Source organism: Scyliorhinus canicula, chromosome 10, assembly GCF_902713615.1.
Source record: "Scyliorhinus canicula chromosome 10, sScyCan1.1, whole genome shotgun sequence".
Classification (NCBI taxonomy): domain Eukaryota; kingdom Metazoa; phylum Chordata; class Chondrichthyes; order Carcharhiniformes; family Scyliorhinidae; genus Scyliorhinus; species Scyliorhinus canicula.
Window position 1 is genome coordinate 189,568,958 of NC_052155.1, and position 72,089 is coordinate 189,641,046.

General features: G+C 46.8%; 1 protein-coding gene across 4 annotated transcripts; it reads left to right on the forward strand.

The window, feature by feature from the left end:
* The first annotated feature begins 259 nt into the window (after positions 1–259).
* Positions 260–58,978, forward strand: herpud2 (HERPUD family member 2). Of its 4 annotated transcripts, none has more exons than XM_038810377.1 (9): positions 260–549; positions 937–1,396; positions 34,225–34,302; positions 35,796–35,906; positions 38,640–38,800; positions 40,191–40,316; positions 47,634–47,957; positions 54,631–54,748; positions 58,415–58,978. In XM_038810377.1, exons 2-9 carry the CDS (start codon positions 1,250–1,252, stop codon positions 58,589–58,591), a joined length of 1,242 nt encoding a protein of 413 aa, XP_038666305.1. In that variant the 5' UTR covers positions 260–549; positions 937–1,249; the 3' UTR covers positions 58,592–58,978. The 4 variants fall into 4 exon arrangements, with proteins under 4 accessions (XP_038666305.1, XP_038666306.1, XP_038666304.1 ...); XM_038810378.1 differs by lacking the exon at positions 260–549 and adding an exon at positions 580–873; XM_038810376.1 differs by lacking the exon at positions 260–549 and having other exon boundaries at positions 580–1,396.
* Positions 58,979–72,089: the final 13,111 nt, after the last annotated feature.

Genomic DNA, 72,089 nt, shown 5'->3' on the forward strand with positions numbered 1-72,089 from the left:
TCAGATACAGTCTGGGGATGGAGAGGGTGCGGTTCAGACACAGTCTGGGGATGGAGAGGGTGCGGTTCAGACACAGTCTGGGGATGGAGAGGGTGCGGTTCAGACACAGTCTGGGGATGGAGAGGGTGCGGTTCAGACACAGTCTGGGGATCAGGGGAATCCCGCAGTGACGTCACGGGATGGCCCTTGTGGTGACGTCACTTGGGTCAGCTGGCCTGTTGTGATGTCATGCGCGCCCCTGCTGCGCGTGCGCGGCGCCCCGTTTGCGCGTCTCCGCCCAGCGTCACCGGGAGACTGGGCGGGTCCGCGCGCAGCAACTCCAGCCCGGGGATCGGGGCCTAGCAGCGGCGGAGAGAGAGGGGGCCTGAGGCGGCAATGAGGGAGTGAGGGCCGCCGAGTGTGAGGGAGGCGGAGGCAGTGAGGGACTAGGGAGTGAGGGAGGCGGAGGGAGTTAGGGACAAGGGACTGAGGACCCAGGTATTGAGGAGTGAGGGTCCAGGTACTCAGGTGAGGGCCCGGGTAGTGAGGACCCGAGGAGTGAGGGCCCGGGTAGTGAGGACCCGAGGAGTGAGGGCCCGGGTAGTGAGGACCCGAGGAGTGAGGGCCCGGGTAGTGAGGGGTGAGGGCCCTGGTAGTGAGGAGTGAGGGCCCTGGTAGTGAGGGGTGAGGGCCCTGGTAGTGAGGGGTGAGGGCCCTGGTAGTGAGGAGTGAGGGCCCTGGTAGTGAGGGGTGAGGGCCCTGGTAGTGAGGAGTGAGGGCCCTGGTAGTGAGGAGTGAGGGCCCTGGTAGTGAGGAGTGAGGGCCCTGGTAGTGAGGAGTGAGGGCCCTGGTAGTGAGGAGTGAGGGCCCTGGTAGTGAGGAGTGAGGGCCCTGGTAGTGAGTGAGGGCCCTGGTAGTGAGGAGTGAGGGCCCTGGTTGTGAGGAGTGAGGGCCCAGGTAGTGAGGAGTGAGGGCCCAGGTAGTGAGTGAGGGCCCTGGTAGTGAGGGCCCGAGGAGTGAGCGCCTCGCTAGCATGGAGTGAGGGCCCGGGGAGTGAGGGTCCAGGTAGTGTGGAGTGAGCGTCCAGGTAGTGTGGAGTGAGCGTCCAGGTAGTGAGGAGCGAGGGTCCAGGTAGTGAGGAGGGTCCAGGTAGTGAGGAGCGAGGGCCTCGGTAGCGTGGAGTGAGGGCCCAGGTAGTGAGGGGTCCGGTAGTGTGGAGTGAGTGCCTGGTGTTGAGCAGTGAGGGCCTGGGCTGCCCTGGCGATGCGCCATGGATCCGGGCTCTGCTGGCAACCCGGTCACTCTGGTTATTAAAGCTCCGAATCAGAAATATGACGATCAGACCATCAGCTGCTTCCTCAACTGGACCGTGGAGAAGCTCAAGAGCCACTTGTCCCGAGTGTACCCCAGCCGACCGGTGAGTGTAGTCCGGGAGAGGGCATTGCAGAGACCGACCCACCCTCCACCCACGCACTTGTGCCTCCTACTGGCTCCCTTGCTCCTCGTCACCCCCTTACTCCCTATCACCCCCCCCGCTTTGGTCCCAATCACCCTCCCCTTGCTCCCTTCTGCCTCCAACCCACACCCCCAACTGCCCCCATCCTCCCTTGCACCCTACCGCAAGCCCATGCCCCCTACCATGCCTCACAACCTCCTCCCAATCACGCACCACTTGCCCCAACTTTCACTGGTCCCCAACTCTTGCTGCCCAGCCCCCCTCCCACCCCCCCACTGACTAGCCCCCCCCCCCCCCCCCCCCCCCCCCAATCCCTTGCTGGCATTCCCCCACCCTCGCAGGCCCTCCCCCACCCACCTGTCTATTCAGGCGAGGTGCCAAAATGCCGCCTCAGTATTTGTGGTTGATGTCAGGAGAATGCATCATCTGTTATTTTTATTGTGATTATGTCTTGCATATCCCCAGGGACCAGAGATGGAACGGTGATCTTGTTCCAAGGCAGGCATGTCTGTGATTTAGAGGCAAAGTTTCAGGTGGTTGTATTCTGCAGATGTATGTTGGATAAATTTTTGTTTAGATTCACATTGTTGGTGTCATTGCTCTGGTGAGGTTATAATTCCGGCTCCTGTGAAAATAGCATGATGAAAAATGTCAGATCCTCCAAGAACCGGGAGAAACATCAGCGTAATAGTACACAATTGCTTTTTTCCTTTGCATTAAATAATGTTTATTCTATTTAAGACTAGCAACCAGGTGGACATTTAATAGAGCTGAAAATAAATTTACTGCCAAAATGATGCATTTTAGATAACTGTCTAGTTGTCGCCTGGTACTCCTGAGTAACCTGTTTTTCCATCACAGAAAATTAGTTTTATACTGAGGCATTTACTAGTTTAATTCGTGTACATCAGGCAATTTATCTCTAAAATAAATATTTTATTGTGTACAAACTTGTAATCCATGTGTACCAGTGCCCCTGGATCATAAAGATCAAGTTAAATTTAATGCATCTCTTTGAATGGGGTCAGTCAGCAGAAGTTTGGCACCCTCATTATTTTGATAATGGTATTGGCTTAATTAAAGGGATGGTGCAATCACGTTTGCTTGAATTTTCAATAACTGAAGTATTGATGGGTCATTCACAGCTGATTTTCAGAACAGCTTATGAATATCATGCTGGACAATCTTTGGGTGCAATAAATATTTCCTGAGCTTCTATTTCAGCTTTAATTAAGCCAATATCATTAGCTGATTCTTCATAGTGGTTTCTGTCCTGAGCTTTGTAAAGTATCTAGGTGTGATTGCAAAGAGTTATTAGCTCAGATAGTAGTTTTTCTTCAAAGTAATTTTGCATTCTGTATTGTTAGCAATATCATCCAGCTGTAAGATGTACAGATTTATCATTGCCGATGTCGCTTCTACCACTAAATTCCTGTCCATCAACTCGGTGTTATTGGTTCTGAACTAACCTGGTGCATTCATTCACTGCGTCTCTTTCTGTGTCAAGTTACTCTTGACATTGTCCACCTAGAGCTTCCTTCCTCAGCTCTTAACTTCATGTACTTCTGCTGGGTCGCAGAAGATACTTTATCTGCCTCCATCCTGGAAACGTTCTCAAACCAACTTAATTGTCTGCCTTGGATCTTTTGTATAGGATTGATTATTGTCCAAGCAATGTTTTCATTAAATTATTCATGATTACTTGCATCTTGAATAGAACAAAGAAAAGTACAGCACAGGAACAGGCCCTTCGGCCCTCCAAGCCCGTGCCGACCATGCTGCCCGTCTAAACTAAAATCTTCTGCGCTTCCGGGCTCCGTATCCCTCTATTCCCATCCTATTCATGTATTTGTCAAGATGCCCCTTAAACGTCACTATCATCCCTGTTTCCACCACCTCCTCTGGCAGCGAGTTCCAGGCACCCACTACCCTCTGTGTAAAAAAACCTGCCTTGTACATCTCCTCTAAACCTTGCCCCTCGCACCTTAAACCAATGCCCCTTAGTAATTCACCCCTCTACCCTGGGAAAAAGCCTCTGACTATCCACTCTGTCTATGCCCCTCATAATTTTGTGGATCTATAGTCCCTGTATGTCAACCACGTCTACTCATCTCGTGTTGCTCTGACGTGGAGTAATTCTGCATATCCATCCCAAAACCTACAGTCCATTGCTCTTCAAACCGGTTCAATTTAGATGAGTGGATGCTCAATTTGTGTTTGGTGATAGATTTGCAGTATTCTGTCATTTGCAGTAGTTACGTCAATTTTTAAAACATAAAAATATAATCAAATGATCAGGAATAGGTTATTTTGTGTGTCACTGGAGAGATATTATCTAGCTCATGTTTATTTTGTTATTTTCCTGTCAAACCTTCTCAAATGACATGGTGTTACTTTTCTCTGCATGTTTTTAGCATTCCAAACAATTAGGATACTCCCTGACCTTCATTAAAATTGACTTTTATGGAGACACAGCTTAATCCCTGAAACCTAAAGTAATCTGCCAGTATTCTGTCCCTAAAACCATTGTGAATACTTGTAGATTTTTCTGACATTGCTAAGCATACACCTGTTTTGTTCTGAGATAGTGCATACAAACACTAAACAAGGTGTGGTTGATGACCTTGACACTTCAATTTCTGAGCAGCTTGCTCTCCAGCAAGACTTAGAAATACTTTAACATTTGACCTGCGTAGTGATTCTTTTCATATGTCCTTGTTTTTGTTCAGAATCTGAGCCATGTAGCATCACCTTGAATGACCTTTGGCCCAGAACATTGACAGTCAAAATTTAAAAGGAGTTTGATCTTCCATATTTCATAGAAATTTCATAGAATTTACAGTACAGAAGGAGGCCATTCAGCCCATCGAGTCTGTTCCGGCTCCTGGAAAGAGCACCCTACCCAAGGTTAACACCTCCACCCTATCCCCATAACCCAGTAACCCCACTCAACACTAAGGGCAATTTTGGACACTAAGGGCAATTTTGGACCCTGAGGGCAATTTATCATGGCCAATCCACCTAACCTGCACGTCTTTGGACTGCGGGAGGAAACCGGAGCACCCGGAGGAAACCCACGCACACACGGGGAGGATGTGCAGACTCCGCACAGACAGTGACCCAAGCCGTAATCGAACCTGGGACCCTGGAGCTGTGAAGCGATTGTGCTATCCACAATGCTACCGTGCTGTATAGCCACATACATTTGATTCTATCATTAGAATGTTGAATTTAAAACCAGGACAGTTTACCCAGACTGTTAAGCTTGACAGTTAGGAAGACATTTTTCAGCCAGCTTTGAAACTTTAATTTGTTCTAAAATTTGAAGTGCTTTTGGTTTGCTTGATGACATTATCGGTAACGGTTTGTACATCTCACGTTGTTAGCAATTCTTATTTGCAGTTGTATTTGAATATTTTTCGACACAAAGCTATAATTGGAGCTAAAAATAAATGACTGTGGATGCTGGAAAATCAGTATGTGACGATGTTCAGTACCTCAGTCTGTACCAATCTTGTTAATTTTCAGCCATATGTTGAGCATAATCATTGGACTTTTGAGAAATAATTAATTTCTTCACTGCTGTAACTCTGTGAGGGAGGAGAGCAGCTATTGGAATGGTTAACCACACCAGCATCTAACATCCAATTTGTCACAATTTCCTTCAGTAAAATATTGGCAGGAAGTTAAGTCATTGTCTTAGACCGTATTACTGATTACATTCTCCCCTCTGTGGCCAGTGTCTCGAGGCTGAACCAGACTGATCCCAATCTCACTGTTCTAGGTGACCCTTAACTGAGCTTCTGAGAGAGTGCATGTTTCCATAAAGATGAAGGGGTAGGAGCAACAAGTCCAGAGAACCCTGGATGTCAAGGGATATTGAGAGTTGGATAAGGGGGAAAAAAAAGGCTTGTGGTCGATAATGAGGGCTCAAAACTGTGGAAACCCTAGAGGAGTATGGAAAGTGCAGGGGATTCCTTAAGAAAAAAGTAGGAGAGCGAAGAGAGGGCACGGAACAACACTGGCAGGTAAAATAAAGGAAAATCCTAAGGTATTTTATAAGTTTGAAGGGCAGCATGGTAGCACAGTGGGTAGCACAGTTTCTTCACAGCTCCAGGGTCCCAGGTTCGATTCCTGGCTTGTGTCACTGTCTGTGCGGAGTCTGCACGTCCCCGTGTCTGCGTGGGTTTCCTCCGGGTGCTCCGGTTTCCTCCCACAGCCCAAAGATGTGCAGGTTAGGTGGATTGGCCGTGCTAAAATTGCCCCTTTGTCCAAAAAATGGTAGGTGGGGCTACGGGAATAGGATGGAGGTGTGGGCTTAGGTCGGGTGCTCTTTCCAAGGGCTTGTGCAGACTCGATGTGACGAATGGCCTCCTTCTGCACTGTAAATTCTATGATTCTTTTAAAAAAATTTTTTTTTTAAAATTTAGAGTACACAATTCATTTTTTTTTCTCTAATTAAGGGGCAATTTAGTGTGTTCAATCCACCTACCTTGCACCTCTTTGGGTTGTGGGGGCGAAACCCACGTAAACACGGGGAGAATGTGCAAACTCCACACGGACAGTGACCTAGAGCCGGGATCGAACCTGGGACCTCGGCGCCATGAGACTGCAGTGCTACCACTGCGCCACCGTGCTGCCCAAATTGTACAATTCTAAGTATATTAGGGGCAAGAGGCTGACCAGGGAAAGAGTAGGGCCATTAGAGACCAACGTGGCAATGTGTTTGTGGAGCCAGAAGACGTAGGGGAGGTTGTAAATTAGTTGTTTCCATTTGCGTTCACTGGAGAAGGACGACATAGGTATAGAAAGCAGGGAGAGTGACTGTGATGTACTTGAACAAATTAGCATTGAGAGAGAGGAGGCATTAAAGGTTTTAGAGGGCTTAAAAGTGGATAAATCCCGAGGCCCAGGCGAGATGTATCCTAGGCTGCAGTGGGAGGCAAGGGAGGAGATTGCAGCGATTCTGACAATTTTAAACTCTTCTCTGGACATAGGAAAGGTGCCAGAGCACTGGAGGACAGCTAATGTGCTACCATTATTCAAGAAGGGAAGGAGGGAAAACAGGAAATTATAGGCCAGTGAGTCTAACATCAGTGGTAGGGAAATTATTGGAAAAGTTCTGAGGGACAAAATTAATCTCCATTTGTGGATGCAAGGATAGTCAGGATGGTTTTTTTCAAAGGGAGATTATGGGCTGAATTCTCTGTTTTTGGGACCATGTCCCCACGCTGTTGTGAAAACTGTGGTCTTTTGCGCCTGGAAAACTGGCGCCTTGCAGGGGGCTAGCAGGCAGCTGTCGTGCAGCTCGCAGCCGTCCGGGTCAGAGACCGCGCTGTGCTCGATGGCAGACTCAGCCTGAGGACATGAACCGCTGAAATAGTGCCACGCATCGGCCGCTCGCACACCCCGGACCGCCCGCACGCATAGCCCCCAGTCCCGAATGAAGCTCCCCTTGCCCTCCGATCGGCCCTCCAGCAATGTGGCGGCCCCGGACTGAGTCCGCAGCCGCCATGTGAGGTTCCCGAATGGCAGGGCCAGATTAGAACCACGCCGTCGGGAATTCGGCCAGTCGGGGAGGGAGAATAGGGGGCGGCCCTCAGGCAATGGACCGAGGCAGTGGATACTCGGTGCGATGTACTCCCCGAGTACTCCCCTTTTCGGGGGGGCGGAGAATCGTGGAACTGGCGCCGGTCCTGATTTTGTGCGGGAAAGCGGATTCTCCGCCCCGTCGCTGAATGCGATTTTGGCGTCAGGGTGCAGAGAATCCAGCCCATTGTCTTACAAATTTGATCGAATTTTTCGAGGAGGTGATAGGTGTGTAGATGAGGGAAGTGCTGTTTATGTAGTCTACGTAGACTACAGTGAGGCTTTTGACAAGGTCTTGCATGTTTAAGAAGGCAAATGGGATACTTGCCTTAATTAGCGAGGCATAGAATATAAGAACAAGGAAGTTATGATGGAGCTGTATAAAACACTGGTTATCCACTGAGTACTGTGTGCAGTTCTGGTCAACACACTATAGGAAGGAAGTGATTGCACTAGAAAGAGTGCAGAGGAGATTCACCAGGATGTTGCCTGTGCTGGAGCATTTCAGCAAGAGGCTGGTTCGGCTGCAGTTGGCTTCCTTGGAACAGAATGGGGGACCTGATTGAGCTGTATAAAATTATATGGGGCATAGATAGTGTGGAGGGGAAGAACCTTTTTCCCTTTGTGGAGGGACCAATAACCAGGGGCATACATTAAAGGTAAGGGACAGGAGGTTTCGAGGGGATTTGAGGAAAAGCTTTTTCACCCAGAGGGTGGTGGGAATCTGGAACTCACTGCCTGAAATGGCTACTGGGAAATCTCCTGTCATGGATGTCACACTCCTCGCTCTTGTGCCATCTTCACACATACACTGAAGGACGTCTGCAACCACTCTGTGATATCCGTCATCCTACCATGCCTAAATCCAGCCCTCTCTCCTGCTACGCTACACTTCAACCTCCCACAGAGATCGCAACAGCTTTACAGCTCTGACCAAATCGGCAAAACGCTGACGTTTTCTTGACCTGATGTCACTTTTTAGAGATGACTTCGCGCTTGTACTTTCAAGCACCTCTTTGCCTTATGGTCTGTGTGTGAAATATTTTGCATATGTTTTAGCATCCACATTTCAAAGGTCTTGATTTTCTTCCTCAAATTTTTATTTATTGTCCAGGTCTCGGGCAGTCAAGTGGATAGAATGCAGCATATTATGACATTTTTTCCTTGTTACAACCTGGAGTTTTTCTCTTGTTAACAATCTTTCACTGTCACAAAATTGCTTCTGATTATCTAATCCTTCTGACTTCAACCTCACATCTGCAATCTTCATTAATCCTAAATATACAAAATTATCTACTTGTTCCCATATAATAGTAACAATCTACTACAAGCATCACAAGTAGGCTTACATTAACACGGCAACAAAGTTACTGTGAAAAGCCCCTAGTCGCCACACTCCGGCGCCTGTTCGGGTACACAGAGGGAGAATTCAGAATGTCCAATCCACCTAACAACACGTCTTTCGAGACTTGTGGGAGGAAACCGGAGCACCCGGAGGAAACCCACGCAGACACGGGGAGGATGTGCAGACTCCGCACAGAGTGACCCAAGCCGGGAATAGAACCTGGGACCCTGGAGCTGTGAAGCAATAGTGCTAACCACTGAGCTACCATGCTGCCCACAGTAAGACACTGTTTGCTTGAATCTTCACTCTCGTTTCTCCGAATGTGTTCCTTCTGAAAATCATTGTTTTTGCCTTTTTGGTGTTCATTCTCAGTCTATATTCTAAACTTCTAGACATTGCTAGATGTACAGTATTTTGTAGAGACTTCTGATTCTGCAAGGAGTACTGACTGTGCCATCACTGTGCCACAAGTTTGTTCCTTTCTTGCCTCAAATCTTTACCTCGGGAAGGATATCTAATTCTCTGAATATTAGTTCTGTGTACAGATTGAATAATATTGGTGACAGTGCATAAACTTGTCGTCTTTTCACCCGTGTTATGTGTGAGAGTGTTGCAACCTGCAAACATTGGTTTTGTGTGGAGTATTTGTTTTTGGGTAATGGTGATAAATACTTGCCGAAACGGTATGAATTCAAATCTCACTTTAATTGAACAATAAAAAGAATTACTGCCTCAGGTCGCCGAGGACCCAGGTTCAATCCCGGCCCCGGATCACTGTCCATGTGGAGTTTGCACATTCTCCCCGTGTCTGCGTGGGTCTCACCCCCACAACCAAAAGATGTGCAGGGTAGGTGGATTGGCCACGCTAAATTGCCCCTTAATTGGGAAAAAAAATTGGGTACTTTAAATTTATTTAAAAAAATAAAAGGAATTATGAAAGTAGAAGAAAGATAATTAAACAGAGTGGTACATAGAGCCCACTTAACGAGAAACCGTATGAGTAGGTTCTTCCCGGAGGTGGAGGACAGATGTGAACGGTGCCAAAGAGGCCCGGCCAACCACGCCCACATGTTCTGGTCTTGCCCCAGACTTGTGGAGTGCTGGACAGCCTTCTTCGAGGCTATGTCCAAAGTGGTGGGGGTGAGGGTGGAGCCATGCCCGATAGTGGCGGTCTTCGGGGTTTCAGACCAGCCAGATCTATTCCTGGGGAGGAGGGCGGACGCCCTTGCCTTTGCCTCCCTGTCGCCCGCCGTAGAATCCTGTTTGGCTGGCGGTCAGCAGCACCGCCCAGAGCTGCAGACTGGCTGTCCAACCTCTCGGAATCTCTCCAAATAGAGAAAATCAAATTCGCCATCCGAGGGTCGGACGACGGCTTCCACAGAACGTGGGAGCCATTCATGCAACTGTTCCGGGACCTGTTTGTGGCCAACGTACAAGAGGAAGAATAGTCAGGTGGCCAAGAATCAGGGGAAAATGGACGGGAATCGGGGGGGGGGGGGGGGGGGGGGGGCTACGGGTTCGTTACGGGGGTTTGATGGCTAGCTAAGGCCCAAAACCAAACTAAATAAATGCCAATAAACATGTGCCTCGGCCATATTGGGGAATGTAAAATATGTATGCCGGCTAAAGGGGGGAGGCCACAGTTATTATTACGAAGATGCTTACCTGTAAATATATATGTTAATTTTTGCGTGTTCTTTTTTTTTCTCTCTCTCTAACAATTTGTTATTTGTTCAATATAAAACATGAAAACTGAATAAAAAATATTTATAAAAAAAAAGATAATGAAACAGTAAAAGAACAATCTTTTACTTTGGCACATTAATAGTCCCTCAAAGACTGAAAACCCAAAGGCATCTACTTCCCCCGTAATCCTTCGTTACATGTACCGAAGTACAGTGAAAAGTATTTTTCTGCCGCCAAGAGAACGTTCACAGTACGTACACTCTAGACAAAAGAACAATCAACAGAGAACATTGACAAATGGTACATCGACAAACAGTGATTGGTTACAGTGCGGAACAAGGGGCCAAACAAAGCAAATACATGAGCAAAAGCAGCATAGGGCATCGTGAATAGTCTTCTTAGAGGGAACAGATCAGTCCGAGGGGGAGTCATTGAGGAGTCTTGTAGCTGTGGGGAAGAACCTGTTCCTATGTCTGGATGTGCGAGTCTGGAAGAAGGCAAAGCCTGGGTGGGTGGGGTCTCTGACAATGCTGTCTGTCTTCCTGAGGCAGCGGGAGGTGTATACAGAAACAATGTGGGGGTGGCAAGCTTGTGTGATGCGTTGGTTGAGTTCACCACACTGCTTGTTATTTAGTCTCAATATAGGTTCTGGATAAATCTCTCATCTTTGCTGAAATATCAGAAGCATGTCTGTTAGCTTTTGGTGATAAACATAAGTGAACACTTTTTCCAGAGTCTATGTAGCATATGGAAGTGTTTTTGTTTACTTTTAGCTATTTATTGAAGATTGTTCTTGGGTTAGATATTCCTTCTCTTCTTCCAGTTCTGTCAAATCCAGAGTGTGTTTCACCAATTTCTGGGTCAGCTGTGTTATTAGGAATATAGAATTGAGAAATTGGTTCTGTTTTTATCAGAGCAACACAGATTCCGGAATGATATGACAAATGTGTTTCACGTTATGAAAGGGTATGCAGGGTTGATAGAAGCAAACTGCTTCCAGTAGCTGAGGGGTCAAGCGTGAGGGCCATAGATACAAGATTAATGACTTAGAACCGAGAACAAGGGAGATTTCGTCAGAGTTGTGAGGCTGTGGAGGTCACATCCAGACTTCGTGGTTGGGGCATTCAGAGTTAGATTGGATAGGTGGATGAAGACTTTATGGAAACCCTCCTTAATCATAGAATCTACAGTGCAGAAGGAGGCCATTTGCTCTTTGCTCCTCTCTCTCTTCCTTTGAGATGCTCTTAAAACCTATCTTAATGACAAAGTTTTGACCATATTAGAAGATCTCCTAATATCTCGTTGCTCCTGTCTACTTTGTCTTATTAAGCACCTGTGAAATGTTTTGTGATGTTTTACTAGCTCACAGGTGCTATCAAAATGAAGTTAGTTATGATCTGGTTTGGTCAGTTGGCCTGTTTCTGTGCTGCCATGGCAGCGTATCATCTTTGTACAGATTTAGGAGGCGGGAAGTAAGTTAATGTGAGCTCGTACTGCAGAGAAATTGATTTGTTTTTGGCTGGAAATGTTGATATGTTATGTTGAGACTTGACTTTCTATGTGACACTATAAAGTTGGTTATATAACATGGTGATATGGAGTGCATGATGTGGTATCCAAATTGCTTTGCAGTCATTCATAACTGAATGCTCAAAAGATCGAAATTGAAGTTCCCTTTGTTTATGTTGGCCAGTTTGGCACGTCAGGATGGAATTTTCTGAACCCATGTCATGGTTTTTTAAACACTTTGCCAATTTACCACGTAGCCGAGTTCTGTTAAATTGTTACCTCTGAAAATGCTATTACAGTATTTGGATAAAAATTATATTTAGTGAAGCTCAGTCTGGAAGGCCCATCCCTCACTAGAGTTTATGGTATTTGTTGTGCTGATCGTAAGGGCAGCACAGTGGTTAGCACTGCTGCCTCACAGCACCAGGGACCCGAGTTCAATTCCAACCTCGGGTGACTGTGAAGTTGGTGTGTTCTCCCCGTGTCCGCCTGCATTTCCTCCGGGTGCTCCGGTTTCCTCCCACAGTCCAAGGGTGTACAGGTTAGGTGGATTGGCCATGCTAAATTGCCCCTTAGTGTCCAAAGATGCGCAGGCTTGGGGATAGGGCAGGAGAGTGGGCCGAGGTAGGGTGCTCTTTCAGCTCGATGGGCTGAATGGCCTCCTGCACTCGAGAGATTCTATGGATCTTGATGTTTATTTTGCTGAATCAGCCAGGCTCACTAATTGAAGCTGTCCCAGGGGTGGGGGTTGAGGCTGGGACTTCTCCCACATTGCTTCACGTGAACCTCCAGCCAAAACCCCAAACAGGGTCGGTGGTCCTAACACAATGATGGAAAGACTTTCAGTGCTTTGTGCAGTAGGCTGTCAGAGTTCAGCTGGTTAAACTGCAGGGGTTCCCTTGTTTTGATCTGTGGTAATTAAGATGTGTCTCCGTGGAACACACTGAGCAGCCTCCAGGTGGGATTTAGCTGTGTCAGTGGTTGGATTTGGAGACTTGTAAACATGCTGATAGTGTTGTGCATGTGTCAGAACAGCTGGTGTCAAAAAAAAACTAAAATCTAAAAATAGTATTCTGTGCAATGTCTTTATGTAGCAGTGTAGTGAATAGCTGTTAGTTGTCCTCAGGTACTTTCACCTGGAATGTTACTGCATGGCTTTTTGTGTTTCCCATTACTTCATTAAATTCCTAATTTTGGCCAGGCTGTTTGAAGGGTTGGAGCTAGTCACTCTGTTGACTTGAAGAAAATCTCAGCTGATATTCGCATACTTTCTTGTGATTGGTTATCGAGAATATTAGCAGAAGCCCGTGTTTGTAATCCTTTCTCGTTGCTGCCACTTGGATTTCAGAGAAACGTAATTGTGAGTATGTGAGAGAATTTTGTGAGTCGCTCGAGTGTGCAATACGGGGTTCTGCTCTTACCAACTTGATTAGATGCATGAAAGGGTTGTTTTCAGATCTCTCTGGGAAATATAGAGTAATGATTGTGGTGGAGCAACCGGAGGTGAGTTTGCATGGTTTATGACAGTTTGCTTAACAGGGATTCCTCTTCCTCTCTGAACATTGCGGACCAGGATGGATGACATTTTCCATATTGTATAACATAAAACAGAAAATGCTGAAACACCAGGTCAGGCTCTGGAGAGAGAACAGTTAAATGTTTCAGATCGGTGACTTTATTATTTTTAAAAATGTATTTTATTACAAATATGTATCAAAACAGGTCGCAGTGAACAAAAACCCTGGGAAACATGCTTCCCTACAATCAAGTATACAGTCTGTATAGATTTTTCTTCTTTTTTTTTTGAACAGCCCCTCAAACACGGTCAGATCGGTGACTTTATATCAGAACTGGATACTATTGGAGGCGTAATAATTTTTAAGCAAGTTCAGAGGCAGGAAAATAGGAATAAGGGAAGGTCTGTAATGGTGCAATGGAGGAGAATTGAAATGATAAAAGGGATGATTGCTCAAGGCCAAAATGGGTGAGAGTAGAACCAGTAAAGAAACGGGAGATGGTCGAGAGTCAGCATCATTATCAACAGCTGCTTTCTGAGAAAAAGAAATAAGTTATATGGATTGGTGAATGCCATGCTGAGGTGTTGTTCCTGGAGCTGGCATTGACCTTCATTGGAATAGGATACGTGATTGAAGAGGACAAGGTCAGAGTGTGGTGAAGAATTAAAAATGACAAGCAATTAGCAGCTCAGGGTTGCCTTTGGTGACTGAATAGAGATGTTCAACAAAGCAGCCGCCCTCTCTGCTTTTCGTCTCCCCAATCGGAGGAATCGACAGTGTGAGCAGTGAATACAGTTCATTAAATTGAAAGAAGTACAAGTAAATCGCTGTTTCAATTGGAAGGAGTGATTGGGGTCCTGGATGCTGGGAAGGGAGGAGGTAAAAAGGATAGATGTTGTACCTCCAGCCCTTGCTTGGGAAGGTGCTGCACCAAGGGACCAGATGTTGATAGAAACATCGAAAATAGAAGCAGGAGGAGGCCATTCGGCCCTTCGAGCCTGCTCCGCCATTCATTATGATCTTGGCTGATCATCCAATAGACACCTGTTCCTGCTTTTCTCCCACATCCATTGATCCCTTTTTGACCCAAGAGCTATATCTAACTGCTTCTTGAAAACCTGCAATGTTTTGGCCTCAACTGCTTTCTGTGGTAACAAGTTCCACAGGCTCACCACTCTCTGGGTGAAGAAGTTTCTCCTCGCCTCAGTAGATCAGTGTGTTGCAAAAAGAACTGGTCTTTTCAAATGCTGAAAGTGGGGGGTGGGGGAGAGGGGTGGTTTGATGTGTTTGGTGGCAGCGTCACAGTGAAGGTGGTGAGATGGTAGGTGAGGGCAAGGTACCCCTGTCATGGTTCTGGGAGGGAGGGGAGGGGTTGAGCGCAGAACAGTGGAAAACCAAACAAACATGTTTGCGAGCCTTGTAAACCATGATGGAGGGGAAAGGGACGATGGGAAGCACTGGTGTACGTTGACATTATCAGCACATGCGATGGAGAAACTGGGAGAGTGGCAAAGTGGTCCTTCAGAAAGCAGGGTGGGAATCAGTGTCATGATTGGAACCACAGGAGTCAGTGGACTTGTGTCTTGCGTCATCTTCTGTATGCACCACATAGCACCCCTCCAGTATTCCCTTACTACGTCTTGTGATATTCTTCATGATAGTGATAGGCTGGATGCCCTTTTTCTGTTCCTTCTCCTACGCTGCGACTCCTTAACTTCCTAGTATTGTCAACTTAACCAACTTGTTAAGGTTAAGGAGGAAGAGAATAAAACTTAATTTATCGAAGGACCTAATGTGTGTGCTGTGGGAATTCCCAATGCCTGCTGATGAATCCTGCCCCTTTTACTGTGTCTCCTTTTACTGAATATATCTTCCAGTTGTTGGCAGGAATATTGGTCTAAATGTCTGCATTATATCACTGAGAAGAGAGTTAACATTCAAATTGCAGTACGTTTCCCTGATTGCTTGTTATGGTTGACTTTCAGGATTGCGTTTTATATTTGAAGGCTCTCCTTTTGGTGTTTCCATCATTTCTTTGCAGCTGTGAATTTCTTTGTATCAAATTTACTTTTCGAATGATTTGATTATTTGTGTCTTTCATGTTAATGGGCCTGCTTTTATTTTTGCCCCTCTCAATATCATTACAGAACACCCATTGGGTATTAAAAGTGTGGCCCAGGTTGACTCGTTTCAATCCTTCCCTTTGTTCCTTGATAAAGTGGCATCAGCTGCAACTTGCATTTATATAGCTCTGTTACTTCAGTCAGACGTCCCAAGGTACTTCAACGGGAACATTATTAAACAAAAATTTACATTGAGTGCCGCAAGTAGCACAGGTGGCCAAAGGCTTGATTTTACTTGGGGGCCGGCACGGTGGCATAGTGGTTAGCACTGCTGCCTCACAGCGCCAGGGACCTGGGTTCGATTCCAACCTTGGGTGACTGTCTGTCTGGAGTCTGCACTTTCTCCCCACGACTGCGTGGGTTTCCTCCGAATCCTCCGGTTTCCTCCCACAGTCCAAAAATGTGCAGATTAGGTGGATTAGCCACGCTAAATTGCCCATTAGTATCCAAAGGTTAAGTGGGGTTATGGGGGTCGGGCAGGTGGAGTGCTGCTTCAGATGGTTGGTGCAGACTTGATGGGCCGATAGAACTCCTTCTGCACCGTAGGGATTCTATGATAACAGATAAGATTTAAAGATAGCCTTGAAGGAAAAGAAATGTAAACCAAGAGATTGATAGAGGGAATTTGGATTGGATTTGTTTATTGACCTGTGTACCGAGGTACAGTGAAAAGTATTTTTCTGCATGCTGCTCAGAACTTAAGGCATCCACAGATGATGACACAGCATAACCTGGCAGCAAACTCTGTTTTCCTGTGTAGACCAGCGGTTTGTTTGTCATGCTAGAGTTCAGGGTTTGATACTGTACCATGTTAGAAAGAGGCCAGTGTATCTGGCATCAAGCCAGCCACAGTGCTGGAGTTCCTTTGTTCATAACAACTTGTTCCAAAGGGTACGTTATAAAATGAGCTTATTATGCAGTTTATTTTGAACAAACTCTCTTGCAAATACGTCTACATTTGTGTAACCTGCAGTTTGTAGAATGAATTTGGGTGTTTTGAGACTAAGATAAGCCAGTGACTTGTGTCAGATTCTTCTCTCTGATCATCTTAATTTCGTACTTAGTTTAGTTTCCGCAAGTCAATTGAACATTTTCCTTTTTTCCCCCCAAAAATAATGTGGGCTTTTGTTTGATTCTATTGAACAATAAAATTCCAGAGGTTCTGGCACAGTTTCTTCATTTCACGTCAACTTTAACTGGAATTTTCTTTATGATTTGAAAACAGCTGACAGCTCGTTCAAATAATCCTCACTAACCCGGTTGTATTGTCTGACTTGAGGGCTTGTGAAAATGAAAATTTTCAAACATTTTCTCTGCTTTCAGCAAACACTGTGCCATTAGAATGGAAACTGATGAAGCTTTGGAGTTGTATTCTGTACTTGCTGCTGAAGCATCTTCAGCACTCTTTCAAATCGCTTGTAAATTTTATTTAAAATGTACTTTGAATCAAGGGATATGAAAATCTGTACTTAATATATCAAAAACATCTGCACGCACTTTGACAAGATTTGAAAGTAATAAAATGTCCCAAACAACTTCCTTCACAAATGAGATGTCAGATCAGAGGGGCAGCACGGTAGCATTGTAGATAGCACAATTGCTTCACAGCTCCAGGGTCCCAGGTTCGATTCCCGGCTTGGGTCACTATCTGTGCGGAGTCTGCACATCCTCCCCGTGTGTGCGTGGGTTTCCTCCGGGTGCTCCGGTTTCCTCCCACAGTCCAAAGATGTGCAGGTTAGGTGGATTGGCCATGCTAAATTGCCCGTAGTGTCCAAAATTGCCCTTAGTGTTGGGTGAGGTTACTGGGTTATGGGGATAGGGTGGAGATGTGGGCTTGGATAGGGTGCTCTTTCAAAAAAAAGAGCTGGTGCAGACTCGATGGGCTGAATGGCCTCCTTCTGTAAATTCTATGATTCTAGATCAAATGATCGAAAGCTTGGTCAAAGAGGTAGGTTTGAAAGAGTGTCTTAAAGAAGGAGAGTGAGGTTGAGAGGTTTGAGGCAGGAATTCCGGAGCTTTGAGTTGACGATACTAAAGGCGAATCCACCAGCACTGGAACAAATTAAAAATTGCATCGGTCCAGGTTTAGACCAAACGTCGAGATCTTGGAGGGTCATTGGGCTGGAGGAGATCACAGAGATGGGAAGGGGTGAGTCTACGGAGAGATTTGAAAATAAGGATTTTAAAATCAAGACGTCACATTCCCCCTGTGTCTGCATGGGTCTAACTCCCACAAACCGGAGATATGCAGGGTAGGTGAATTGGCCACGCTAAATTGCCCCATCATTGGAACAGGTAAATAAAATCAAGATGTCGCTTGGCTGAAAGCTGATTTAGGTCAGCGGGCACAACGATAGGGGAAGAGGCCAACTGTAATTGGTATGATAAAAGCAAAATTCAGCGGATGCTGGAATCTGAAACAAAAACAGAGAAGGTACTGGAGAAACCCAGCAGGTCTGGCAGTATCTGTAGGGAGAGAAAACAAAATTAATGTTTTAAGTCAGTCTGACTCTTCCGAGCTTAAGAGAAGGAGCAATGTGTGGGATTATATGCTGTATAAGAGGGGGTGGAACAGCTGGAACAGATTAGAAGGTGAGTGAAGGTGGTGGGAGCCAGGAGATGTAGCGAAACCGAAGAACAAGTGACAGGCGGCCCAGTGGGGGACGGAAGGTGACATCAGTGGTTTACAATATAAATTTGAGACATTGGAAATATAAAAAATTTTTAGAAATGTTTTTTTAATTGGGTTTTTGAATAAAGTATATTTACCGTTATGTACACAAAATGGAATACATGTATGTATGTATATGTATATATAGAGAAAAACAGAAGAGAAGGGAACATGCAGAAAAAAAAACAAACAACAGCAAAAAGTTAGAATTAAATAACTGGTAGGATAGTATGTGCTAGCTCGACAGCAGCTCTGTACAATTGGCAGTATTATTTTTAGCACATAAGTAGGCATCAGTTTGTGCGGGTGGGGGGGAAGCTGTGGGGGGGGGGGGGGGGGTACATATACATTTGGGTGCCGGGGAAACATACAGAACAATTACAGAGGGCAATATGCAAATGGATCTGGTGTTGGTGTTGTCGCTTACGTCTCCCGGATGGTTTTCACTACCGTTGTCGTCTCGCGATCACCTCCGCTTCAGCCGTTCGTCCCGTCTTTCGCCCGGATTTTCCTTGTTCTCTGCTCCTGCAGATGCCAAGTTTGTTATTGTTTCCCGTGCCCTCCTTCCGCTGTCATTCCCTTGCCTCCCTCCCACCTCACTGGTTCCCCTCTATTATTCCCTGTCTCCTCCCTCTTCCACCCCCTCCCCATCTCCTGTGGTTCGCCTTTCTTTTCTCTTAGATTTAGCTGCTATACCACCCACCCCCCCCTCCCCCCGCCCCGTCTATCCCTCCCTCCCCCGCCTCGGCTACTTTCCCCTGATTCTTGGCTACCTGGCTATTCTTCTGCTTGTTCATTGCCACAAACAGGTTTCGGAACAATTGCATGAATGGCTCCCACGTTCTGTGGAAGCCGTCGCCTGACCCTCAGATGGCGAATTTGATTTTCTCCATTTGGAGAGGTTCCGAGAGGTCGGACAGCCAGTCTGCAGCTTTGGGTGGTGCTGCTGACCGCCAGCCGAACAGGATTCTACGGCGGGCGATCAGGGAGGCGTCCGTCCTACTCCCCAGGAATAGATCTGGCTGGTCTGATACCCCGAAGACCGCCACTTGTGGGCATGGCTCCACCCTCATCCCCACCACTTTGGACAGTGCCTCGAAGAAGGCTGTCCAGTACCCCGCAAGTCTGGGGCAAGACCAGAACATGTGGGCGTGGTTGGCCGGGCCTCCTTTGCACCGTTCGCATCTATCCTCCACCTCCGACGAGTTCTTGTTAAGTGGGCTCTATGTACCACTTTTAGTTGCATCAGGCTGAGCCTTGCACACGTGGCGGTGGAGTTGACTCTATGCAGTGCTTCGCTCCAGAGTCCCCACCCTATCTCCATCCCCAGGTCCTCCTCCCATTTCTTTATTGTTGCATCCAGTACGGTGTCGCCCTCTCTACCAGTCGATCATACATGTCGCTACAGTTCCCTTTATCTGGGATGCTTGCGTCCAGTAACTCTTCCAATAATGTCTGTCGTTGCGGTTGTGGATACGTCCTTGTCTCCTTTTGTAGGAAGTTTTTGAGTTGCAGGTACCTTAGCTCGTTCTCCCCAGCTAGCTGGAATTTCTCTGTCAGTTTGTCCAGTGTTGCGACCCTGCTGTCCGTGTATAGGTCCCTGACTGTCAGTGTCCCCCCGTCCTGTCTCCACCTTTTAAAGGTGGCGTCAGTCAGCGCTGGTGCGAACCTATGGTTGTTGCAGATGGGAGCCTTGTCCGACATTTTGGTCAGGTCAAATTGCTGCCGTAGTTGGTTCCAGGACTAGAGGGTGGCTATCACCACCGGGCTGCTGGAGTATTTTTTGGGTGGGGATGGGAGTGTCTCCTTGGCGAGGGTCCGGAGGGAGGTCCCCTTGCAGGAGGACTCTTCCGCGCGCACCCACTCGGCTTCTGCTCCTTGAAAATGTGACGTTAGCAGTGTGATTGGAATTCCATCTGTGCGCCCTGGTCCGATTATTCCCCAGCCTTTACATCTTCCCCCATCTGAACTTGCTTTTAACTCGGTGTGCAGTACCTCAGGTGATTGACTGTTGAAAATAAACACTCTCCCTCTTGAGTAAGTTTCTTGGTTGATTGGCTTTGAGAGCAACAATGATTTAGTTATGGAATATGATTGGATTTTGGTTGTTTTCATGAGGAAGGTTCACAATAATAGTTATCTGTTGAGATGAAGTTTCATTTTTTAAATATAAATTTAGAGTACCCAATTAATTTTTTCCAATTAAGGGGCAATTTAGCGAGGCCAATCCACCTATCCTGAACATTTTTGGGTTGTGGAGTCAAAACCCACGCAGACACAGGGAGAATGTGCAAACTCCACACGGACAGTGACCCAGAGCCGGGATCGAGCCTGGGACCTCGCGTCGTGAAGCAGAATGCTAACCACTAGGCCACCGTGCTGCCCTGAAATGAATTTTGCACCTGGCCACCTTATAGAATCTTGTACTTCGCCAGGACCTCCTGCAGAATTGCACAATCAAAGATAGCCCCCCCCCCCCCCCCCCCCACCCCCCCCCAACACACACACACACACACACACACCCATTGAACAGTTGAGGAATAACCTTTGGCCAGGATACAGAGCTCTCCGGCTCTTATTTAAATGCTGCCACGGAATCTTTCATGTCCACATGAGCAGGCAAACATTGCTGAACATGTCATCCAAAAGGTCGCACCTCAGTGGAACACCTTCAATGTGTACTGAGATGCTACATCACGTTATGTGCTTAAACCCTGGAGTAAGGTATTAACCCACAATCTTCTGACTGGGCTGAAAATACAGGGTGTGGGGGTGGGTGGGAGTGCACGGAGGGTGGCTGTGGGGGTTACTACTGACAACTGAACTGAACCAGCCATATAAATACTGTGGCTGCAAGGTCAGGAACTGCGGAATCCTGGGACAAGTAACTCACCTTCTGACTCTTCACTGTCTCTCTACCATCTACAAGGCACATGTCAGGAGTGTGACGGAATACTCTCCCTTTGCCTGGATGAGTGCAGCTCCAACAACACTCCAGATCAACAATATCCGGGTCAAAGCAGCCTGCTTGATTGGGACCCCATTCCACTACCTTAAATATTCACTCCCTCCACAACTGATTGACAGTGGCAGCCGCTTGTACCAACTACAAAATGCACTGCAGCAACTTTGTGAGGCTTCTTCAATAGTGGAGGAGGTGAACTACTGTACTGTTTTTTTTATAATCCACTCTGGCCACAGAATCTCGATGAATGGACGGAATGATTTCTCTCTGAGCTTGCAGTAATGATGTCACAATAGTTAATTCTGCGGTGTGAATGACACTAGGACACAGTGGGTAGGCTGGGGGCTGGGACACAGTGGGTAGGCTGGGGGCTGGGACACAGTGGGTAGGCTGGGGGTGAGGACACAGTGGGTAGGCTGGGGGCTGGGACACAGTGGGTAGGCTGGGGGTGAGGACACAGTGGGTAGGCTGGGGGCTGGGACACAGTGGGTAGGCTGGGGGCTGGGACACAGTGGGTAGGCTGGGGGCTGGGACACAGTGGGTAGGCTGGGGGCTGGGACACAGTGGGTAGGCTGGGGGCTGGGACACAGTGGGGGGGCTGGGGGCTGGGACACAGTGGGTAGGCTGGGGGCTGGGACAGTGGGTAGGCTGGGGGCTGGGACACAGTGGGTAGGCTGGGGGCTGGGACACAGTGGGTAGGCTGGGGGCTGGGACACAGTGGGTAGGCTGGGGGCTGGGACACAGTGGGTAGGCTGGGGGCTGGGACACAGTGGGTAGGCTGGGGGCTGGCACACAGTGGGTAGGCTGGGGGCTGGGACAGTGGGTAGGCTGGGGGCTGGGACACAGTGGGTAGGCTGGGGGCTGGGACACAGTGGGTAGGCTGGGGGCTGGGACACAGTGGGTAGGCTGGGGGCTGGGACACAGTGGGGGGGGGGCTGGGACACAGTGGGTAAGCTGGGGGCTGGGACAGTGGGTAGGCTGGGTGTCTGGGACACAGTGGGTAGGCTGGGTGTCTGGGATACAGTGGGTAGGCTGGGGGCTGGGACGGTGGGTAGGCTGGGGGCTGGGACACAGTGGGTAGGCTGGGGGCTGGGACACAGTGGGTAGGCTGGGGGATGGGACACAGTGGGTAGGCTGGGGGCTGGGACAGTGGGTAGGCTGGGTGTCTGGGACACAGTGGGTAGGCTGGGGGCTGGGACAGTGGGTAGGCTGGGGACTGGGACACAGTGGGTAGGCTGGGGGCTGGGACACAGTGGGTAGGCTGGGGGCTGGGACACTGGGTAGGCTGGGGGCTGGGACACAGTGGGTTGGCTGGGGGCTGGGACAATGGGTAGGCTGGGGGCTGGGACAGTGGGTCGGCTGGGGGCTGGGACACAGTGGGTCGGCTGGGACACAACGGGTAGGCTGGGGGTGAGGACACAGTGGGTAGGCTGGGGGCTGGGACACAGTGGGTAGGCTGGGGGCTGGGACACAGTGGGTAGGCTGGGGGCTGGGACAATGGGTAGGCTGGGGGCTGGGACAGTGGGTAGGCTGGGGGCTGGGACAGTGGGTAGGCTGGGGGCTGGGACACAGTGGGTCGGCTGGGGGCTGGGACACAGTGGGTAGGCTGGGGGCTGGGACACAGTGGGTAGGCTGGGGGCTGGGACACTGGGTAGGCTGGGGGCTGGGACACAGTGGGTAGGCTGGGGGCTGGGACACAGTGGGTAGGCTGGGGGCTGGGACACAGTGGGTAGGCTGGGGGCTGGGACACAGTGGGTAGGCTGGGGGCTGGGACACAGTGGGTAGGCTGGGGGCTGGGACACAGTGGGTAGGCTGGGGGCTGGGACACAGTGGGTAGGCTGGGGGCTGGGACACAGTGGGTAGGCTGGGGGCTGGGACACAGTGGGTAGGCTGGGGGCTGGGACACAGTGGGTAGGCTGGGGGCTGGGACACAGTGGGTCGGCTGGGACACAGCGGGTAGGCTGGGGGTGAGGACACAGTGGGTAGGCTGGGGGCTGGGACACAGTGGGTAGGCTGGGGGTGAGGACACAGTGGGTAGGCTGGGGGCTGGGACAGCGGGTAGGCTGGGGGTGAGGACACAGTGGGTAGGCTGGGGGCTGGGACAGTGGGTAGGCTGGGGGCTGGGACACAGTGGGTAGGCTGGGTGTCTGGGACACAGTGGGTAGGCTGGGGGCTGGGACACAGTGGGTAGGCTGGGGGCTGGGACAGTGGGTAGGCTGGGGGCTGGGACACAGTGGGTAGGCTGGGGGCTGGGACACAGTGGGTAGGCTGGGACACAGTGGGTAGGCTGGGGGCTGGGACAGTGGGTAGGCTGGGGGCTGGGACACAGTGGGTAGGCTGGGGGCTGGGACACAGTGGGTAGGCTGGGGGCTGGGACAGTGGGTAGGCTGGGGGCTGGGACACAGTGGGTAGGCTGGGGGCTGGGACACAGTGGGTAGGCTGGGGGCTGGGACACAGTGGGTAGGCTGGGGGCTGGGACACAGTGGGTAGGCTGGGGGCTGGGACACAGTGGGTCGGCTGGGGGCTGGGACACAGTGGGTAGGCTGGGGGCTGGGACACTGGGTAGGCTGGGGGCTGGGACACAGTGGGTAGGCTGGGGGCTGGGACACAGTGGGGGGGGCTGGGACACAGTGGGTAAGCTGGGGGCTGGGACAGTGGGTAGGCTGGGTGTCTGGGACACAGTGGGTAGGCTGGGTGTCTGGGACACAGTGGGTAGGCTGTGGGCTGGGACGGTGGGTAGGCTGGGGGCTGGGACACAGTGGGTAGGCTGGGGGCTGGGACACAGTGGGTAGGCTGGGGGCTGGGACACAGTGGGTAGGCTGGGGGCTGGGACAGTGGGTAGGCTGGGTGTCTGGGACACAGTGGGTAGGCTGGGGGCTGGGACAGTGGGTAGGCTGGGGGCTGGGACACAGTGGGTAGGCTGGGGGCTGGGACACAGTGGGTAGGCTGGGGGCTGGGACAGTGGGTAGGCTGGGTGTCTGGGACACAGTGGGTAGGCTGGGTGTCTGGGACACAGTGGGTAGGCTGGGGGCTGGGACAGTGGGTAGGCTGGGGGCTGGGACAGTGGGTAGGCTGGGGGCTGGGACACTGGGTAGGCTGGGGGCTGGGACAATGGGTAGGCTGGGGGCTGGGACAGTGGGTAGGCTGGGGCTGGGACACAGTGGGTAGGCTGGGGGCTGGGACACAGTGGGTCGGCTGGGACACAGCGGGTAGGCTGGGGGTGAGGACACAGTGGGTAGGCTGGGGGCTGGGACACAGTGGGTAGGCTGGGGGTGAGGACACAGTGGGTAGGCTGGGGGCTGGGACAGTGGGTAGGCTGGGGGCTGGGACACAGTGGGTAGGCTGGGGGCTGGGACAGTGGGTAGGCTGGGGGCTGGGACACAGTGGGTAGGCTGGGGGCTGGGACACAGTGGATAGGCTGGGGGCTGGGACAGTGGGTAGGCTGGGGGCTGGGACACAGTGGGTAGGCTGGGGGTGAGGACACAGTGGGTAGGCTGGGGGCTGGGACACAGTGGGTAGGCTGGGTGTCTGGGACACAGTGGGTAGGCTGGGTGTCTGGGACACAGTGGGTAGGCTGGGGGCTGGGACAGTGGGTAGGCTGGGGGCTGGGACACAGTGGGATAGGCTGGGGGCTGGGACACTGGGTAGGCTGGGGGCTGGGACACAGTGGGTAGGCTGGGGGCTGGGACACAGTGGGTAGGCTGGGGGCTGGGACAGTGGGTAGGCTGGGGGCTGGAACACAGTGGGTAGGCTGGGGGCTGGGACACAGTGGGTAGGCTGGGGGATTGGCAATCAGATGGTGCCAGCTCAAAAATGGACCAAGCATGAGTACATCTCGACACACACATTACAACGATCCTTTAAAAAGGTGCTGATCTCCAAGCTGATATTGAAACTCCATATTCAGGTGGGGACTATGGCTTTTCTGAGCTTTCATTACTTTTCCCCTAAATGTCGTTTCATTCCAGTGCCCAGGAAGCAAAATAAAATAGAACCTGGTTCTTTTGGTGTGGTACTGCTACCAAGGTTGTTGTGTTGTGAAAACCTGATTGATTGAGAGCGCATAGGAAGTTGGATAACCCGGGTAGTTGCAGTTCAGTCGTAGTTTGTCACTGTGCAGAAACAGGTCATGTAGCCCATTGCTGAGGTTTTGCTCTACATAATCTCTCTCGTCCAATCTCTCCATCAATCTTACTAAAATTTAAAGAAAATATTGTGCCAATCTGTGTTTAATCCACAGAGTATTCCACTTGACTGCACACAAGGGGGCCTTCAATCTAGTTTGACAGGTTTCAACTAAAGAGAGGTGGCTGGAGAATTGTATGAATCTTAAATGCGTAAACACATCAGTTGGGCCAAAGGGGTGTTTCTGTGCTCTAAATCCTACATAATATACTGGTTTAACCTGTCAGAGTACCAGGGCTGATAAATGTATTGCTCCTGCTCTTAGACTCTGCTGGTTTGATCTCATTCAGTCTTGTTTGATCAGATAAGTTATTTTAAAAAATCAATATAATAATTACAACCATTATTTAAAAAAATATCAAGCCTCTACCTGACTGCCCAACTTTAGATAAGGGTTACAAAATATATTAATTAGAAGTTACATAGACATAGAACATGCAATAGAAACTGGGGATGAATAAAGACAAGATTAGCAGAAGTAAAATGCTTAATTTCTACTCATTTTAGCAAAGGGTTAACAACTTTAAATAGATTGCTACAGTAACTAAGTTGCTCCTGCTCCCTGAATAACCTTGTAACTGTAGAATCCATAGAATCCCTACAGTGCTGAAGGAGGCCATTCGGCCCATTGAGTCTGTACCGACCCTCTGAAAGAGCACCCGACCTAGGCCCAGTCCCCCACCCTATCCCCATAACCCCACACATTGACCATGGCCAATCCACCTAACCTGCACATCTTTGGACTGTGCGAGGAAACCGGAGCACCCGGAGGAAACCCACGCAGATACAGGGAGAACGTGCAGACTCCACACACACACGAGGTTAAATTCAAACCCGAGTCCCTGGCGCTGTGAGGCAGCAATGCTAACCACTGTGTCACTGTGAAATTAATATTAAGTTTTATAAATTGTTTTGATTCCAAGTTAAAATAATTTTAGCAAAGCTCTCCCAAGTCTTCCTTAATACCTAATCAGAGGTTACTCATCAGATCAGTGTTTTGCAGAAATTGAATAACTGAAGTATGTGACTGAATTGGACAGATATGACATAAGGATCTTCTGCCCTTGGAGTGTGTTCTGTTTTCTTCAGCAAATGCATGTAGCATAGGATTTTGCATTCAATGAGATGTTTTTATAGTAATTCCTGTGTCCTCTGTGGGTGCATGTACTGTTGTAACTGCGACATAAAGTGAGGGCAGGTGACATGATTTTGATTTTCTCCCCTGCCACAGTAGTTTGAATCTGGAGCTAGAACGTTATGGCCCGCTCTGAAGGGAAAGTGGAATTGTTTAGCAGAGGACCTTTTGGACTATTTTGGTGTTTGGCGCATCTCATTTGTGTAATTTTCAATCCATTTGGTAGCCTTCAACTTGACAATGTGCTGAGTCCCTGCATTTGAACAAGAGCTCGAAGCGAGCGTAGACCAAATGCCTCATTGAGCCAGTTCCATGTTCAGTACAATCGAGGCTGTTCTTGGACTTCAAAAGAAGCACAAGAGAGTCCTGCGTATACCACCCTCTACAATATGCATGTATTCTGAAAGAAGCTGTGCTTTATAGCATAACCACATGAAGATCCAAATTGGCTTTCGATCCAGCAATGTGAGGATGCTGCAATTTTGTTTTGCAGGCAGGGACAGCAGCAAATTAGTTCTCAAAAAGTGCTGTTGATATTAACAACCTGGCCCCAGGTTGACAGCTGTTCAATTTAAAATGGTAAGAAGTCTTACAAGACCAGGTTAAAGTCCAACATGTTTGTTTCAAACACTAGCTTTCGGAGCACAGCTCCTTCCTCAGGTGAATGAAGAGTTCCAGAAACATATATATAGACAGGTAATTGAATCTTTACAGATCCAGTGATAGGGGTAACCCCAGGTTAAAGAGGTGTGAATTGTCTCAAGCCAGGACAGTTGGTAGGATTTCGCAAGTCCAGGCCAGATGGTGGGGAATGAATGTAATGCAACATGAATCCCAGGTCCCGGTTGAGGCCGCACTCGTGTGCAGAACTTGGCTATAAGTTTCTGCTCGGTGATTCTGCGTTGTCGTGCGTCCTGAAGGCCGCCTTGGAGAACGCTTACCCGGAGATCAGAGGCTGAATGCCCTTGACTGCTGAAGTGTTCCCCGACTGGAAGGGAACATTCCTGCCTGGTGCTGTCCGTTCATTCGTTGTCGCAGCGTCTGCATGGTCTCGCCAATGTACCACGCTTCGGGACATCCTTTCCTGCAGCATATGAGGTAGACAATGTTGGCTGAGTCGCACGAGTATGTACGGCGTACCTGGTGGGTGGTGTTCTCACGTGTAATGGTGGTATTCTCACGTATAATGGTGGTATCCATGTCGATGATCTGGCACGTCTTGCAGAGATTGCCCTGGCAGGGTTGTGTGGTGTTGTGGTCACTATTCTGAAGGCTGGGTAGTTTGCTGCAAACAATGGTTTGTTTGAGGTTGCACGGTTGTTTGAAGGCAAGTAGTGGGGGTGTGGGGATGACCTTGGCAAGATGTTCATCTTCATCGATGACGTTTTGGAGGCTGCGAAGAAGATGTCGTAGTTTCTCTGCTCCGGGAAAGTACTGGACGATGAAGGGTACTCTGTCAGTTGTGTCCAGTGTTTGTCTACTGAGGAGGTCGGTGCGGTTTTTTGCTGTGGCGCGTTGGAACTGTCGATCGATGAGTCGAGGGCCATATCCCGTTCGTACGATGGCATCTTTCAGCGTCTGTAGGTGTCTGTTACGCTCCTCCTCGTCTGAGCAGATCCTGTGCATACGGAGGGCTTGTCCATAGGGGATGACTTTAATATGTTTAGGGTGGAAGCTGGAGAAGTGGAGCATCGTGAGGTTATCCGTGGGCTTGCGGTAAAGTAAAGTGCTGAAGTGATCGTCCTTGATGGAGACAAGAATGCAACTGATTTTGGAGAGTAGTCCATGGTGAGTCTGATGGTGGGATGGAACTTACTGATGTCATTGTGTAGTCGTTTCAGTGATTCTTCGCTGTGGGTCCAAAGGAAAAAAATGTCATCGATGTATCTGGTGTATAACGTCGGTTGAAGGTCCTGTGCGGTGAGGAGGTCTTGTTCAAACTTGTGCATGAAGATGTTGGCGTATTGAGGTGTGAATTTCATATGGTTCCCATGGCTGCGTCTGGATGAAGAACTTGTTGTCGAAGGTGAAGACGTTGTGATCCAGAATGAAGCGGATGGGTTGCAGAATTGCGTCTGGAGATTGGCAGTTGTTGGTGTTGAGTACTGAGGCTGTTGCAGCAATGCCGTCGTCATGGGGGATGCTGGTGTAGAGTGCCGAGACATCCATTGTGACGAGGAATGTTCCTGGTTCAACTGGTCCATGGGTGCTGAGTTTCTGTAGGAAGTCCGTCGTGTCGCGACAGAAGCTGGGCGTACCTTGTACGATGGGTTTCAAGATGCCCTCGATGTGGCCAGAGAGGTTCTCACACAGGGTCCCATTGCCTGAAACGATAGGACGGCCTGGTGTGTTGGCCTTGTGTATTTTCGGGAGGCAGTAGAGATCTCCAATTCAGGGAGTACGTGGGATGAGAGCACGTAGGGTGCTCTGAAGGTCTGGATCCAAGGTCTTGATCAGTCTGTTGAGTTGGCGGATGTGTTCCTTGGTTGGATCTGCAGGTAACTATCTGTAGTGTTCCTGGTTGTTGAGTTGTCGGTATACTTCTTTGCAGTAGTCCGTTCTGTTCAGTATGACGGTGGCCCCGCCTTTGCTGGTTTGATGACGATGTTGCGGTTGGTTTTGACAGCGCGGATGGCATTGCGTTGTGCTTGGGTGACGTTCGGGGCTGCCTTGTGAATGCGACTGATGAATCTGGCATTGACGCGACTCCTGACGGCTTGAGCATACATGTCGAGTCTCGGGCAGCGGCCTTCCGGAAGGGTCCAATTTGACTCTTTCCTCTTCAGTTGCCGGACCGCAGATCTCTCGGTCTGCTGTTCTGGTTCATTGGTCGTCTCCTTGGGTTCGCTGTCGGCCTCTTTGGGTCTGTGGAAGAATTCCCGGAGCCTCATTCGCCTGATGAATTCCTCCGTGTCTGCCGTGAGACTGATGGGGTCCATTTTGGTGGTGGTGCAGAAATTGTGCCCTCTGCTGAGGACTTCGATTTCATCTGGTTGAAGGGTGTAGTCCGACAAGTTGACAATAGATTTCCCTGTATTGTTTTCTACTGCGGTACCAGGGGAGGCTTGGTTGCTGCTGGTGGTGATGCTGAGTTTCTCAAGCTTCCTGTTCTTGGTGTGCATATAGGTGGCATAGTATCGTTGTCTCATCTGTTTGGCGGTGTTCCGCAGCTGGTCTGCTGCGTCCTGAACGCAAGTTGAGAATATGGCCTCTATCTTGGTTTCCAGGTTGCGAAATCTGCTGTAGAGCTGGCATACGATTTAAAACGCAGAGCAATGGTGTTTGCTAATAGTTTTTCAATGCCCATTTGGGTTTGAGGGGGTCTATAAATACTTCTCTACGATGCAAGTACTTGAATGCATTGTGTGCCACCCTCGAGTGACTTTGAGGCGTCATGTATAATTTTTCTCGCAGCTTTGCTTACATCTCAGTAAGAAACAGTGATGTTTGAAAGTCGTGCAGAATGTTTGAGCTTCCATTTGTTTACCTGCCATATCTATGGAATACAAAACTAAAACACAGTTGGTGCCAAAACTGTGTGACCCATCAGCTTGAATTAATGGGAACGACTGAGGAATGCAATTGCAATATTTCACAAATTGGTTGAAGAACAGTCATTCATGGTCTTGTGGTCCATGACAACGTTACAGCAGAATTAGAAATGGTCATGCCACATTGTCTTCTCACCGATAATTGGAAGTGCAATGATAGTTTCCCCATTGTTTTAAAATTAACCTTAAATCATTGTTTTACTCTCCACCCATATGTAAACCTTTGAACATCGAAAACTAGCTGCTGGTTCCAAAGCAGAATCACAAAGAAGGTTATTGATAACAATAGGGTGGTTTGATTCAGTGGGTGGCCAATATTGGCCAGGATGCTGAGAAAATCTCTCCCGATGATTTTTCAATTACAATTCTGCTGTGGGTTGCAGCCGAGAGAGCAGGTTGGGTGTCAGTTTAATGCTTCTTCAGAAAGTCAGCATCTCCGAACGTGGAGCACTCCTTCAGCACGGCTCTGTGCAGTTTGCCTGCAGTTGTCACTTTCATTAGCAGTGACATGTTATTAAATCCCAGGTTTAGAAGCATAAACCTCCTTGAGGTGAGGAGCAAGATCAATAAAGGAGACGAAATATCGATGCTTTTTGTACACACCCTCATCTTGGATATATATATATAGAGAGAAATACAGCACAGAACAGGCCCTTCGGCCCACGATGTTGTGCCGAACTTTTGTCTTAGGTTAATTATAGAATTTTGGACACTAAGGGCAATTTATCATGGCCAATCCACCAAACCTGCACATCTTTGGACTGGGAGGAAACCGGAGTACCCGGAGGAAACCCACGCACACACGGGGAGGATGTGCAGACTCCACACAGACAGTGACCCAAGACGAAATCGAATTTGGGACCCTGGAGCTGTGAAGCATTTGTGCTATCCACAATGCTACCGTGCTGCCCTTAAGAAGAAATGTATCTACACTCCATTATTCTACCCTAATCCATGTACCTATCCAATAGCCGCTTGAAGGCCCCTAACGTATCCGACTCAACTACTTCCACAGGCAGTGCATTCCATGCCCCCACTACTCTCTGGGTAAAGAACCTACCTCTGACATCCCCCCTATATCTTCCACCATTTACCTTAAATTTATGTCGCCTTGTAATGGTTTGTTCCACCCGGGGAAAAAGTCTCTGACTGTCTACTCTATCTATTCCCCTGATCATCTTATAAACCTCTATCAAGTCGCCTCGCATCCTTCTCCGTTCTAATGAGAAAAGGCCTAGCACCCTCAACCTTTCCTCGTAAGACCTACTCTCCATTCCAGGCAACATCCTGGTAAATCTCCTTTCCACCTTTTCCAAAGTTTCCAAATCCTTCCTAAAATGAGGTGACCAGAACTGTACACAGCACTCCAAATGTGGCCTGACCAAGGTTTTGCACAGCTGCATCATCACCTCACGGCTCTTAAATTCAATCCCTCTGCTAATGAACGATAGCCATGATGTGGAGATGCCGGCGTTGGACTGGGGTGAGCACAGTAAGAAGTCTTACAACACCAGGTTAAAGTCCAACAGGTTTGTTTCAAACACGAGCTTTCGGAGCACGGCTCCTTCTTCAGGTGAATCACCTGAAGAAGGAGCCGTGCTCCGAAAGCTCGTGTTTGAAACAAACCTGTTGGACTTTAACCTGGTGTTGTAAGACTTCTTACAATGAACGATAGCACACCATAGGCCTTCTTCACAGCTCTATCCACTTGAGTGGCAACTTTCAAAGATCTATGAACATAGACCCCAAGATCTGTCTGCTCCTCTACATTGCCAAGAACCCCACCATTAAACCTGTATTCCACATTCATATTTGTCCTTCCAAAATGGACAACCTCACACTTGACAGGGTTAAACTCCATCTGCCACTTCTCAGCCCAGCTCTGCATCCTATCTATGTCTCTTTGAAGCCGACAACAGCCCACCTCACTATCCACAACTCCACCAATCTTCGTATCATCTGCAAATTTACTGACCCACCCTTCAACTCCCTCATCCAAGTCGTTAATGAAAATCATAAACAGCAGAGGACCCAGAACTGATCCCTGCGGTATGCCACTGGTAACTGGGCTCCAGGCTGAATATTTGCCATCCACCACCACTCTCTGTCTTCTATTGGTTAGCCAGTTCGTTATCCAACTGGCCAAATTTCCCACTATCCCATGCCTCCTTACTTTCTGCACAAGCCTACCATGGGGAACCTTATCAAATGCCTTACTAAAATCCATGTACACTACATCCACTGCTTTACCTTCATCCACATGCTTGGTCACCTCCTCAAAGAAGTCAATAAGACTTGTAAGGCAAGACCTACCCCTCACAAATCCGTGCTGACTATCCCTAATCAAGCAGTGTCTTTCCAGATGCTCAGAAATCCTATCCCTCAGTACCCTTTCCATTACTTTGCCTACCACTGAAGTAAGACTAACTGGCCTGTAATTCCCAGGGTTATCCCTATTCCCTTTTTTGAACAGGGGCATGACATTCGCCACTCTCCAATCCTCTGGTACCACCCCTGTTGACAGCGAGGACGAAAAGATCATTGCCAACGGCTCTGCAATTTCATTTCTTGCTTCCCATAGAATCTTTGGATATATCCCGTCAGGCCCGGGGGACTTGTCTATCCTCAAATTTTTCAAAATGCCCAACACATCTTCCTTCCTAACAAGTATCTCCTCGAGCTTACCAGTCTGTTTCACACTGTCCTCTCCAACAATATGGTCCCTCTCGCTTGTAAATACTGAAGAAAAATACTTGTTCAAGACCTCTCCTATCTCTTCAGACTCAATACACAATCTCCTGCTACTGTCCTTGATCGGACCTACCCTCGCTCTAGTCATTCTCATATTTCTCACATATGTGTAAAAGGCCTTGGGGTTTTCCTTGATCCTACCCGCCAAAGATTTTTCATGCCCTCTCTTAGCTCTCCTAATCCCTTTCTTCAGTTCCCTCCTGGCTATCTTGTATCCCTCCAGCGTCCTGTCTGAACCTTGTTTCCTCAGCCTGACATAAGTCTCCTTCTTCCTCTTAACAAGACATTCAACCTCTCTTGTCAACCATGGTTCCCTCACTCGACCATCTCTTCCCTGCCTGACAGGGACATACATATCAAAGACACGCAGTACCTGTTCCTTGAACAAGTTCCACATTTCACTTGTGTCCTTCCCTGACAGCCTATGTTCCCAACTTCTGCACTTCATTTCTTGTCTGACAGCATTGTATTTACCCTTCCCCCAATTGTAAACCTTGCCCTGTAGCACGCACCTATCCCTCTCCATTTAGTATCGCCTCCATATCTGATTCCTCTCTGAATTTCCAGACTGTTTTCATAATCCAATACCGAGTGTTTCTCCTTGCTCCAGGAATAATGGGTGCGATCCTATACACAGTTAAGGAAGAATACTTATTTTGCAGGGACTGAGTGCATGGGCTTTGTTTTATTGGTGTTTTATTTCCAACTTAACTTCTGACTTTCCCAACTGTTTGGGAAGCAGGTCGTTCTGCTAGCAAGCTGAGAAACCAAAAATGATTGTTTTGCTAAAGGAAAGGGTGGCACAACGGCACAGTGGTTAGCACTACTACCTCACAGCGCCAGGACGCCCGGGTTCAATTCCAGCCTTGGGTCAACATCTGTGTGGCGTTTGCACGTTCTCCCCTGTGTCTGCGTGGGTTTCCTCCGGATGCTCCGGTTTCCTCCCACAGTCCAAAGGTGGGCAGGTTAGGTGGAAACCCATGCAGACACGGGGAGAAAGTGCAAACTCCAAACTCCGCACAGACAGTGACCCAGCGGGGAATCGAACCAGGGACCCTGGAGCTGTGAAGCCACAGTGCTATCCACTTGTGCTACCTTCAGGTCTAGATCTTACATGACCAGTATTGTAGGATGCAGCCAAATCTTTGATGCTTTTTGAAGTTATCATTGATCAGGAGTCTCTCCCTATATTGGAATACATATGTTCTATCTATATTTATTTATGCTACTTGGAGTCTCCATTTCCGAGTACATCAAACCTCCTCTAGCACCTTGACTAACCGGTTACACATTGTGTTTGAATGATGGCCTTTTTGCAATATTTATTTACTTTAAAATTTGCCTTTAACTCCAGAATTTGAGTGCATAACCAATGTTGATGCTTTAGTGTGTTAGTGAGGCAATACAGCATTGTCAGAGTTACTGACTTCTGGATGAGGCATTAAACAAAGGCTGCATCTGCCTGTTAAGATGAAGATTTCATTTTTCAAAGAGAGGGGAGTTTGCTTGGAGTCTTGATCAATACACCTCTCTCAACTAGCTGGTGACATTTGCTGTTTGTGGCACCTTGTACACAAGCTAGCTGCTGTATTTGTTTGCATGATAAGTGACTATGCTTCAAAGAGTACTTCATTCATTGTCTGCCATGTGGTCTGGGGTGCTCCCGGCTGGAAAAAGCTTCACGTGAATACAAACTCTTCCTTTTTATTATTTGTGCTGCAACTATCTGGCAATAAATTCACCTTTTCTGTTCCCTCCACAGTCCACCAAGGATCAACGGCTTGTGTATTCTGGCAAACTTCTCCCTGACCATTTGCAGCTGAAGGACATTTTCAGAAAGGTAATTGAAAACCACTCCTCCTTGACGGTCTTCTGTTAGGTTAATATTAAGTGAACGTATATTAACAGAAAGTGACCAGGTTGATGACTCGGTGGGCTCGGCTTTGGATCAAGGTGGGAGGTATTGTTGGTGCAATTCCCACCCAACCATTTGGAACACTAGGAGATACATTGATAACCCTAGGAAGGGTGTAACAGAGCCAGGTGCAAAGTCAGCCTCCCTCAACTTTCCTCCAACCTTATAGATTATCAGTTGCTTCACTTGTTTTGAATGTTTCCATTTCTTTTATAATCCATGTCTGTGTGTACGACTGGCAATAGGAATACTATCCTTCATGCCTAGAATTCACTCTCACCTGATGAAGGAGCTACATTCCGAAAGCTAGTGATTCCAAAAAAACCGGTTGTGGTTTAACCCGGTGTTGTAAGACTTCTTAGAATTCACAAGGCTTGCGATCCCTACACAAGCTGGTATCATATCTGTGAGGATGTAACCAAATGTTTATTCTTTTTTGAAGTTGTCATTGATTAGGAGGTTCTCTCTATATTGGACTATAAATGTTAATTCTATCTTTTTTTAATCTACTTGGAGTTTCCATTTCCTAGTACAACAAGCCCCCTTGAGCAGCTTAATGACCAGTTACATATTGTGTTTGAACAATGGCTTTTTCACCATATTTATTAACATTAAAATTAATCTGTCTTTCCTTAGCCTTTGATTAACTCTGGAACTTTAATTTATTTTTTAAAAATGTAAAAAAATTTTTTAGAGGACCCAATTCATTTTTTCCAATTAAGGGACAATTTAGCGCGGCCAATCCACCTACCCTGCACATCTTTGGGTTGTGGGGGTGAAACCCACGCAGACACTGGGAGAATGTGCAAACTCCACATGGACAGTGACCCAGAGCCGGGATCGAACCTGGGACCTCGGCACAGTGAAGTCCAACAGGTTTGTTTCGAATCACTAACTTTGGAGCGCAGTTCCTTCCTCGGGTGAATTCACCCGATGAAGGAGCAGTGCTCCAAAAGCTAGTGATTCGAAACAAACCGGTTGGACTTGAACCTGGTGTTGTAAGACTTTTAAATAATATTCAAAGACTATTCAGATACCCTTAAGATGCCATGCTGTTGTTACATAGCCACCTGGTAGAATGTTTCCACTTCTTCTCTGCAGACTTGAGCTAATATTACTCATTCTGCATGGTTTGAAAGGCTTACATTCTTAATTACTTTTATGTGAAATGTTTGCAGACCAGTAATCGTTTGATTGGATTTTATATTTTGACTTTTTAAGACCGAAACAGCTTATATAAAACAAATCTTTTCCCCTTTTGTCTGCTGTGACAAGTGAGCAAGAACAGAAGGTCAAGTTGTAATTGAAATTCTTGGTTGTTACACCACTCAACAGGGCTGTGATATGTGACCAGTCGAGAGTTCCTAATTCATTGCTTTTCCTGTTTTTCCACCCTCCACCCACTTTTTGTGACCCAGCAAGACGAGTATCACATGGTTCACCTGGTCTGCTCTTCAAGGACTCCTCCAGGATCACCCACATCCAGTTATCAGGGAAATGGAACTTCGGCAACCAACAGCGGTACCATGGTAAATTTTTCACGCTTAAAGTCACTGCAACCATCGTTTTAAAGTATCTATCGCCCAGTGCTGCTTTCACAGCATCTCCGAGGGCTCGATTGTCTTTGACTGGGTTGGTCTCTTAGTTTTGGTAATGGTACTGTGGTAGCCATGGTTTCTAATAGAAAATAAATATCCTTTAAAATTACTATTTCAGATGCATCACATTGTGGCAATTGTGATGCTAATCTAATTTTTTTTTAAAATGCGTGTTTTAATGTTTGCACATGTGTACTGTTGGTTTCTTCAGATTGTTTCACTGCTTTTTGGACAATAAAACATAGAACAGCACAGTACAGGTCCTTCAGCCCACGATGTTGTGTTGTCTTTTACCATTTCTTTCTTAATATACATTTAATTATCCCCCCCCAATCTTATCCACCTTTCCTTCACCTTTCTCCTCTTTGCTTCCCCTTCCCCTCCCCCCACACCTACAGTTCATCCTCTGATGTTAGTTTCCCTGCTGTTTGACCTTTCACATCTTTTGTCCTCTCTGGGGACTGCCATTAGCACTCTTTTCCCTTGGTATCTGTGGCCATTAGCACCCGGTTTCCCTGGGTTTCTGTGGCTATAACTCATCTTTCATTCTCACTCCACAGTATAAATATTTCCCACTTTCTCTATCTTTTAGCCTTGACAAAGAGTCATCGGACTCGAAACGTTAGCTCTTTTTTCTCCCTACAGATGCTGCCAGACTTGCTGAGATTTTCCAGCATTTTCCCTTTCGTTTCAGATTCCAGCATCCGCAGTAATTTGCTTTTATGTTGTGCTGACCATTTATCCTAATCTAAGATCAACCTAACCTACACCCCTTCAATTTACTGCTGTCCATGTACCTGTCTAAGAGTCACTTAAATGTCCCTAATGACTCTGACTCCACCACCTCTGCTGGCAGTGCATTCCACCCACCCACCACTCTCTGTGTAAAGAACCGACTCTCACATCTCCCCTTTACCTTCCTCCAATCACCTTAAAATTATGTCCCCTCGTGACAGCCTGGGGAAAAGTCTCTGGCTATCCACTCTATCCATGCCTCTCATCACCTTGTACACCTCTATCAAGTCACCTCGCTTCCTTCTTCGCTCCAGTGAGAAAAGCCCTTGCTCCCTCAACCTTTCTTCATAAGACATGCCCTCCAGTCCAGGCAGCATCCTGGTAAATCTCCTCTGTGCCCTCTCCAAAGCATCCACATCCTTCCTATAATGAGGTGACCAGAACTGGACACAATATTCCAAGTGTGGTCTAACTAGAGTTTTATAAAGCTGCAGCAAAACCTCGTGGCTCTTAAACTCAATCCCCCGTAAATGAAATCCAACACACCATACACCTTCTTAACAACCCTATTGGGTGGCAACTTTGAGGGATCTAGGTACGTGGACCCTAAGATCCCTCTGTTCCTCCACACTTCCAAGAATCCTGCCTTTAACCCTGTATCCAGCATTCAAATTTGACCTTCCAAAATGAATTACTTCACATTTATCAAGGTTGAACTCCACCTGCCACTTCTCAGCCCAGCTCTGCATCCTGTCAATGTTCTGTTGTAACCTGCAACAACTACCTTCGTGTCATCGGCAAACTTAGTAACCCACCCTTCCACTTCCTCATCCAAGTTATTTATAAAAACCACAAAGAGCAGAAGTCCCAGAACAGATCCTTGCGGGACACCACTGGTCACTGACCTCCAGGCAGAATACTTTCCATCCACTACCACTCGCTGTCTTCTTTCAGCCAGCCAATTCTGTATCCTGGCAGCCAAATTTCCCTGTATCCCATGCCCCCTAACTTTCTGAATGAGCCTACCATGGGGAACCTTATCAAATGCCTTACTGAAATCCATATACACCACATCCACTGCCCGACCTTCATCAATGTGTCTTGTCACATCCTCAAAGAATTTATTGAGGCTTGTGATGCATGACCTGCCCCTCACAAAGCCATGCTGACTATCTTTAATCAAACTATGTTTTTCTAAATAATCATAAATCAAGTTCTTCACTTATAATTTCTGGTGCAAGCATTGGCATGTTTCTGCAAAGTGTATGAAAACATCATTCGGCCATGATTTAGTGCATTTGTTGCAAGTGAAATGTAATAGTTTTCAGACCCAGTGACTGGCTTACGGCACGTTTACATTTGGTGCTTTTGGTTATCCATTCACTGGTTCAGTACTTTTCTATTACCGTGACCTACAAGATGGTGGAGTCATGTTGTTGTGAGATTATGAAGCTGCCATTGGCCTCAGTGAAGAATGTAACTGTAGGGGGTGGACACGCTGTCATAGGTCTCCTGCAGAACACCAGGTTTACAATCCCATGGATGTGACTGGAAAAATGTCAATGTGGTTGGTGACTGACATTTTCACCTTGGGTTCTTTTACCTGTCAGAGACAACTGACTTTTCCAGAGCATTTTGTAAGCCATGTTTTACTTGTTTGAGTCAATGAAATGTGGGATGGCTCTCTGATTCGTTTGCCAGTTGCAAAGTGGTCAGTGTTAATGTCATGATGAAAAGTTTGAGCCCAAACTATACTAATGTTGGCTGAAGGATGAGATCTGGCAGGAATGAAAAGCAAAAAGCAACACCTGCAGAGAGAAAAATCGAGTTTGAGGTTAATAAATCTGTTATTCAGGATAAGGGTGAATTCCACCAGATGTTTCTAGTCTCAATGAAAATACTACCATTGAATTTCAATCCACTTTCCAGAGTTCTGAAAACTCCAGTACCACAACGGCCTCATCGTCTCCAAGCCAAGAAGCCATTATCAGATCCACAAGTCGCAGTTCAACTGGGATCAGACATCGCAACTTTTCTCAGGTTCCTTTAAACCATGCACAGAGCCATGGATTGCAACATGTAATGCAAGGGTAAGTAGATGAGGTTGGTAGTGGATCATTTTGGACCATTACAGTACCTGGAATGATGGCACTCCCTTAGTGCTGTTAGGGAAGGAATTTCTTTTCAACCAGTATGTGTCCAAATCCAGATGTTTGCAACTTGGTCATTTTTCCACCTCAATCAGACAGTCCACAAGCTTGGCTCTTCGGTCAGCCTGAGCAAAGCTTCAAACCCCATATCCACACCATCTAAAAAATATTAACTACAGCCACATGCATGATATCATCTGCCTCTGACCGTGCCTATCCTCCCCTGTTTTGCAGAGAACCCCATCCGTGCCCGTCCTCTGCAAACTTTTAAAAGTTATCCAATTATTTTTTCCCAAATTATTTGGGGCAATTTGGCATGGCCAATCCACCTAACCTGCACGTGAGACCCCCGTAGACGTGGAGAGAATGTGCAAACTCCACACGGACAGTGACCCACGGCTGGGATTCGAACCCGGGTCTTCGGCGCCGCAGTCCCAGTGCTAACCACTGTGCCACATGCCAACCCGTCCTCTCCAAACCTGAACATTTTGGTGCTCCCCTGACCATTTCACCCTCCTCCATCCAGAAACCAGCCGTTTAAATCACTGCACTCATACTCGTAACGTACACTGCCGTATTTGTCTGTTGCCTTGTCTTTGCTGGCCCAGGTTAGCTCCTGGTCCCTTTAATCCTCAAATTTAAAATGATAATCTTGTGTCTAAATCTCTCAATTACCTCACTCCTCCTGTTTCTAAAAATGTCCTCTTCCACTATAAACCTCTCCGTCTAGCCTCTTCGATATCTTCCTTCCCTTGGTAACTCCAACCACCCCACCCCATCCCAGCCTGTGTCAGATTCCTGTGTTGTGTAAATGCTTGGATTGTTAGTGTCAGTTATGACTCTGGATTGTTCATGTCCCATTCCAGGACTTGTATAAAAGTCAAGGCTGACACTCAGTGCAGTACCAATGGAGTGCTGCACTGTTGTAGGTGCCATCTTTCAGATGGGACATAAAATTGAAGCCCAACCTGCACTCGCAAGTGGACATAATAGACCCCATGGCACTATTTCAAAGAAGAGCAGGTGAGTTCCCCTCGTGTCCTGGCCAATATTCCTTAATTGCTACGATACAGCCTGAGGTTAATTCTGCAGTTTACAGAGGTTATTAAAATCTCGTGTGGCAGTGCTTTTTGGGTGAAATGTTTATTGAGGTTGTCCATTGTAGACAATACAACCAGCCCGAATTGTAGAATCTCGCCGGTACCTGGCCCTCCTTAGATCTTGGTCTTGCTCATTTTCAGCAGGTAGCATCAAGTGCGAAATGTGATTTTCGTCTTTGCCTTTTTTGCTCTCTCCCTTTGGCTAAACTGTGGTTTCTGTTTTCTTTTAGGCATGGAGTTGGCCAGGTTCCTATACAGCCAGGAATTCCAGGCGGCTTTCCAGTGTATTCCATGTACAGTCCACAGCATGTCCTCTGGTGGCAGCAGATGTATGCTCGCCAGTATTACATGCAGTAGTAAGTACTCAGTTACTTGGACATGGGAAGATGCATTACTCAATTCTGAATGGATATGTCGAAAAGAATCAGTTTAGTGTACCAGGAAAATGTTAGTGCGTCATACACTAATAATAACACTAACAGTACTTGTGATGAATGCAAGTTTTGATATTTATTATATTTCACATTTGTGGCAGTAATAACTGGTTTAAAATAAATATAGACAGTGTGCCTACTAAAGCTGTAATTAAATAGTCGTGAATGATGAGATGCCGATTGATTCCAGCCACTTACTTTGTTACAGATAAAGGGCTAATGGAATCGTGTTTTGATTGCTGGAGATTCCCTGGAGTGTAGATAATTTATGGGGGAATGGTGTTTAGTCCTGGCTAAGCAGGTCATGGAACTTAGTGGGATATAGATGATGTAATTAATGGGAGGATCCAGGTCTGTGTGTAGTTTTGCAGTCTGCTAGAATAATTCTTGTTGGACAACAGTTTGATATAGGATTTGCACCTGACCAGACAGAAGTGCATTGGAATGGCTCTTGAAATTATCTCTCTCCAAAAGTCTCTACACAGCTAAGCAAGTAAACCTGTTGTTAACTTTATAAGTGGCATTTGAACTGTATTGGGTTGCTTAATTGGAGTTAGTGGCAAGTGTAGATAGTAAGTTACCAAGTGTTTCCTTTTATTTAAGAAATGTTTAATTGTTAATTGTAAAGCTATTTCTTTGATGTTAATGTTTTTAACTCTGTGTTTAAATTCAAGTTTATTTTAATATAAAAGATACCTATTTGTCAGAGTCATCACTCCTGGGTGAAGTAGCCTTTCCTCACAGTTTTACAAATTAAAAAATTGTTTGTGGTTCTCATTCAGTATCCTAACAAATGTTAGGGTCTGGTCTGGTATCCTAACATACTTCAACCACCATTTCCCAGTTTCAAGTTACTTTTTTGGAAGGCAAAGTTGTTGAGTTGGCAGGAAGTAATAAAAACATTGAGCTTCGCTTGAACTCTCAGATCTTGTGTTCACCCAATCTAACCTTTTGGACACTAAGAGGCAATTTATCATGGCCGGTCCACCTAGCCACATCTTTGGACTATGGGAGGAAACCGGAGCACCCGGCGGCAACCCACACAGGCATGGGGGAAAGTGCAAACTCCGCACAGACAATCACCTGAGGTCAGAATTGTACCTGGGTCCCTAGCGCTGTGAGGCAGCAGTGCTAACCACTGTGCCACCTGATATGCTGTTGCATTTAAAAATTGGTTTCAGTGTAATTTTTTATCTTGTTTATGTAAAAGCAGTTCTAAAAGTTTGTAAATGTAATATAACAGTAATCTGATAATAAATATAGGAAGAAGTTTGCTCTTTAATCTCCACCTTACTGCACTCTGCTGTTGAGCAGGTCGAGGAAGGAAACTAAAGCTAAAATCATTGTTCCATAAAATCAATTTCTTTTATCCATTCACAGGATGTGAATGTCACTGACGAGGCCAATGTTTATTGACCTATCTCTAATAGCCCTTGAGCTATCTGAGTAGCTGGCTAGGCCATTTCAGATTACATTTAATAATGAACCACATTGCCGTGGGTTTGGAGTCACATACTGGCCTGACTGAATAAGACTTGCAGATTTCCTTTAGGATCACATCAGTGATGTGCGGGTTAGGTGGATTGGCCATGCTAAATTGCCCGTAGTGTCCTTAAAAAGTAAGGTTAAGGGGGGGTTGTTGGGTTACGGGTATAGGGTGGATACGTGGGTTTGAGTAGGGTGATCATTGCTCGGCACAACATCGAGGGCCGAAGGGCCTGTTCTGTGCTGTACTGTTCTATGTTCTATGAACCAGATAAGCTTTTAGGGCGGCATGGTGGCACAGTGGTTAGCCTCATAGCGCCAGGGACCAGGGTTCAGTTCCTGCCTTTGGTGACTGTCTATATGGCACGTTCTCCCCGTGTCTGTGTGGGTTTCCTCCGGAACTGTGGAAGTTTCCTTCCACAGTTCAAAGATGTGCAGGTTAGGTGGATTGGCCATGCTAAATTGCCCCTTACTGTCCAGGGATGTGCGGGTTAGGTGAGATTACAGGATGGGGTGGGGGAATGGGTTTCAGAGGGTGGGTTCAGGCTAGATTACCCAAATAGCCCCCTTCTGCACTGCAGAGCTTCTATGATTCAGTGACAATCCAGTGGTTTCATGCTCACCATTGAGACTGAGTTTTTATTTCAGATTTATTTAACTGAATTGAAAATCCCCCTCTCCGAGTTGGGGTTTGACTTGTGCCTGTAGAAGATCATTCAGCCCTCTGGCTGAGACGTTCAGTAACATGTCCATTCTGGTATTGTATCTGCCTGTGTGCATTATTGTTTCTGTAACGTGGTGAAATTCAGACAAGAGATCACTTTCTTTCAGCATGACTGCTTTTACTGAAGACTCTTCTACTCAAAATGATTGTGAATTTGTACTGCATTGTAATATTTCTAATTTTGAGCTTTAACGGTGGATCCCGTCAATAGACTGCAGGTCCAGTCTGTGTGAAACTAGCTTGAAGATTTTCTCAACCAGTTTTTGTGGGTATGAACCCATGTCAGCACCAATCTGACACTAAGCTAACATGTGTTAATTAAGTTCTTGTTTTTAATGCGACAATTCTGGTTGAACAGAGATCACTAAAATTCCTTTGGTACATGAGTGGCCTAAATTACTAACAAAAGATGATCAGCCTCAAAGCACTTTTACCTTATGCTGGATTTAACCCCCTCCCCCAAAACCATAGACCAGCAGAATTGCCGGTGGCAGGAGTTCAGATGTGCTTTTGCTCCTGGCGAGAGCTGCTGTGAGGCTGGCATAGTGAAATCAAATAGGAAATGTTGAGCTGACAATTTAAATGGGAAATGTGGGAAGAAAAGTCTCACCAAAAATCATATCAGTGGGGTGCAAAATTTGTAAGTGGAAAATTCACATGCAGCGCAAGAAAGTTTAAATATTCTTCTGGTTTCCAGTTTTTTTTGACAACAGTTTGCATCCCTGCTTCCCTCTGAACTGCGCAGGATATTGAGGCTGCTCCTTGTTCACGCTCACCATGTTTTTAAAAATCTGTTTTTATTCAAACGTTTTCCATTTTATGCATAACCAAAACAACAGTCCCCCCACCCTCCCACCCCCATTTTCACAACTAACGGTGACTAGCTCTTTGAAATATATTGAAATTAATTGGGCAGCACGGTAGCATGGTGGTTAGCATAAATGCTTCACAGCTCCAGGGTCCCAGGTTCGATTCCCGGCTGGGTCACTGTCTGTGCGGAGTCTGCACGTTCTCCCCGTGTGTGCGTGGGTTTCCTCCGGGTGCTCCGGCTTCCTCCCACAGTCCAAAGATGTGCGGGTTAGGTGGATTGGCCATGCTAAATTGCCCGTAGTGTCCTAAAAAGTAAGGTTAAGGGGTGGGGGGTTGTTGGGTTACGGGTATAGGGTGGATACGTGGGTTTGAGTAGGGTGATCATGGCTCGGCACAACATTGAGGGCCGAAGGGCCTGTTCTGTGCTGTACTGTTCTATAACGGCTGCCACCTTCGGTAGAACTCCCCACTGCTCGCCTGGCGGGATACTTGACTTTCTCGAGGTGTAGGAACCAACCCCATCAGGTCTCCCAGCTATACCGTGGCACTGGGTGGAGATGGTGACCTCCACCTCAGCAGCACTCACCTCCCGGCAATCAGTGAGGCGAAGGCCAGGACATCGGTCCCCGCCCCCGTCTGCAGCTCCGGCCAGTCTGACACCCTAAATATGGCCACTAAAGGACAGGGCCCCACCTCAATCTTCAGAATCATTGACATGGTGCCGAAGAAGGTCACCCAGAACCCCATGAGCTGAACATGAGCACCTGGTTAGCTGAACCTCTCCCACAACGCTCACACTTGTCCTCCACTCCCACAAAGAACCTACATAGTCTGGACCGAGTCAGATGAGCCCCATATACTACTTTAAGCTGGACTAAGTCAAGCCTCGCACATGAGGATGTGGCGTTATCCCTCCGCAGGACCTCACTCCACACCCCATCCTCCAACACCAGCCCCAACCCCTCCTCCTCCCACTTGACCGTAACCCCCTCCACCGATACTGCACCTTTGGACCTAATCCTTCCATTGATACCTGAGATGCACTCTTCACCCGAGTTAAATAACTCTCTACATCAACAAAGTTGGTGGCGCCACAGGGAATGTCGGAAAATTCCATTTCACAAAGTTTCAAACTTGCAGCGAGTCAGATCACAAGAGCCCAAATTTCTCCGACAACTCCAAACTTGCAAACCGTCCTTCCAGGAACAGATCCCCCATTCCTTCCAACCCCTTCTCTTCCCAACCCCCCGAACGTGGCATCCAACCTTGCAGGTTCAGACATGATTCGTACAGATCGGAGACAGCTTCCATACCACCTCCAATGTAAAATGTTGCCAAAATTGTCTCCATATCTTCAGCACGGAGACAGCCACCGGGTTAACCAAATATTTCACCGGTGAGACCGAGAGCGAGGCCATCGCTAGTGCCCTCAACCCAGACCCCCCCCCCCCCCCCCCCCCCCCCCCCCATCTGATTTTGACTCCATCCGTACTCGGGTCGCTTCCAAATCCCCACACCAACCCAACACCTTCTCCACATTGGCAGCCCAGCAATATTATATCGGGCTCAGCTATGCCCACCTCCCCCACTGGATTGGCTACCCTAAATTGCTCCTTCGTGTCCAAAAAGGTACGGTGGGCATGCGGGGATAGGGTGAAGGTGTGGGCTTAAGTAGGGTGCTCTTTACAAGGGCCGGTGCGGGCTTGATGGGCCGAATGGCCTCCTTCTGCACTGTAAATTCTATGACTCTCGGTCCCGCTGAAGGAATGCCCTTCGAATCCTCGCCACTTTGCCCGTCCAGATAAGAGACAAAATCAATTTCTTGACTCCCCCAGAAAAGGACTTAGGACAAAACCCGGCAAACACTGGGACAGGAACAGAAATCTTAGTAAAATATTCCTCCTGACCGACTGAATCCTGCCCGCCAAGGACAGAGGGAGACTATCCCGCCTCTGCAAATCGGTCTTGACATTTCCCACCAAGCCCATATCGTTAAACCTACAGAGCCGGGCCCAATCCCGAGCCACCTGAACCCCCAGGTATCTGAAGTGAGAACCCGCTAAGCGTAACGACAATGCCCCCAGATTAATTGCCCTCCCTGGGGGGGGGGGGGATTAACTGGGAAAAGCTCCCTTTTTTCCAGGTTCAATTTGTACCCTGAAAAAGAGCCAAAGTGCCTCAGCTCATCATAGAAGAATTCCCTATCCCCCCCAGGTATAGAAACCGTCACTGATCCATTCCTTCCCTGTCAGTGAACATGTCAATGAACGCTGTCAATATCTTTGCTCGCCCCGAAAGGGCCAATGACTTCTGCTTAAATCGGTTTAACTTTGGATTCAAAACACAATTTGAATCCACCCCCAAGATCAACTGGTATAGCAGCCAACAGCCTCTTCATAAATGCTACGTCATCCCATTTTGGAGCATTTACCAGCACCACTGACTTGCCTCCCAACGTCCCAATAACTATTACGTACCTACCTCCCTGATCTGCCTAAACCTTCCCCATCTGAAACCAAACTCTTTTATTAATTAAAATTGCTACCCCCTGAGCCCTGCTATCAAAGCCCGAGTAGAACACCTGGACCACTCAACCCTTCCGAAGCCTGATCTGGTTCCTCACTTGCAGATGGATCTCCTGCAAAGGCACCTCACCTAATCGGGGCGTCTCTCATCCCCTCCCCCCTCAAGTCCGCCATTTCCACTGCGAGGAATATTCCCTCCATCTTCCAGGCTCCTAATACCAGGGCCCACCCAAGATGGCCACCAGCCCCACCCACAGGAAGAGACAAAGAAAAAAAACCCTGGGCACCTTCAGCAATCTACCCCCCTCCAAATCCCTTATCCCAGAAATCCTCCAACTACTTCTCAAACTATAATCTCTCTTCACCATCCCTTTCCCCCCATTACCATTAACATCTGGTAGGCTCATTGAAACCTGCCTAAATAGGTCCAACAGGCCACAGCCCCTCTCCCCACCTCATTCCTGTTCACTGCCTACTCGTGAGGTAGGCCCCACCCTGCCAGGGCCCGCACCAAAGAGTAAAAGAAATGAACAAAAACGTGCCCTCTCTCTGCAAAGGAATAATAAAACCCAAACCCATTAGCATCCTCCATTTTGGGCCACGTATTACTCGATTCCTACCTTAGTCCATATCCCCAAAGTCCTCAGCCCCCTCCACTCCCAAAAAGACCTGGTCCGCCTCCCCATCAACTTTGCCAACATCGCAGCCAAGTACCTGGTCTGCCTTGGGCCCTCCGGCAACCCCATGATCCTGAGGTTCTGCCTCCTCTACCTATTCTCCAGGTCCTTGACCTTAGTCCTCAGGCCCTAGTTCCTGTCTTCCACTACCAGCTCAACTTCCAGTGAGACCATCACTGTATCGCGGCGAAGACCTCTCCTCCACCCCCTTCAGCACCTTACCATGCTCCCGTACTGTCCCCGAGGCCTTTCCCAGTGCCTCCTTTATTGGGCCCGTGTCCTCCACCGACCTTTTAAGGGTCTCCATCATCTCCCTCCCTTGCGTCTCCGAATACTTGCCGTACTGTGTCTCAAATTCGGCCGCCATTACCTCTTGTCAGTTTATCCACAGGTGTGGGTGCAGTCCCACCCAATGAGGCTCTGCCATCTTTGTTCCCAACGGACTCTGCACCTTCCCAATTCTTCCCGCTCGTACCCTTTCCAGTATTCTTTTCGCGGTCATCAGTGTTCACCTACAGGAAAGCCCTTTTTTCAGGAGCTTGTACGTTCTGATTGGACTTGTTAATTTTGGTTGAACGAGAGAACCTTTATAATTGATGGATTCTGTATCCAACCATTGGGTTCAAAAGATGTGCCTGACCCACTGGCCGCTCAGTCTCGATGGAATAATTTCAACACTTTTAACATTTTGGTTTTAAAATAAGTATTTTAAACACAGACCATTGATGGGCCTGTTGGGGAGCAGGCTGGGAGAATTTGTCAATGTAAAATAGCTACTGTGATTGGTTCCGCAAGACGGAGCTGCCTCTAATTCAGCACTTATTCTCACTGGCCTGGGAACGAAAACTGAGCCCAGGTCTTCTGAGTTTTGGGAGAGTAAAAGGAGGCCTGAGTTCCATTTGACCAGCAGTATCTTTGAGCTGGAGCACCAAAAGGTTATTCTCTGTGCTCTGTGTAATATCTGTCCCCATTATGGGAACAAAGCTTCACAACCTGTTTCTTTTCCTTCTGCTTCTAGTCAAGCAGCAGCCAGGCTCTCTGCATCAGCCAGCACACAGCCCTCCAGTCCAGCAGCCTCTGAGCCCGTCAACCCGCAGCCTAATCGACCAGATGAAGCCCAAGCTGTCCCCATTGCCGATGTCCCAGAGAACAGGCCCATCAACCAGAACATTCAGATGAATGCACAGGGAGGGCCTGTACTAAACGAAGAGGACTTGAATCACGATTGGTTGGATTGGATGTACACGGTGTCCCGAGCAGGCATCCTGCTAAGCATCGTGTATTTCTACTCTTCTTTCAGTCGCTTTGTGATGGTGATGGGAGCCATTTTACTGGTTTATTTGTAAGTACTGGTATCATTTTTCCTTAGCTTTAAACTTAAAATAATAATCTTTATTGTCACAAGTAGGCTTACATTAACACTGCAATGAAGTTACTGTGAAAAGCCCCTAGTCGCCTAGGGGCCTCACGGTAGCATTAGGGGCCTCACGGTAGCTAGCATCAATGCTTCACAGCTCCAGGGTCCCAGGTTCGATTCCCGGCTGGGTCACTGTCTGTGTGGAGTCTGCACGTCCTCCCCGTGTGTGCGTGGGTTTCCTCCAGGTGCTCCGGTTTCCTCCCACAGTCCAAAAGCTGTGTGGGTTAGGTGGATTGGCCATGCTAAATTGCCCGTAGTGTAAGGTTAATGGGGGGATTGTTGGGTTACGGGTATACGGGTTACGTGGGTTTAAGTAGGGTGATCATTGCTCGGCACAACATCGAGGGCCGAAGGGCCTGTTCTGTGCTGTACTGTTCAAAAAAAAAAAAAAAAATTCCGGTGCCTGTTCGGGTACACAGAGGGAGAATTCAGAATGTCCAATTCACCTAACAGCACGTCTTTCAGGACTTGTGGGAGGAAACCGGAGCACCCGGAGGAAACCCACGCAGACACGGGGAGAACGTGCCGACTCCGCACAGACAGTGACCCAAGCCGGGAATCAAACCACAGTGCTAACCGCTGTGCTACCGTGCCGCCAACAGGTGAATTCAAAGCTGTGCCTGAAAAAAAATCTCCTATTAAGATGAAATTTGCAATTCAACCTGGATGTATCTGGCAGGCAGGGCTAGAAATTGTTAACAGTTTAGTACCAGTGATCACACGCCCAGTAATACTTAGGAAATACCATCAGTTTTCAACCAAAGCTGGATCCCCAACATCACCCTGAACATTTATTTTTTTTGAAAGTTTCTTTAAAAGGAATCTTTTTCAATCATGCCTTAAGATGGAAGTATTATTTTATGTGGAATTAACTGGAGTGGGATATTGAAGAATTCCATAAAACTGTACACGAGCTCCAGTTTTAGTGCTAAAATTCTGACCACAACCCCTCCCATATAGGAAATAAGTCACTTTTATTGGTCATTTTGTGTATGAATTCACATCAATAACCCGCATCTAATTTATAATTTTCAAACTTTTGTAAACATGTACTTTTTAATCCTTGTGGATTCAGGGTTATCGATCACAGCCTGAGGCAGCTTCTGATACCTCAGTGCCAGCTCCAGCTAACCTTCCTCTGCTTGGTTGCTGCGTCTCTATTTCAGTATCTTTGCAGCTTGCATTTGGTACTTTTAGGCATTTGACATGTTTAGTTTGCAGGAGGTGCAGAAGCTGCTCTGTAATAGGTTTGACTGCACAATGGCAAAATGTAAATGTCACCACAGCCCCAGAGGACCATTGGCTGCACTGCTTTTTCAGAAAGCTGCCTGGTGGGACTTAACCTGAGGGTCACCACACCTCAGGTCAGCAGCAATTCCAGCACTTTAAAAAAAAAATGTAATTTTGGTTTGTGAAGCCCTTGGATTTTCCCCAAGATGTCAGCAGGTACTCTGTGTATATATAAGTAATCGTATTTTGAGCATAAGCATTGAATTTATTTTTAATCACTGTCACGATGTGAGCAACACCAACAAGGCAGCATTTATTATTCACCCTTGGTTGTCATGGGGTCATTAAGAAATACAATCCCTCATAAATGATCTACTCTCCAGGGAATCTCCAAAACAATATCCCATTAGCCACCTCCATGTAAACAAGTAAATGGTTAAAATCAATCATTAAGTCACCTCTGGGCAGCACGGTAGCATAGTGGTTAGCACAATTGCTTCACAGCTCCAGGGTCCCAGGTCCGATTCCCGGCTGGGTCACTGTCTGTGCGGAGTATGCACGTTCTCCCCGTGTGTGCGTGGGTTTCCTCCGGGTGCTCCGGTTTCCTCCCACAGTCCAAAGATGTGCAGGTTAGGTGGATTGGCCATGCTAAATTGCCCTTAGTGTCCAAAATTGCCCTTAGTGTTGGGTGGGGTTACTGGGTTATGGGGATAGGGTGGAGGTGTGGGTTTGGGTAGGGTGCTCTTTCCAAGAGCCGGTGCAGACTCGATGGGCCGACTGGCCTCCTTCTGCATTGTAAATTTTATGACTCCTTAATTACAACTTTAGTAATGCTTTTATGTATTTTAAATCAGGGATTGGCAATAACATTACTGCCACAAATATGAAATATATATATCACTTTCTACATTCATCACAGGTAACATATTGGTATCGATAGCAGATTTGCTGAGTGCATACATGGATCTTTTTCTGATTGGCAGGAGGTGATGAGTGGAGTCCCGCAGGGATCTGTTCTGGGGTCTCAATTTTTTACAATTTATATCACTGACCGACATGAGAAGAGTGAAGGCAAGGTAGCTCAATTTGCAGATGACCGTTGTATGTTGTGAAGAGGACATGAAGAGGTTTCAAACTGATATAGGTTGAGTGAGTGAGCAAAGATCACGCAAATTGAGTATAATGTGGAAAAAATATGAAGTGTTTCACTTTGGCTGAAAGAGTGAAGAGTATTATTTAAAAGGAGAACGGCTATAGAATTCTGAAGTGCAAAGGTGTAGGGTATTCCAGTGCATGAGTCACACTAGGTTAGTATGCAGGTACAGCAAGTAATTAAGAAAGTTAATGGAATTCTAGGAACCTGAATAGCCTATGTCTGTTCCTCTGGCACAAAAGAGACAAGTGAGTTCATATTTCATTTCCTCTTTTATAATCTTGACTGCAGCACTTGAGTTCAGTCAGACATAGTGTGTCATCTATAATTTTACCATCTCGTTGTTTCGCTTACATGGGGAGGCTGGGAGATAAGCTGAGCCCTGAGGCTTTCTCTTCTGGTCATTAAAATTTTTTTTTAGAGTGCCCAATTCATTTTTGTCCAATTAAGGGGCAATTTAGCATGGCTAATCCACCTAGCCTGCCCATCTTTGGGTTGTGGGGGCAAAACCCACACAAACACGGGGAGAATGTGCAAATTCCACACGGTTAGTGACCCAGAGCCGGAATCGAATCTGGGACCTCGGTGCCGTGAGGCAGCAGTGCTAACCACTGCGCCACCGTGCTGCCCTCTCACTTCTGGTCTTAACCACCTGGACGATAAGCTGAGTTGGATGGATTCTTAATTGACAAAGGAGTCAAAGGGTGTGGGGGTAGACAGGAAGGTAGAAGCCACAATCAGATGAGCCATGATCTTATCGAAAGGCAGAGCAGGTCCAAGGGAGCTGGATGGCCTATTGCTGCCCTTTAATTATGTGTATGTTCATATAATGGGGATGGATGACCCACTATGAACTGACTCTATGAACTTTCCACATTGTTTATGGATAACCTCACCAATTGTAAAGCTGAACAATGGCATAATTTGAAGCTGTTCCTAGGTGATTGCAGAGCCTGGATGTAGCATGAATGAAAATGGCTGATTGCACAGTGTTAGATATCTGGTCTGAGCAAAAGCCAATGGGTATAGCTTCAGTATTGCGTTTGACCATTGAAATACAGATTGGTACAGCACTTCTAGCCCCATTCAGTAGAATGGTCTGTTTACTGTCAGGACATTGAATATTCTGCTCCAATAATTCTGCAATACTTCACTGATATGCCTTTGTGATAGCACTTGGCTGAATTTCACAACTGGATCTATAACTGTGGGTGACGTGAATTACATTTTTCTGAAAGAAAGAGGACCTTTCTTTAACAAAAAAAAATTATTTCACCATGCAGCTTTCCTGTCTGGTCACATTTTGGGATTGTTACGGTAGTGGCTCATGATGTTAAATTATTTTTGGTACCAAAGCTGTTTGAATGAGATAACGCTTGACATTTTTTTGCAAAATGCTCATTGAGTTGGAAGGGTCTGAAGTTCAGAGTTGTGTTTTTGTATGTTGTTTTCAGAAACCAAGCCATGTGACTGCCATATACAGAATCTGTATTGACTATTGCCAGGCCTATTCTCTGCACTTTCGTCAAGAGCCCAGTGAAACTGTAAAACCGCCTATAAGTTTGCTCTCTTTCATGATTCACTGGAGAAAATTGAAATTTATTTTACTACCTCATAGGCCAAGATACAGCCTTGTTTTTCTCCACAATCTCAGAACAGAGTATAATTTGTATCTGTTTCTAAAGTGCTACTATCTTCATTTCGCAATCAAAGTCGATGACCATTACTGTTCCAACAAGAATTCATAAGATTTCTTCTTGGACTCATTCTTACAAAGAAGCAATTAATTTATTGCATGGAGGTACGGGCTCACTCAGAGCATTGAAACAAGGAACTATAGAAATTCCACAATTATACTCACTGAAATCCTAAAGACAACTGTGCAACGGGCCTTCACTCTTTTGCATGATGTGTAACCACCATGCCAACCCTTCCCTCCCCTGCTCAAAGTTTGGTTTGCCTTTATTAAGTCTTCCTTCTGTAAGATTTTAGGGTTTTGAGGTACAGTATAAAACCCTTTAACCAAATAAATTCCGAATTCTTCATTTCTAACACTGGTCCTCAATTGTGCTTGACCTAGCAAGGTACAAATAACTAATATTTATGAAGAAAGTAGAATTTATTAAGATTGTACATATACTTAACACAAAATAGTGAAGACAACATGGAAGTTCCTCATCTCTCAAGTTCCTGGGAGTCTTGACTGTTGCCAGCGCAGGCGATGTCCCTGTCTTCTCTGTCTTTGAAGTGATGTTGAACTGTGTCTGGAAGAGTGATACCCCAGAAGCCATAGTAACATTTTGCCAACAAAGATTCCAAATTTACAACTTTTATTCCCACTTCTCATTATTCTGAGGTCCCTTATTTGGAAATGGTCCATATTTGCTCCTTCCATTGACTGGAGATGCAAGTCATCTCATGTCACCCACATCTAGTCTAAATGGCTCGAGCTCAGATAAAGTCATCCAAAGCTCAGGTGACTTTTAGCCATTCCTTCAAAGTTGAATTTTTTCGTAAAAAGCACCTAATTGTATTGTGCATAAAGCTGCTTGAACTCTAGACTCTCGGCAACTTAAAGTCGTAGGACAATTGCGTGCAGTTTCTCACAAACAAACAGCCCTTCTGTAAAAATTCCCAACTGCCTTGACTGCCCATTGTGACTCCAACCAAAATTCAAACAACTATTTAATTTGAAATGTGGTTAAATAATAAAATCCATAGATATTAAAGACCAAAAACAAACCCTCAAAAATTAGTAGAATTATCAAAATCTTACACGTTTCAAGCTTTTTATTGGCACATGTTTAAACTCTCACTTTTAGCAGTTGTTACACTGTTGTCTCTTTTGAAAGAACAAATGTATGTTTCCAATGTGGTGAATAGAGGAAATGTGACAACATTCGCAGCATTCCATTGTTGTCCTCTCCACAAACCCTACTTTGGTATCATGACCCAGAGGCTGAAGTCTATACCCCTGGTCTGCCCTATCTAACACTTTGCATAACTGGGTAGCAAAGTATTGGTGCTCAATGAGTGAGGAAGGTCATGAAACTCGAGTGTGAATCGACAGGAAGCTTTCTTCAGTTGTGGAATGAATTGGACACATCCCTCTTCCAGGTGTACCTTCTGCAGCAGTGGATATGATATTGTCTGACACAGCTTAGCAGTGAATACGCCAAAGTATTCAGTAGGTAATAGTGATGTGATTGAGTTGTAAAAGCAACTTTGAATCTTTTGGAACACCTGGGTTTTATGTTGCAGTGAAAGGTATTCTTTGGAGCTCTCCTTTACAGTGAAAGAACGTTAATTTATCGTGCATGCATGCACGCGCACTCTGCTGTCACATTTTGAAATGCATTAAGTGCACAGCCAGCTTCCTCTCTGCAAGACGGCTGGGTAGCAGCAGTGATAGGTGAACAGGATAAACATTGACTTCTTTCTAATTGTGAATGTTACAGGCTCAGTAATATTTGTGTGGTGTGTTTGGAACAAGTTCTCGATGTCAAGTATGCTACAGTTTCTCGTGCCAATTGTACTTTTTTGAAAATAGCCACATCAGCTTGGGTTTTGGGGTTCCCCCCAGCCAATTCGTGTGCAGTGCTCCCTCCCTCACTTGCTGGATGTGAGAAATGGTGATCCGATCCAGAATATTCTTTGCTGGAATGGTCTAATGTGTTTCTGATGGGGTGGGACAGGTTATCTGTTGCTCCAGATACTTCAGTAGCAGCAGTTTCCTTTCATCACTGTCGAATTATTATGCAGCAGATCCTTCTTTTCACCTGCTGTGCCAATGAAGAACAGGCTGTCGTCAGCCTTTTCAGTCACAAAGCCACTGACTATCTACTGATCAGTAAGAAGTCTGACAACACCAGGTTCAAGTCCAACAGGTTTATTTGGAATCACGACCGTAGCTCCTTTATCAGGTATGTGATGAAGGAGCTACGCTCATGATTCCAAATAAACCTGTTGGACTTTAACCTGGTGTTGTCAGACGTCTTACTGTGCCCACCCCAGCCCAGTGCCGGCATCTCCACATCATATCTACTGATCATCAGAGATTTTCAGTTCCCTTTTTCGATCAAATTGGCCAGTAGTAAAAAGGCACTTTAACTGTCGCAAGAGCTGGGAAAATTTAATTTTTCAAAACTTGTAGCTCAGTATGGCTTAAAGTGTGAACCGTGCCTGATACCTGCCGTGTTCATTGAAAAATTGTAGGCATCAAGCTGGGTGGTTTCCATTTAGACATGATGCACAGAATCGGCGACCAGCAAATCAACCTGTGGAGTTCAACCAGGAAGGACAGGAGGATAACGCCCTTGAAGTGCAAGAAATGGTGAGTCTGTATCTCAGTGCAGTGATTGATGGAGTCTAAACATTTCTTGTAGTAATTTACCATGCTCCCAGTTCACCATTCTGCCATTGGGGGCCAGTTACCATGGAACCCTGCTGAGCTATCCAAGCTGAATGTTTGACCTTACTGACATAGATCACTCCTCGTGGATGTGAGCAGGACACATCAACATTCACCAAACACTGCAGATAGTATCTGCCGCAGGTTTAAGCAGAGCTCCGAATGGACGGGGGAAAGTGCTAACTGAAAATGCTGAAACTATTCAGCATGTCTGGCGAGAGAGACAGAATTAACCAGCTCGTGACTTTGTATCAGAACTGGGGAAAGTTAGAGATGTGATAGACTCTGAGCGTGGGCTGGCTGGGACAGAGGTCTGTGATAGGGTGGAGAACAAAAGAGGCTGACAGACAAGTTAACCTTCTAGGGCCAAAGGGAATGGTGATGGAGCAAGAAAAGAAACAGAAGATGTGCCTGGAGCTGCTGCCAAAGCAAAAGTGAGCAAATTAAAACGTACAAAGTAAAGAAAACAAAATGAAGGCAGGAAGATGGGTCCAGTAACTTGGCTGGGTCATAATCCACAAAACATGGCTCTCCTGTGTTTCGGCCCATTGCTCTGCCTTCACCTCCGATACATAAGAACAAGTGTAAATCCTCTGTGGGTAAATTAGGACGAGTGCAAGGTGCTGCTTAATGGAGAAATCTCAATAAGGATTTTAAAATGTCTTCAAAATCTTAACTCTTGCATTTATATATTTTGGGCATGGCTCTTTCAACCAAATGTTCACCTCATGGCAGGGCCGGCTCAAGGCACCGGCAACTCGGGCAGTCGCCCGGGGCGCCAGCAACCCTAGGGCCGGCGCTGCCTCATGGCATGGAAAAGCTGATTCAGTCTTTGATAGTCTGATTAAAATGTTCAAAGAAGTGGGAAAGAGGCCGGACTTTATGGGGTCAAAACAAGGCTGTTCTTTTTTTAAGAAAGCTATTCTTAACATGTACAACACAGGTATAATATGTAATCATAGAATTAACTCAGAGATCAGCCCCAATGTTGGGAAAGAAATCTCCATGATACCTCTGCAGCACGCAGTGTGCTCGTTCTCTCGCTCTCTCTGTCTCTATTATTTCTATGTCCTGTCAATACCACAAATTGCAGCAGTACTATTAATCCTATTAATCCATTTCTTTTTTAAAAAATAATTTTTATTCAAATTTTCAACAAGTTTTAACCAGAAGAAAGAGAGAGAAAACAGTAACCCCCCCAAATGCAAAGGCAATAAATTAACAAAAATAATTAACATGAGAACGAACACACATACCCAATACAGGAAAAAACAAACCCATCCCTCCCCCTCCCCCCGGGTTGCTGCTGAAAATGACCATCCTCTAACGCTCCGCCTGAAAGTCTAGGAACGGTTGCCACCGCCGGAAGAACCCTTGCACCGTTCCCCTCAGGGCAAACTTGACCCTCTCCAGTTTGATGAACCCGGCCATATCATTGATCCAGGATTCCGCGCTCAGTGGCCTCGCATCCCTCCACTGCAAAAGAATCCTGCGCCGGGCTACCAGGGACGCAAAGGCCAGAATACCGGCCTCTTTCGCCTCCTGCACTCCTGGCTCCGCTGCTACCCCAAAGATTGCGAGCCCCCCAGCCCGGCTCCACCCTGGAACCAACCACCCTTGACAGTGTCTCCGCGATACCCCTCCAGAAGCCCTCCAGCGCAGGGCATGCCCAGAACCTGTGGGTGTGGTTTGCTGGGCCCCCAGAACACCTGACACACCTGTCCTCTCCCAAAGAACCGGCTCAGCCTTGTCCCAGTCATGTGCGCCCTATGCAGCACCTTTAGCTGAATTAAACTAAGCCTCGCGCAGGAGGAGGAGGAATTCACCCTCCCCAGGTCTGCCCATGTCCCCTCGTCAATCTCCTCTCCCAGCTCCTCCTCCCACTTATCTTTCAGCTGTTCCACCGAGGCCTCTTCCCTCTCCTGCATCGCCTGGTAAATTGCCGAAATCTTCCCCTCACCAATCCACGTCGCCGAGAGCACCCTGTCCTGAACTCTCCTTGGGGGTAACAGTGGAAACTCCGCCACCTGCCGCCTGACAAACGCCCTTACCTGCATGTATCTGAAGGTGTTCCCTGGGGGAAGGCCCAGCCTTCCCTCCAACTCCTCTAGGGTCGCAAACTTTCCATCGGGAAAGAGGTCCTCCATCCATCTGATACCTGCCCTGTGCCAGCTCAGAAACCCTCCGCCAATCTTACCTGGCACAAACCGATGGTTCCCCCGTATCGGGGACCAGACTGAAGCCTTCACCTCCCCCCTATGTCGCCTCCACTACCTCCCAAATTTTGAGGGTAGCCGCCACCACCGGACTCGTATTTCTTGTTGGGGGGAGCGGCAACGGCGCCGTCACCAGCGCCTCTAGGCTTGTGCCCACACAGGGCGCCGCCTCCAGCCTCTTCCATGCCCACCCCCTCTCCCTCCATCACCCACCCACGTATCATCACCACGTTGGCAGCCCAGTAGTACCCACATAGGTCGGGCAACGCCAACCCTCCCACATCCCTCCCCCGCTCCAGGAACACCCTCCTCACCCTCGGGGTCTTCTGCGCCCACACAAACCCCATAATACTCCTATTGACCTGCCTGAAGAAAGCCTTGGGAATCATGATAGGGAGACACTGGAAGCGGAACAAAAACCTTGGGAGCACCGTCATTTTGACAGACTGGACCCTGCCCGCTAGGGAGAGTGGGAACACATCCCACCTCCTAAACTCCTCCTCCATCTGCTCCACCAGCTTTGTAAAGTTGAGCCTTTGCAGGGCCCCCCAGCTCCTGGCTACCTGGGCCCCCAGGTACCTGAAACTCCTCTCCACCCTTTTCAGCGGGAGCTCCCCAATCCCTCTCTCCTGGTCCCCCGGATGTACTACAAATAGCTCACTCTTCCCCACATTGAGCTTATACCCGGAGAAGTCCCCGAACTCCCCCAGAATCCTCATCACCTCCGGCACCGGGTCAGCCACATACAACAATAGATCATCCGCGTACAACGACAGCCGATACTCCTCCCCCCCTGCACTCTCCCCCTCCAGTTCCTCGACTTCCTCAGCGCAATGGCCAGGGGCTCGATCGCCAGCGCAAACAGCAGGGGAGACGGGGGGCACAGCAGGGGAGACGGGGGGCACAGCAGGGGAGACGGGGGGCACAGCAGGGGAGACGGGGGGCACAGCAGGGGAGACGGGGGGCACAGCAGGGGAGACGGGGGGCACAGCAGGGGAGACGGGGGGCACAGCAGGGGAGACGGGGGGCACAGCAGGGGAGACGGGGGGCACAGCAGGGGAGACGGGGGGCACAGCAGGGGAGACGGGGGGCACAGCAGGGGAGACGGGGGGCACAGCAGGGGAGACGGGGGGCACAGCAGGGGAGACGGGGGCACAGCAGGGGAGACGGGGGCACAGCAGGGGAGACAGGGGGCACAGCAGGGGAGATAGGGGGCTATTAATCCATTTCTAACAACACTTTTGCCTTGGGTGGCACATAGGGTGCAAAGATGCTGCATTGAACACCCAAAGACTGAATGGTCGCTTGGATCAGCAGTTTTGAGATGCACACAGCTGCGCTGATTGTAATGGGATCTAATTTGTATTTTTAGGAACGGTTAATGGATGACGACAGCGGCGAAAGCGGTGAAAGTGGTGAAAGTGGGGATGACACCACGGAAAGCACAGCAGGATCAGAGCCACCTGGTTTCATGGCTTCCGCATGGTCATTCATCACCACCTTCTTTACCTCACTCATCCCCGAAGGCCCTCCTCAAGTTGGCAACTAGCAGAAGCAGTAGACTTTTCATCTGACTGCTCACCACAGCTGTATATTTGAGTGGCATTTACTAAAAAAAAAACAAGACTGAAGTGTGGGAGTGTACTTAACCCTTTATTGCATTGTCATCTGTCTCCGCGATTTTCCACCATGTTAAAAGCCTTTCTCCTGATCATGACATACATTTCAGTTTCACTTCTTTTATTGCACACAAATTCTGGAGAGCAGCAAGTGGAAAATGCGTGCTTTCCTCAGTTTCGTTTTCACTGCTTTACATTAGCAAAGATAAAATATAATAAAAGTTACCCGTCTTCCATTGTTTTGTTGTAATTGCCACTAGCTGGAATTTTTGGAGCAACTGGGTACTGGCAATAAAAAGTACAAAGTGCTCAGTGAACTAGACTGGCCTTGCTGTCTGAACCTGGAGAAATGAGGAAACCATTTGCTTTCAGAATGTTTTTTTCATACTGCTGTAAAAAAGATCTCCTGTTTCTGACACACAGCAGTCGTGCACGGCAGACCATGGTCACAGGCTGCAGTAGCACACCGTGGTCACACTCTGTGCACTGCAGTGTTACTAACCACACTGATGTTAAATACAAGGCTTCCCAAAACACAAAAGCGTAACTTGGAACACCCAATCGTGGTGGTGTATGTGTTTTCCTGGTAGAATGTGAGGAACGGCGTCCAACCCAGCCCAGTTGTGTGAACAATCATAAAGAATGTTTATTAACTTAAAAAAAAGACAAAAACACACATGACAAGAAGGATGACATTTTAGTATACTGATCAATATACACGCATCATTTTATATTAAACTATCTCTTGGTACCCAAACTTACTTTTACCTGAACTCTCAAATTCCCCTTTCCCCAAACAACATTGAATTTGAATTAAATTGATGAGCTAAATCCAGCAAATCATTACCACAAGAAGTTTAAGGTGGCCACGTCTGGGGAATAGTCTTCAGGTTCAGCGAAGGCGTAAAATGGCTGCTCCCTTCGAGAGCCTATATCCGCACTTGATGCAGTTCTGATGTTAGTTGTTTCCCTCTCTCTCCTCCCCCCCCCCTTCCTTAGTTAGGGTTATGCAGTTATACTATTTCTTTCCCATTAATATTCACCCCGTGGAGTTGCCTTATGGCAGATTCGTGTCCATTTCCTTATCTCTACACTTGGAAGTTACACCTCTATAGCCCCATTGTTTTCTCTAATCACAGATGTAAAATGCTAGTTTTCCGTTGATAGGCAAATTCACACCATCATTTCTCCAGGCATCTGCCACTAATCAACTCTTTGGTATTTCAATTTTAACTTACCCATTTCTTAAAACGTTCTCTCTTTTAAAAAAAAATGGAATGCCTTAATTCAAAAGACTATTTTCAATTTTATTTCTCAGCCATTTCTTATTGGTTCTACCTTATCAATCATCACAAAAAATTTAAAAGCATGCATTAACATAAAATATACCCCAGAGTATTTACACCCAATATTCCCCATAGTCTCTTTGACACTCGGGGTAAAACATCCGCAATGGCTTTTTCTCCCCCAGCCACATTAATGATTTTTAAATTGAACGGTTGTAGTAACAAACTCCATCAAAATAGCCTGGTGTTTCGATCTTGAAATTTCTTCAGGAAAGTTGGGGGATTATAATCCGTATGTACGATTGTGTCTCCTGAATTACGAGTAACATAAATCTCGATGTCTCGATGCCAATACCAGATTTAATGCCTCTTGTTCTATTCTTTTGTTATCTTCCTGCAACAATACGGTACCAATGCCCACACCACTTGCACAATTGCCACCTTCAACTGCTTGACATGATTAGGTGTCGCCAACACTGTTGCGGTGGCTAACAACAGTTTTCAGATTGTCGAACGCCTTCTGGCATTCCAAAATCCACCAAATTTCATGTGCTTTTTCAGACTTTCTTCAGTGGAGCAAGCACACTGCTAAAATTTGATAGGAATTTCCAGAAAAAAAACAAATGCCCAGAAATCTCAGAACTTCTCTCTGGTATTGGAAACTCCCCAATAGCTTTTGTTTTCACATCCTGTGGAGCCATCTCACCATGTCCAATGGTATGGCCTAGGAACGTGAATTGAGTTTGCGCAAATTCACTTTTAGCCAAGTTTACCATCAGTCCAGCCTCTTGTAGCCGATCAAACAATTCTTTTAAATGTTTTAAATGCTCCTTCCACATTTCACCGAACACCACCAAATTGAAAATGTGCACTGCACAATTGTTTAGTCTGGGAATTACCTTGGTGGTTATCTTTGGAATGTTTCTGCTGCATTCTTCACTCAAACCTTTTCAACACAGTCTTCCATACGAGGAATAAGATAAAAATCTGACTTTGTAACTGTGTTGATTTTTCTATAGGCCAAACACAATTGTTGGTGTTCCATAGGGTTTTGGTACCATCACATAGGTGAGCTCCAATCGCTGCAACTCACTTCGATGATATCATCCTTAAGCATGCTTTCAATCTCCTTTTTTACCTGTGCTAACTTTAGTGGATTGAGTCTTTATGGATGTTGCTTAATTGGAACAGCATTTCCTACACCAACATCAGATATAATTAGTTTTGTACTTCCTAATTTGTTCCCATATATCCCTATGTGACTGTTATAATTCTTTGAGATAACTTTGATTTTCCTCTGGAAGGTAACCCAATTTATCCCAATTTCTTGTCACTTCCTTATTGTCCAATTTAATTTGAGCAATGTCAAATTCAGAATCACCTGGATTTCTCTTCTCCCTGTGTCCCAATGACTAACTTCACCTTCTTTCCTTCTCTATCAAAATATCTTTTGAGCATATTGACATAACACACACTTAGATTTCCTTCTAACTGGCATTCTTATCAAATAATTCACCTCACTCAATTTCCTTTCGATTTGATAAGACCCACTAAATCTTGCTTTTAATTGGTAATAATAATACTTTCTCCCCACTAACAAAACTACCAATTTTTGATTTCTTATCCGTCTCTTTTTTTAATCACATGCTGTGACTATTCTAAATGTTTTCTAACCAATTCAGCAGCCTTAGTTAATCTCCCCCTAAGATTTGACAGATCAGAATGTAGTATCTGAACGCTGACTCACCAATTTCATCTTACCCCATGACCAAAAATCAATTTGAATGGACTGAATTTAGTTGACTTATTAGGTGCATCTCTAATTGAAAATAGTACAAATGGAATTCCTTTATCCCAATCCTCTGGGTAATCCTGACTATAGGACCTGAAGATGGTCTTTAAAGTTTGATGCCATTTTTCTAATGCTCCTTGCGATTCTGGATGATATGCAGTTGAGTTAAATTGCTTTATTCCTAAGCTATCCATAACTTTCTTGAATAATTCAACATAAAATTGGAGGCTTGATCTGATTGGGTTTCTTTTGGTCGTCTATATTGGGTTTAAAATAAAATAGTTAACTCCTCTACAACCTTCAGCTGTAATATTCTGTAATGGAATGGCCTCCGTGAATCTAGTAGACAAATCTATTATGGTCAACAAATATTGATTCCCACTTTCAATTTAGGCAGAGGTCCCACACAATGAATTCCCGATTAGGATTGGTACATGTGACAATAAATATCAATCAATCAGGATCCAATAAAAGGTTCCTCAAATGCTGGAATGGGTATTAAACGTGCTGGTTTGATTACTGCTTCAGTTTTCCCTATTACATGACGTGTGACATGTACAGCAAAATTCAACTTTATCCTTATACAGTCCAGGGCAATAAAAAAAGTTTTTGCTTGCGTTTTCCTCACTACCCGCAAAACCTCTTTCTATAACCCACCAGTAATTCCACAATGTATGTTTGCTCATCTGCCTGAATATGCAATAATGCATTATTTCTAATGTAATAATACATCAAACACTCAGATTCTATTTCTGTATATGCTTTCTGATACACCTGCTTTATCTCTTAATCTTTCTGCTGTAATCCTGCCAACTTTCTTGAACTAAAGATATCCACGTCAACAACCACCTGCTCTTTTCTTTATCAACCATCTGGTCAAAGATTGTTTCTGGTAACTGAATCACAGCCTCACTATCTGTACTCGAGTTTTCTTCCTCTTGTCTCAACCTGTGGCCTTGTGATCCTGCCACCACAAAATCAGGAAACGCCTCAGGATATGCGCCTCGAGGGCGGCGCAGTGGTTGGCACTGCTGCCTCAGTATGCCGAGGACCCGGGTTCAATCCCGGCCCCGGGTCACTGTCTATGAGGTGTTTTCACATTCTCCCCGTGTCTGCATGGGTTTCACCCCCACAACCTAAAGATGTGCAGGATAGGTGGATTGGCCACGCTAAATTGCCCCTTAATTGGAAAAAAAAGATTTGGGTACTTTAAATTTAACGAAAAAAAGGATTTGCTTCTTGCATCACCTCCGTTGTTTGACTGTCCACTGGCTTTTCAACCACAATAAGCATCATCCCACCTGTGACCCAGCTATGTCGTTACCCAGTATAAATTGTACCCCTGAAAAAGTTAATTTCTCTATTAATCCTACCACCACTTTTCACCGGATCCTCCAACCTTGCATAATTGCACACTACACCTCTCGCCACTAATCCACACATTACCATCTTTTCTGGCAATATTCCTTCTGAACTACATATCTCGTCTCTCACCATTAAAGGTTGACTTATTCCCTTAGCATCTTAATCTCCCTGCCTATTCCATCTTGTGCACGCGATTAAACCTTATCCTCACAAATTAAAAAGTTCTGACACCTGTTTATCCACCAGGATGTACACTCTGTTGCACCTCTTCCAATGGAACCATGGTTTCCCCCCCTCTGCCCATTGGCTTATCCTGTTTTAATGAATCTGTCTGCTGAATACTTTAGACACCAACACTGCAACTTCACGTGTCCAATTTTATTATAATGAAAGCAGTTAGGTTTTCTTTTCTCTCTCCCACTATTGTAGGTTTCCTTTTTTAACCAAAGGCAAACTCACCTTAATGTCTCCAAATAATCATCTTTGCATTTATTATCTGTGGATTTCTCATTTCCCCAGTTTCTATCCTTCACGGATTGCAATTCATGTTGAAAACCAGACTTTGCTTTGTGAACTAATTCAAAATCATCTGCAATTTCTGCTGCCTGTGCATAAGACCATAAGGTATAGAAGCAGAATTAGGCCATTCGGCCCATCGAGTCTGCTCCGCCATTCGATCATGTCTGATATGTTCTTCATCCCAATTTTCCTGCCTTCTCCCCACAACATCTGGTCCCCGTATTAATTGAGAACACCAGATTTGTGCTCGAGGTGCTGGTACCTCCAGGGTTACAGACCAAGAGGTGGAATTAGGCAGAATAGTTTTTTCTTAGAACATGAACTAGGAGCAGGAGTCAGCAATTTAGCCTCTCGATCCGGCTCCACCGTTCAATACGATCATGGCCTTAACTCCACCATCCTGCTCATTCTCCATAACCCTTCAACCCATTACCAATTTAAAATCTATTTTAACTCCCCCTTAAATTTACTCACTGTCCCATCATTCACCGCACTCAAGGTAACAGATTCATGACCCTTTGCGAGAAGTAGTTTCTTCTCATCTGTTTTAAATTTGCTACCCCTTATATGACCCTTCATTTTAGAATGCCCCACAGAGGAAGCATCAGCTCCATGTCAACTTTATTCATACCGTTTATCATCTTGTATACCTCAATTAGATCTCCCTTCATTCTTCTAAACTCTAGAGAGTATGGGCCTAAACTGTTCAATCTCTCCTCGTACAACAAACCCCTCATCTATGGAATCGATTGAGTGAACCTCCTCTGAACTGCCTCCAATGCCACTACATCCTTCCTCAAATAAGGGGGTCCAAACTGTGCACAATACTCCAGGTACGGTCTCAGCAATGCCTTGTATAGTTGCAACAACACTTCCTTACCTTTATACTCTATTACATTAGCTAAAAATGGCAACATTCCTTTTGCTTTCTTTATTATCTGCTGTACCTGCATGCTCGTTTTCTGTGACTCATGAAAGGACCTCCAGATCCCTCTGCAATGGAGCACCCCAAAATCTCTCCCCATTTAAATAAATTGCCTTCCCATTTTTATGCATGTTAAACTCTTCTGCTACATTTTGCTTGAGGAGTGATTCCACGCACATATATGGATATGATATTGAAAAGCGCTCTATTATTAACTTTAACCTCAAAAGAAAATAGCTTATAGTTATCAGTTAAACTATACTTGACAATACAATGAATCAATCCTAATTGCTATCTGTCTCCACTCCAGCAAAACCCACCTCAGGTCAAAATCCTATTTTAAATGCAGTTAGCCAACCCAAGAATAGTTGTAATAGTTTGAGAAAGCGATATCGTTCAGGACCCAGCTTACAGATTCTTGCCTGTTTCAAAGTATTTAAACTGCCAGTCTTGCTCCCGTCCTGTCCCCAGTCAAACCTTTCACTGATCTGAAACCCCAAAACTGAGTTCTTCAGCCCTGGCTCCTCCAATTAACTACATCTTGCTAAGCTGAACACACAGTGTCTAATTATCTACTCCCCAGGGAACCCTCTTAATATGAATAAAGGTCCATTAGCCCAAACATTTACGATGTTTAATTGCTCCTCTGTACCCAGAACGCCTCACTGTCTTTTAGACTAGGAGCTGGATTTTCTGGTCGCCGACGCCAGAATCACCTTCAGCGATCGGCTGGAGAATCCGAGTTCCCAACCAAATCAGGGGTGGCGCCGCTTTCACGATGCTCCTCCCCATCCAAAGCGCTGTACTCACAGAGTACGCCAAACGCCGCATCAACGGCCTCAGGACGATTCCTGAGGCCCACCCCCCCCCCCCCCCCCCCCCCCCCCGATGCTCCGTTCCCGACGGCGTCGGTCGTGTGTGGTCTCATCCATCGCGAACTCGGCACGGCGGCTGCAGACTGAGTTTCAAAAACCCACTTTTAAATACAGTTAGCAACCACAGGAATCTTGCTATATAGAGATGTCATGGAGAGAGAGACAACCTTCAGGAAACAGCCTGTAGATTTGTGTCTTGTGTCAAACCAGTGGTTAACTTGACAACTTTCCTGAAGCGCTCAACCAAATCTAAACTGACTGACTCAAAACCTGACTGCTTCGTCCACTAGTTCCTCCCACTACTTACATCATTCTTATCCAACTCAATTCCCATGACCTGATTGCTTAAGTTTAAACTCTATGGGCTGGATTCTCCATCAGCGGGATCCTCCATTGCGCCAGCGGCGCACTCACGCCCCCGGATTTCCCGATGGGATGGGGGTGCCCAGAATGGAAAACCTCATCGGTAAGCTACCGGGATGGAGGATCCCACTGCCGGAGGGTGGTTTGGGGTGGGGGGGGTGGGGAATGACGGTAAGTGGGTGCAGTGGAATGGAGAATCCCGCCCATTTGTCTCTAGTTATCTACTTTCAAGAAATCTCAACAAAATACCCATTTGGCTTGGTCTTGCACGTAAGCATGGTTTGAAATAAGGATGATCTCATTTTTATGATGCCCTAATTGCCCATTCAGTAGTCAGAGTGTCTGTTTTTTAAACCAGGATTTAAAAAAACTTTACTGCAGCAGATATATGCACACACTAACAACCAATACTGCACCACATACTGATAAAACAATATATCTGAGATTCCTACATTCATCACAGGGCAGCACGGTAACATTGTGGATAGCACAATTGCTTCACAGCTCCAGGGTCCCACGTTCGATTCCGGCTTGGGTCACTGCAGAGTTTTCACATCCTCCCCGTGTGTGCGTGGGTTTCCTCCGGGTGCTCCGGTTTCCTCCCACAGTCCAAAGATGTGCAGGTTAGGTGGACTGGCCATGATAAATTGCCCTTGGTGTCCAAAATTGCCCTTAGTGTTGGGTGGGGTTATGGGGATAGGGTGGAGGTGTTGACCTCGGGTAGGGTGCTCTTTCCAAGGGCCGGTGTAGACTCGATGGGCCGAATGGCCTCCTTCTGCCCTAAATTCTATGAATCACACCTGCCCCTTAAACAAAATTAACCAGCAGTATGAAAAGATAGCTTCATTTTCCAAAGCTTTTCAACTCTAAACATTACTCGTTACTCAAGACCACTGATACTCTATGATTTACATATCTTACTTTTAGGCAATCGAATTTAGACATGAGCACAGTCCATTTCAGTCTTTTCCAACTTCATATATCAAAATCGTGATAAAACATCTGCAATTACATTTTCCCTTTCTGCAACATGTATAATTTTTAAGTTAAATGGTAAGGGGCTGGTTTAGCACAGTGGGCTAAACAGCTGGCTTGTAATGCAGAACAAGGCAGCAGCGTGGGTTCAATTCCCGTACCAGCCTCCCCGAACTGGCGCCGGAATGTGGTGACTAGGGGCTTTTCACAGTAACTTAATTGAAGCCTACTCGTGACAATAAGCTATTATTATTATTTTCCAAAAAACTCCATCTAATCAGTAAATTCCCTCAGATGCTGGAATATGAAACAAAAACAGAAAATGCTGGAAATTCTCACTTTCTCCAAACCAAAGGTGTATCTATGGTACCTGTCTGGGTCCCAGTTCTGTCTGTCTCATTATGGTGTATGTGGAACATTCCTTGTTCAGTCCTGCTCCGGCCCCATCCCACAATCTTTTATGGGTACATTGACAACTGTTTTGGTGCCGCTTCGTGTTCCCGTCTGGACCTGGGAGAATTTATTAATTTCCCTTCCAATTTCCATCCCACTGTTACCTTCACATGGTGGGTCTCCAACACTTCCCTTCCCTTCCTTGACCTCTCTATTGCCACATCGAGAGTAGGCTGTCCACTGGTAACCATTACAAACCCACTGACTTCCACATGTACCTTGACTACAGCTCTTCACACCCCACATCCTGTAGGGACCCCATCCCATTATCCCAGTTCCTTCACCTCAGTCACATCTGTTCCGATGATGCCACTTTCCAAAACAGTGCTCCGGACATGTCTTCATTCTTCCTTAATTGCGGTTTCCCACCCACTGTGGTGGACAGGGCTCCAACCGTGTCCAACCCACCTCCCGCACCTCTGCATTCACCCCTTCCTCTCCCTCCCAGAACCAAGTATCTCCCGTGCCCTCACTTTTCACCCACCAGCCTTCACATAGAACATTACAGCGCAGTACAGGCCCTTCGGCCCTCGATGTTGCGCCGACCTGTGAAACCACTCTAAAGCCCATCTACACTATTCCCTTATCATCCATATATCTATCCAATGACCATTTAAATGCCCTTAGTGTTGGTGAGTCCACTACTGTTGCAGGCAGGGCATTCCACACCCTTACTACTCTCTGAGTAAGGAACCTACCTCTGACATCTGTCCTATATCTATCTCCCCTCAATTTAAAGCTATGTCCCCTCGTGCTAGATATCACCATCCGAGGAAAAAGGCTCTCACTGTCCACCCGATCTAATCCTCTGATCATCTTGTATGCCTCAATTAAGTCACCTCTTAACCTTCTCTCTAAAGAAAACAGCCTCAAGTCCCTCAGCCTTCCCTCATAAGATCTTCCCTCCATACCAGGCAACATCCTGGTAATTCTCCTCTGTACCCTTTCCAATGCTTCCACATTCTTCCTATAATGCGGCGACTAGAACAAAAGAACAAGAAAAGTACAGAACAGGAACAGGCCCTTCGGCCCTCCAAGCCTGTGCCGATCATGCTGCCCGTCTAAACTAAAATCTTCTACACTTCCTGGGTCCGTATTCCTCTATTCCCATCCTATTCATGTATTTGTTAAAGATGCCCCTTAAATGGATTGGATTGGATTGGATTTGTTTATTGTCACGTGTACCGAGGTACAGTGAAAAGTATTTTTCTGCAAGCAGCTCAACAGATCATTCAGTACATGGGAAGAAAAGGGAATTAAACAGAATTCAAGAAAATACATGAGAATACATAATGGGGCAACACAATACAATGTACTACATAAGCATTGGCATCGGATGAAGCAGACATGGGTGTAGTGTTAATGAGGTCAGTCAACAAGAGAGTCATTTAGGAATCTGGTGGCAGTGGGGAAGAAGCTGTTTTTGAGTCTGTTCGTGCGTGTTCTCAGACTTCTGAATCTCCTGCCCGATGGAAGAAGTTGGAAAAGTGAGTAAGCCGGGTGGGAGGGATCCTTGATTATGCTGCCCGCTTTCCCCCGGCAGCGGGAGGTGTAGATGGAGTCAATGTATGGGAGGCAGGTTCGTGTGATGGACTGGGCGGTATTCACGACTCTCTGAAGTTCCTTGCGGTCCTGGGCCGAGCAGTTGCCATACCAGGCTGTGATGCAGCCCGATAGGATGCTCTCTATAGTGCATCTGTAAAAGTTGGTAAGGGTTAATGTGGACATGCCGAATTTCCTTAGTTTCCTGAGGAAGTATAGGCGCTGTTGTGCTTTCACTAATGTCACTATCGTCCCTGCTTCCACCACCTCCTCCGGCAGCGAGTTCCAGGCACCCACTACCCTCTGCGTAAAAAAACTTGCCTCGTACATCTACTCTATACCTTGCCTCTCGCACCTTAAACCTATGCCCTCAAGTAATTGACCCCTCAACCCTGGGAAAAAGTCTCTGACTATCCATTCTGTCTATGCCCCTCATAATTTTATGGACCTCTATCAGGTCGCCCCTCAACCTCCGTCGTTCCAGTGAGAACAAACTGAGTTTATTCAACCGCTCCTCATAGCTAATGCCCTCCATTCCAGGCAACATCCTGGTAAATCTCTTCTCCACCCTCTCTAAAGCCTTCACATCCTTCTGGTAGTGTGGCGACCAGAATTGAACACTATACTCCAAGTGTGGCCTAATTAAGGTTCTATACAGCTGCAACATGACTTGTCAATTCTTATACTCAATGCCCCGGCCAATGAAGGCAAGCATGTCGTATGCCTTCTTGACTACCTTCTCCACCTGTGTTGCCCCTTTCAGTGACCTGTGGACCTGTACACCAAGATCTCTCTGACTGTCAATACTCTTGAGGGTTCTACCATTCACTGTATATTCCCTACCTGCATTAGACCTTCCAAAATGCATTACCTCACATTTGTCCGGATTAAATTCCATCTGCCATCTCTCCCCCAAGTCTTCAAACAATCTAATTCCTGCTGTATCCTCTGACAGTCCTCATCGCTATCCGCAATTCCACCAACCTTTGTGTCGTCTGCAAACTTACTAATCAGACCAGTTACATTTTCCTCCAAATCATTTATATATACTACGAACAGCAAAGGTCCCAGCACTGATCCCTGCGGAACACCACTAGTCACAGCCCTCCAATCAGAAAAGCACCCTTCCATTGCTACTCTCTGCCTTCTATGACCTAGCCACTTCTGTATCCACCTTGCCAGCTCACCCCTGATCCCGTGTGACTTCACCTTTTGTACCAGTCTGCCATGAGGGACCTTTTCAAAGGCTTACTGAAGTCCATATAGACAATATCCACTGCCCCACCTGCATCAATCATCCTTGTGACCTCTTCGAAAAACTCTATCAAGTTAGTGAGACACGACCTCCCCTTCACAAAACCATGCTGCCTCTCACTAATACGTCCATTTGCTTCCAAATTGGAGTAGATCCTGTCTCGAAGAATTCTCTCCAGTAATTTCCCTACCACTGACGTAAGGAAATTAGTTCCCTGAACTGCACGCAATACTCCAAATGCAGCCGCACCAGAGTTTTGTACAGCTGCAACATGACCTCATGGCTCCGAAACTCAATCCCTCTACCAATAAAAGCTAACACACCTTCTTAACAACCCTATGAACCTGGGTGGCAACTTTCAGGGATCTATGTACATGGACACCAAGATCTCTCTGCTCATCCACACTACCAGGAATCTTACCATGAGCCCAGTACTCTGTCTTCCTGTTACACCTTCCAAAATGAATCACCCCACACTTTCCTGCATTAAACTCCATTTGCCACCTCTCAGCCCAGCTCTTCAGCTTATTTATGTCCCTCTGTAACCTGCAATATCCTTCCGCACTGTCCACAACTTCACCGACTTTAGTGTCATCTGCAAATTTACTCACCCATCCTTCTACGCCCTCCTCCAGGTCATTTATAAAAATGACAAACAGCAGTAGCCCCAAAACAGATCCTTATGGTACACCACTAGTAACTGAACTCCAGGCTGAACATTTCCCATCAACCACCACCCGCTGTCTTCTCTCAGCTAGCCAATTTCTGATCCAAACCACTAAATCACCCTCAATCGCATGTCATCGTATTTTCTGCAATAGCCTACCGTGGGGAACCTTATCAAATGCTTTACTGAAATCCATATACTCCATATCAACTGCTTTACCCTCGTCCACCTGTTTGGTCAAAGAACTCAATAAGGTTTGTGAGGCACGACCTAGCCTTCACAAAACCGTGTTGACTATTCCTAATTAATTATTCCTTTCTAGATGACTATAAATCCTATCTCTTACAAAATTTTCCAAGTCTTTGCCCACAACAGAAGTAAGGCTCACTGGTCTATAGTTACCGGGGTTGTCTCTACTCCCCTTCTTGAACAAGGGGACAATATTTGCTATCCTCCAGTCTTCTGGCACTATTCCTGTCGACAAAGATGACTTAAAGATCAAAGCCAAAGGCTCAGCAATCTCCTCCCTAGCTTCCCAGAGAATCCTAGGATAAATCCCATCTGGCCCAGGGGACTTATCTATTTTAACACTTTCCAGAATCGCGAACACCTCCTCCTTATGAACCTCAAGCCCTTCTAGTCTAGTAGCCTGTATCTCAGTATTCTCCTCGACAACATTGTCTTTTTCCTGTGTGAATACTGACAAAATATATTCATTTAGCACCTCTCCTATCTCGTCAGACTCCACGCACAACTTCCCACTACTGAACTTGACTGGCCCTACTCTTACCTTAGTCATTATTTTATTCCTGACATTTCGATTGTACCCATCCCCTGCAGTTTCCTTCCCCATCCTATGCATCCTAAGTCTTGCCTCATTGCATCATAATTGCTCTAGCCATGTCTCCGAAATAGCCACAACATCGAAGTCTCAGGTACCAACCCATGCTGCAAGTTCACCCACCTTATTCCGGATGCTCCTGGCGTTGAAGTAGACACACTTTAAACCAGCTTCCTGCCTGCCGGTACACTCCTGCAACCTTGAAACCTTACTCATGACCTCACTACTCTCAACCTCCTGCATACTGGAGCTACACGTGGCACGGGTAACAACCCAGAGATAATAACTCTGTTTCTTCTAGCTCTAAGTTTCCATCCTAGCTCCCTGAATTCCTGCCTTACATCCCTATCCCTTTTCCTACCTATGTCATTGGTGCCTATGTGGACCACGACTTGGGGCTGCTCCCCCTTCCCTTAAGGATCCTGAAAACACGATCCAAGACATCACGGACCCTGGCACCTGGGATGCAACGCACCAACCGCGAGTCTTTCTCGTTCCCACAGAATCTCCTATCTATCCCCCTAACTATGGAGTCTCCAATGACTAATGCTCTACTCCTCTCCCCCCTTC

Coding starts and splice junctions, on each gene's coding strand:
- herpud2 (XM_038810377.1), top strand. CDS start 1,250: ATGGATCCGGGCTCTGCTGGCAACCCGGTCACTCTGGTTATTAAAGCT. Junction 38,801..40,190: donor TTGCAACATGTAATGCAAGG/GTAAGTAGATGA, acceptor GTTTTCTTTTAG/GCATGGAGTTGGCCAGGTTC. Junction 40,317..47,633: donor CGCCAGTATTACATGCAGTA/GTAAGTACTCAG, acceptor TTCTGCTTCTAG/TCAAGCAGCAGCCAGGCTCT.